The following is a 68,017-nucleotide window of genomic DNA, read 5'->3' on the forward strand; positions in this document are numbered from 1 at the left end:
TGGGCGGATAACATCTAACATCTTTCTCACTTTAGAATTCTATTATTTCTATAATAAATAAATATATATATTATATACATATATATATATACACACATATATATATATAGTTATAAAGAAAGCAATCTCAAGGGGTCACAACAGGGAGTCCTTAATTACATAGCACACGTGGTATTCAGAAGTGCTCAGGGGAATGTAAAGGAAGGGAAGCTCTTGGTAGGGTATACAGTTTAGTTAGAGAGGATTTGTCTGCTATTATATTACTTACCCCATACTTCTAGAGGAATTTGTTTCTGGTATTCTTCATTGCTAGTTTGTGAGCAGCTCAAGGGTATGTCTTATCCAAATTGTATCCCAAGCTTTGACATGTACCTGGTATGGCATAGGAGTCAGTATAGATCTAGAGAGTGAGATCAGCTGGACCACTGAAGGCTGAATTCTCTATTCCTGTATCAGAAATAGCAACTAAGGGCCACATGTACAGGCACTGACAACGTGTGGCATGAGACATGTGATTGCAAGATGCTACTGATTACAATCTGTGCCCCAGTTTCCAAGAGGACATCATAATTTCCAGCTGGAAACTATCTTAGAGGAGAAAAAACAATCAACAATCCTTCTACACGTCCGTTTTTCTGACCAGAGAAAATTCCAACAAGACACGATCTCTTGTCATTTGAAGCCTCTCCAACCCTTCACTCTTGTAGAAGCCTTGGGTGGCTCCATGTGATGCTCCATGGTTGCCAAGCAGGATGATACTTCTAACCTTCACCCAACCCTCAAGAACTACAGAAATCTACTGTAAGATTTTAAATTTAGAGGTCACAGGGCCTAAGCAATAACCACACTGACACCTGGAACTGCTTTGCAGGTTGAAATTCAAGTCGTTCTAAAACACCTACAGGAAAGGAGTGACATCAGCAAAATAGAAAAATAGGAGTTTTCTACTATCTTTTCCCCCAAAGAACACCAATTTTCACAATCACACATGGACAGCAGTATCTTTGGGTAAATCTGGGAGTCCAGAGGAGAAATTCCAGCACACCTTTAAAGAAAAAATAATCCAAGATCAGACATATTGAAGAGGATAAAAGGAACAGCTTCATTTCACCTGCATCACGTCTCCCCCAAAATGGCACAGCTAAGTGCCAAGAGAGATATTCTCAGCCTGTGATTTCTCCCACAGGGAAAGTGAGAGCCTGTGAATGAGTGCCCAGCTTCCCCAGCTGCATGGAATGCCGCCAAAGTTAGACCAGAAACCATAAAACTCTTAGAAGAAAACACTGGGGGAAAGCTGCTTGACATGGGTCTTGGCAATGATTTCTTGAATATGACAACAAAAGCACAGCAAGAAAAGCAAAAATAAACAAGTGGGACTACTTCAAACTAAAGGACTTCTGATGGCAAAAGAAAACAATAAATTAAAAAAGCAATCTACACAGCAAGAGAAAATATTTGCAAACCATATATTTGATAAGGGTTTAATATTCAAAATATGTAAAGAACTCATACAGCTCAATAGCAAAAAAATAAATAATCCAATTATAAAATGGGCAAAGGACCAAAATAGATATTTTCCCAAAAAAGCACATAATGGCCGACAGGTACATGAAAAGTTGCTCAACATCATCAATCGCCCCAGATATGCAAATCAAAACCACAATGAGATAATATCTCACACCTGTTAGAATGGCTTTTATCAAAAGACAGCAGATAACAAGTGCTGACAAGGATGTGGACAAAAGAACAATGTTCTTCCACACTGTTGATGAGGATGTAAGTTGGTACAACCACTATGAAAAACAGGATGGAGTTTCCACAAAAAATTAAAAATAGAATTACTGTATGATCTAGCAATCCTTCTTCTGTAAATATATCCAAAGGAAACGAAATCAGTATCTCAAAGAGATAATTGTGCTCCTATGTTAATTGCAGCATTGGTCACAATACTCATGATGTAGAAAAAAACTACATGTCCCTAGTCAGGTAAATGGATAAAGAAAATGTTTTTTTATATATTATTATGATGTGAATATTATTCAGTCATGAGAAAATCCTGCCATTTGCAACAACCTAAATGAATTTAAGGGACATCATGGTAAATGACATCAGCCAAATACAGAGACAAATACTTTATGATTTCACTGTTATGTGGAATCTTAAAAAAATAAAAATAAAAAGTCTAGCTCACAGAAACAGAGAGTAAGTATGATGGTGATTACCGGGGTTAGAGGTCAAGGAGATGAGGAGAAGTTGATTGAAGGGTACAATGAAGGGTTACAAGAGGAATAAGCTCTGGGAATCTAATATGCATCATGGTGACTATAGTTAATAATTATGTGTTGCATAATTAGAATTTGCTTAAGAGAATAGACCTTAAGCATTCTCACCACACATTCACACACACAAACACACCAGGTTGCTATGTGAGGAGATAGATATATTAATTAACCCAGTTGTGGTAATCATTTCACAAATTATACACATGTCAAATCATCACATTGTATACTTTATATATATGCAAATGAATATGTACAAAGTATATACAATTGCAACTCACCAAAGCTCCAAAAAAAGGTGGGAAATCTGGTAAATGAATGTGTTAGTGAATGAATGAACAACACAATGAATGTGAAGTGAGTACGGAAAGAATAAGATTTAATTTAGGCTAAGAAAATGTCAGGGTTCACTCCAGGAGGCAGAACGGAGAAGCGAAGATACAGTAGAGGGAATAGGAGAGGATCCCAGAAAGTCAGTAAACAAGTAGCCTAACTAAAAATGAAAGGGTCGTGTAAGAGAAAAAAAGAGCCATGTGATTAAATTATGTAAAATCAGTTGATTTAACACCAGAGTTCGATCCAGTAGATGTTAGGAAGATGTTCTATTCTTCTAAGCAGGGAAGCAAGGCTATGACTGGAACACAGAAAAACTAATCTTCAGAAATAAACAGACAACTGAAGCTCCTAGCTAAATATGGGCCAAGGGAAATGGTTTAAACCAGAGAAGGAAACTAGATTAGGCATTAAAAGGTCAGTATGTGAAAAATTTATGAAATATTTCCTAGAGTCCTTAGAAATCTATCGGTGAAGTTTCTGCTATAAGGCAAGGAATTATTTGGATCCCTTTTTCAAGGGCAGCTTCTCACCACAGTTATTGTTTTCTCTGATAACGAAAACCAAATATGCTAACTAAATATGAATTAGTAGTATGGAATTCCAAAATGTGTTCAACTGCCTAGAATAGGTTGAAACCATTACAGACCATTCAATACCACTAACAGTAAATCGACTGAAGGAGAAGAGACAGAGGAAAGGAAGGAGAAGAAGAGGAAAATGAAGACTGATAGAAACTGAAATGTTTTATCTATACCATGTCCTTCATCTAAGCATAACTAAGAAAGTATTTCTTCAAAGTGATTGGCAGTTATCAGGCACTCCTAATATCTGATTTTCTGGCAGAAAAGCAGTTTGGGAGCCACTGGGTAAAAGTATATCAGTGATCAGTCTTAACTAATTTTGCCTGGAGAAAAACAGTTTCATAGTCACACTTCTACCTCCCTCAGTAATTTGGTAGAACAAAACCTCAGCCGCAATCACCAGGCCCAAAAGAAACATAAGTCAGTAGAGAGCCCACCTCACCCAGCTAAAGCCTATTTGTATGGAAGATCAAATTTCACATCTTTGGGGAACAGCTTTCCAGATGTGGGTTGTAAGAGGTGAAATTTATAGGCTGGGATAGGTGTGCTAAAGAAATAGAACTTTATTTTCTCTTTATTCTCTTTCCTCCTATTTTGTAGCAAGAGCAGGGGGGAGAACCTTAAATTTGTCCATTCAAGAAAACTTCCCTTCCAAGCATTTTTAAAATATGGGTTAGGTTTTGAGATCAGTCAATTTCGAGTTCCTCTTTCCCCTGGAGGAAATCCAAGTCCTAGAGGAGTTTGTATATCATTCTGATTTGTGGGAAAGAGAACTGGGTTACTGTCCTGGCAACATCTCGAGTCTGGCTTGCACTGCCTAGTCTCCGGGAATCTTGTGCTGCTATTCAGTGAGGCATGGCAAAAGCCACCTGGTCCTTTTGAACACCCTGCTGCCCGCAGTGTGGAAGTCTGCATGGCCAGCCATAGGTCCTTCCATTCTTCAGCCTCCTTATTCCCATCCCAGGCTCCTTCCATGTCACTGGATCTCTTGGCACTTCCACATAGGGTGCTCTGATTTTCCCAGACTACAGAACAGGATATTTGGAGGCACTATCTCTGGCCCACCAGCCTTAGCTCTCATCTGCTACCGGCATGGCACCTGTGTTGCTCCGGTTCCCCTATTCTATGCCAAAAGAGGGACTTCTGGCCTAAATCTTGAGAAGCATTGAGCAAAGTACCCTGCCCTAGCATCCTCAATGTGTTCACTATCCCTCAATCCCACATTCTTCCTGAAAGAGTATAGGCATATGAATGTATGGGAAGGAGAGTAGACACAACTCTAATATGACTTATTGCCTTTCTATTCCTATTTCACCCAGGTTCTTCTCAAGTATCAACAGTTGGATTGTACTTTCCCTCCTGTTTCCTGGGGGCAAAAATGAATGAATGTTTCACCACCGAGGCTTAGTGGTCAGGGGCTACAGGGAAAAACCTCAAGTTAAAGACAAAATATACAGAAAAATATTTCAGAAATACTATCCTTTTACACAATGTATGAAAGCTGTTTCTATTTTTTTTTTTAAGATTTTATTTATTATTTATTTGACAGGCAGAGATCACAAGTAGGCAGAGAGGCCGGCAGAGAGAGAGGGGGAAGCAGGCTCCCTGCCGAGCAGAGAGCCCGATGCGGGGCTCAATGCGGGGCTCGATCCCAGGGATCATGACCTGAGCCGAAGGCAGAGGCTTAACCCACTGAGCCACCCAGGTGCCCCATGAAAGCTGTTTCTTCGTCTACTCCCCTAGACTGCTAGTTCAAGAGTTGAGACTGTTCTACCTGTTTGAGGATGTTCCCAAATGGAAATATTGAGTATGTAGGAAAACAACTTCTACTGAATCAGTAAAGAAGCATCAACTTTAGAGACAAACACTAGTAGACATTTAATGTAAAACAGGGTCAGACAATGGAATGGAATAGGAAATCCAGAAATAGCCACACACACACAAACAACTGATTTTTTGACAAAGCTATAAAGGCAACGAAGTAGAGAAAGAGGAGTCTTTTCAACAAATGGTGCTGGAATAACTGGATAATTATATAAGGGGTAAAAATGGACTTAAATCCATACCTGTGATAGGAGAATATTGCCCTCCCCAAGATATGTCTACACCCTAATGCCCGCAAACCCAAGGATATGTTAAGAGAATGAAAACACAAGCCACGGGGGGTGGGGGGGGGGTAAGATTGCAAATCATATAGCTGATACAGGACTTTTCTCTAGATTACATTAAAAACTCTCAAAACTCAATAATAGGAAAACAAACACAAAGAAATTGCAAAAAGACTTGAACAGATACTTCATCAAAGAAGATATAGGGATGGCAAATAAGTACATGAAAAGATGTTTGAAATCATTAGTCATGAAAAATGAAATTTATAAGCACAAGAAGATCCCTCTACACACGAGCTGGCAAAGATGTGGAGCAACTCTCATCCCCTGGGGTGGAGACGTAAGATGGTACAACCACTTTGGAAAACAGTTCGGCAGTTTCCTAAAACGTTAAACACTAGATATTTACCCAAGAGAAATGAAATCATGTCAATACAAAGACTTGTAGATGAATGTCCAATAGCAACTTATCTGTAATAGCCCCAAAGCAGAAGCAACTTAAACGTCCATCAACAGATGAATGAATAAGCAAACTATAGGATACCGGTACAGTGGAATACTATCCAACAACAAAAATGAATGAATTCTTGATAAAACAACAGATGAATCTCTGAATAACTTCTATGTGAAAGAAGTCAAACAAACTAACAAAAAAAAAGTACATTCTGTGTGATTCATTTTATGTAACATTCAAGGAAATGCAAACTGATAAATAGTAACAGAAAGCAGATCAGTGCCTCTGGAAAAGGAGCTGGGTAAGGTCAGGACAGAGGAATTACAAAGGAGCAAAAGGAACGTTTTGAGGATAATAAATGTTCACAACCTTAAGATGATGATTTCATGGTTGTATACATGTCAGAACTTACTACATCATTCACTTCAAATATGTTCCGTTTACTGTATGCTATTTATACTTCCATAAAACTCTTTTTAAAATACAGTAAGAGAAACACACACACACACACGGCAAGATGAAACAGTGGTGCAAACAAGTTCTGTCACCCAAGCACCAGCAGACAAGGGGAACGGGGGTTTCTTTGCCTTGCAAAAGGATGCTAAGTGAGAGCGCCAGGGGTCAAGGAAAGGAGAACCGCTTGTCCTCTCAGGCCACCTGAGGGATGTAGACTGGAGCGCGGGATGAAAATCTTTGGGGTAGGAGGAACGGTTATACCTCAGAGATTTTGGAGGAGGGATCTTGATAATAAAGCCCAAGCAGGTTCTTTGTCCTCTCTTTCCCCCGCCACCTTGCCAAAAGGGCCCCGAGAGGTCTGCTTTCCATCTCCAAATTTGTGTTTTGTAGCAGTTTGTTTTGTATAAAGTCGGGTGGTGTCCCACGTGTAAGCTAGGACATCCAATCAAGAGGGAAAATGACGCATTACATCAGTAATCAAAAACTACCTCGACCATTACGAGGGAAATGACACAACACGGATATGACACCACGGGGAAGTCCTGAGTCTTAGACCTCCGCAACCACCAGGAGAGTCCAGCCTCCACAGTCCTTCCCAACGCCGCAGCCCTCCCCGCCCAGCCTTTTCCTTCCGTGTTGACTCTTCCGGGAGGGAAGGGAGGAAGAATCGGCCCGGGCCCCGCCCCCTGGGCGTGCCTCTACTCAGCACCGCGCAGCCTCACCAGAGTCGCTTTACGGCCGGGGCGAGGGTGGGCCCTGGCCTTGAGGCAGGAGGCCGAATTGAGGGGCGGGGAAAGAGGCCTTTTGCGGCAGGCCGTAAGTGACGACGTGGGCGGTGCGAGTGCAGCTGGAGGGCAGAGGAGGCGGGTTCGTGTTTCCCGGGCCGAACCGGGCTGTGGGGGGCGCGGGGCCTGGGCCGGGGCTGTAGCTAAAGGCCTGCGGTGACAGTATGGGTGAAGGGAAGTGGGGCGGGGGAGGCCTTGGGCCGCTTTGGCCTGTGGGGACGGCTGGGGGGCTGGCGGGCTGGAGTCCTGGGTCCAGGCCGGGGATCTGACCCTGGTTGGTGTTCCACTACCCTCCCCCACCCCGAACCCGCAGCGCGCCGGTCCTGTCCTCGCCATGAGGCCGCAGCAGGCCCCGGTGTCCGGGAAGGTATTCATTCAGCGAGACTACAGCAGTGGCACACGGTGCCAGTTCCAGACCAAGTTCCCCGCGGAGCTGGAGAACCGGGTACGTAGACTGACTCCCCGCACCTGCTCTGGGGCGAGGGAGGGCTCTTCAGGGACGGGAGGGAGTATGGGTCGACACCGGGCCCGCTGAGTGTCTCGCGGCTCTGGGGAGGGGCAGGCAAAGGAGCCTTGGTCAGAAGGGGCCACTAACACTAAGCAAGACATGGTGCTTGGAGGAGGACGAATAAGGCCAAGCCCCCGGTGTGATGACCGTGTAGAACTCTGTGGTGCCCATGCCGGGAGTCTGTACCCAGCCTGCCGTCTTCTTCCCGGCTGTCCCCTTCCACCTCCATCCCGGGTTATTGACAGCAGTGATGAGAAACTAATTCCTGAGGTTCCAAGCCACCTAACTCAGCACGTTGTAAGCTGCATCCTCCTCCCTAGCCAGGAAGAGTAATTATCATTCTCGTGACTGGCGTTTGTGACTATTGTGCTGGTCGCACTGCTCGGCACAAAGGGTTTATTTAAGTTGCTATGCCAGGCAGTGCAGACAGGCCTTCTCGGAACCTGAAAAACGCAGAGCATTAGATTGGCCTGGACATGGAAAGGTCTTAGAACAAGGCCTTAGAGCGGTCATTTCCAATTGCGATCACTGGGAACCACCTGTGTTTTGTTGACTTGCATATCAAAATTGGCATCAGGATATAGGTCCCTTAGGCAACCCTGCATACAGAAATGGAAGAATGGGCTGGCTGTGTTTCCTCCTCCTTCAGACTAAAGGGGGGAGGGGAGGAATATCATTGTATTGTATTTTAGAAGTGCAATGAAGTGAGCATGTGTGTGTGTGTGTTTTCTTGTACCTGCATGTGTTTACCCACCTGAAGAAAGATCTTTTGGTCTTGATCCATGTTACTCTACATTCTGTTTCCTTTTTAGAGATCAGTTTCTGGTTAGATGGGAGCAGGTTTTGTGCTGTTTTCACCTTGGTGAGGAGGGTGAGGGACTGAGGTGATTAGGTGCACTGTGGGTGTGGGAGTAAGAAATACTGGTCATGGGATAATTGGGTGTAGATGAGTCTGTACTAGAGAAATGTGTAGCAGTCCTTTAAAACCAGCTTGTAATAGGTAGGTGGTTTTACCTGATTGCCAACTTTGGAAAATCAGTGTATATCAATTGTAGTGTCCTTCAACATTTTACTGTGGTCAGGTTAGTGACCTAAGTATGTTTCTTTAAGTGCAAATGAAAGATCAGGTATGCTTTCTAAAGATGGTTTTTAGAGTAACTTGTCTGTGAAATGCCGTATAAATGCTGTAGTTTATGTCTCCATGTTGGGTTAACTCAGCTGGACACTGGGTGGCCATTTCCACCTTGGTTCGAAGAGGTAGAAATTGAGCAAGTTGCCTGTTGGCTAGAGCTACTGAATGTTATTTTTAAAATAATTTAACATCACAGTTAACATGTTTTACATGTTAGGGCTTGTGTGAAATGAAGCAGATGTTTTAGTTGTAAGCCTGTTATACTCTTACGCTATTTATGTACTTTTAAATCAGAGTGTAAACTATTTACCACACTAACTTGGATGTTACAAGACCCCTTTGTTTAAAGGTTTTAAAGTCAAACTTCCAGTGCATAACTGAGCCAAATACATGTAATCAGAATCAAACATTAGCCTTCCACTCTGTGTGTGGTAGAGCCTTTATTTTATAGTCAATACAGAAACACAATGTAGTCACAGATCCACTGATTCTTACAGGAAATTGATGTTTCTAAATTCTTTAGTCCTTTTATTTCTTTGACTTCAGATTATAGCCTAGAACTGCTTGTGACTCTGAGTACTATATGGAGTGTTATTTGGTGCTGTTCAATTGTGTCTTTGAGGGGTTTGGGTTTTGTTTTTTTTTTTTTTTCTTTTTTTAAATGTTTGGGTTAAAACACTAGTTTATACTTTAAACTGCTTAGGAGAGCTTTGATTTTTCTTTTAATGCTTGAAATCAAATTTAAATTACAGGTTTAAATTTTCCTTGCTTTGTTTGATGGAAAATTGAAAGGTTTCTGTCTTTGTTTCTACGACTTACCCTAGAAATTTACTAATTGCCCTGCCACTGGGGCTGATTTTCCTTTTGTGAGAACATCACACTTGGCAATTTAATAGAGGAAGAAACTAATATACAAATGTTTTGTGTTACTTTAAAGCATTAAACACACATACATTTGTACCCTTTAATCTGGGAGTAAGGACAAGTTCTGCCTATAACAAGTTTACTTTTTTTTTTTTTTTTTTAAGATTTTTATTTATTTGACAGAGAGAGATAGAGCGAGAGAGGGAACACAAGCAGGGGCAGTAGGAGAGGGAGAAGCAGACTTCTCACCAAGCAGGGAGCCGAATGTGGGGCTTGGTCCCAGCACCCTGGGATCATGACCTGGGCCGAAGGCAGAGGCCCAACGACTGAGCCACCCAGGCACCTCTAACAAGTTTACTTTTTCTGTTGCCTGTTAGAATGTAATGCTTGGATGCTTAAGTACTTTGTTGCCAGGACAGTTCCTGAAGAAAGCTTTATTCTCACTTTAGCCAAAATACAGACACATTGGGCACCCTTGGTAGGAGAGAAATGAGTGATCTATAATTGAAGCATTTTTTTCCCTTACATACCTTTAAAAATATGTGTCTATACCTAGTTGGTGGAAATTACCTTTGACTTGTTACCTTTGACTTATGATCACTTTAAGCTTCAGCTGCATGCTTCCTACCACATAGTTCAGGAAATAAAAGTTCTGGGAAAATGAGTCTGATTCCTATTTTCTCCTGATTTTCAATGCTTATTGTTTCAAATTTATATTTGGCTCCCACTTCACAAATCTCCCAGTTTTTGATGTAGCTTTGATATCAGTCTTCAAGTACCCAAAGGACAGCACTGACAAGTGTTCTTCATAGTGGAGTGAGAGAAAAATGCCCGCATTTGTTCTGTTGAGTCCTTTGCCTTTACTGCTGCCTAGCATGCTTTTTACCCTCTTTTCTTTTTTAGTAAACTGTCAAAGAAATTATTGACTTTTTAAATTTTTTATTAAACTTTTTAAAAAAAAATCCTTCACCTTGGATATTTTTTTAATAATCTATGATTTGCCTCCATCCTATAAAGCACTATAATCTTGGAATAACTTTTTTAAGAATTCATGTTTCTGGTATGGCTAGTAATTCTGATCTAAAAGGAAATAAAATGTCTCCTAGTTGGATCCCATGGTTTTGAATCACACTGTATCCAAAGAAATGTAAATAATTCATAGAACTTTTATCAGATCATAACATTTTAGGTAGATCAAATGTGCATTTTTTAAATTATTTAGACTTTTGTGGATTTGCCAATGTGACAAACTGAAGGTGTTAACTTGGCCATAACTAGTAAAGATAACAATTTGCTATAAATATTTGTTCATGAAGTGAACAAAGTCCATTTTCAGGGAATGAGAACTCTGACATAGATTCCCCAGATGACCATTCTGCAAGTGGTGGCTCAGCGCAGGAATGCTACCCTGACTTTTAGCCCATCTCCACCCACCCAACCCTTGTCAGAAACTCTGAATATTCTGGGAAATTAAAAGTAGCTCCTTTTGAAAAACAGGAGAGCTGCCACCACTTTAAAGCTCATATTAAAGTTTTTCATGCCATTGGCTCTTTGAGTCCTCAGTAGTTTCTCCATACAAAGGACAAAACAGTAATTACAACTGCCTCTAACTCAAAGGATTTTAACTGCTTAAAGGTGATGATCATTAATTGTTTTACATTTTTTTTAAGATTTTATGTATTTATTTGGCAGAGAGAGAGAGATCACAAGTAGGCGGGGGCGGGGGGGTGGTAGCAGGCTCCCTGCTGAGCAGAGAGCCTATGTGGAGATGTGGAGATGTGGAGCTCGATTCCAGAACCCTGGGACCATGACCTGAGCCAAAGGCAGAGGCTTAACCCACTGAGCCACACAGGCGCCCCAATTGTTATACATTTTTAAAAATTATATTCTTGGGTCTGTTTTGTCTCAAACTGTATATTGAAATTATTTGACTTTTTTCCCAGTCTGTTTCTATAGAAAGACTTAACAAAAGTGGGGTACCTGGGTGGCTCAGTGGGTTAAGCCTCTGACTCTTGATTTTGGCTCAGGTCATGATTTCAGGGTTGTGAGATTGAGTCCCATGTCAGGCTCCACACTGAGCATGAGCCTGCTTTAAGAGTCTCAAAAAAAAAAAAAGACTTCATAAAAGATAGAATTTATATATAAGGAGTTACTCCTTTCAGGAGCAAAGCAAATGTGTGAGAGAAGGCCTAGATTAAGGACAGATAAATTGTCTTTTTTTGCCAAGAATGACAGTGTTACATGAAATACTCCGCTAATGGATAAAAGTTGTAAGGTACAAGCTTTGAGGTTTGAAATCTACAAAGTTAGGAGAAAAAAAGTGAAAGCAGGAGATTAAAGTGAAGATGGATGACAGTGTTAGTGTAAATGTGAGATAGTGGTGTCACTGAATAGAAAGGTAATAGGAATGACTTGGTGTGAAGACCTGTGTGGTAGTTTGAGATTTTGTCTCTGTGAACTTTCAGTAGATTCCATGTTTAGGGACTTAATTTAAGATTACTTGCTCTTAAGAGCGAGAGAGGCAAACCAAGAAACAGACTCTGAGCTATAGAGAACAAAACGGGTGGTTACCAGAAGGGAGGTAGGTGGGGGGATCAGAGAGATGGGTGATGGGGATTAGGAGTGCCCTTGTAATGAGCATCAGGTGTTGTATGAAAGTGTTGAATTACTCTTTTGTGTACCTGAAACTAATATTACACTAATTGGAATTTAGATAAAAACTTTTAATAAGATTACCTGCTCTTTTGAGATAAAGAGACCATCTCCTTCCTTTTGTGCCCCCACCATATGCCTCCACCATAGTACTTTGTCAATTTATTATGTTTCTATGTTTACATACCTGTTCTGCTTTCATGACTGTCAACTCTTGGAGGACTAAGAGTGTCTTACTCATCTTTCTCTAAGCTGTCTTAACACCTATCTGATGGTAGGTGCTCAGAAAATGTTGATGTAAGTGAATGGAAAGTTGGAAGGATTATATAATTTTTTTTTTAAGATTGATTTATTTCAGAGAGAGAGCATACTCACGAGCAGGGGCCAGGGTGGGAGGGCGGTGGCAGAGGGATAGAGAGAGAAAGAGAGACTCTCCAACAAACTCCCTACTGAGCACAAGAGCCCAACATGGAGTTCGATCCCATAACCCATGAGATAATGACCTGAGCCAGAACCAAGAGTCGGACACACAGTCAGCTGAGCCACCCAGGTACCCCAGGGTTGTATCATTTTATGAAGTTACTTGATACTCAGTATAGAGAATAAAGAGATACTGTCTTGAGTCTTGAAGTTATCCAGTGTCCATAAGAGAGATAAGATTAAACAAAGACTAAGCAGTTTTAGTAACATAGATCCCCATTTCATCACCTAAAATGTTTGCCAACTAGTGGATAAGAATGTTGACAAAATAGCAGAACAAATTAGTGATAGCAAGCATTAGTGAGTAGTTGATCTTTTTTTTCCAAAACTTATTTTTAAATTCTTTTTTCCATACAGATTGATAGACAGCAGTTTGAAGAAACAGTTCGAACTCTGAATAACCTGTATGCAGAAGCAGAGAAGCTTGGAGGCCAATCCTATCTTGAAGGCTGTTTGGCTTGTTTAACAGCATACACCATCTTCTTATGCATGGAAACTCATTATGAGAAGGTAAGGCTACCTTTGTTTTCACGAAATCTCTTAAAATCATTAAAAAAAGGTGAGTTGTTGACATGTTTACATGATGACAGTTGCCATTAAACTTAAAGGAGCATGTATAGTAATAATAATTCAAATTTTGTTGTTGCTCCTGTGTCTAGAGCACATAGTAAAGAATCCTGAGTCTTTCAGAAATTGGTCAAAATTGATCAGTCAACATGAAGTTGACATACCAGTGTTCAAATTGGCTTACACTTAAGAAGACTGTGGAAAATCTATATTCTCATTCTGTGTAGCTTTCTGAGAATCCTCTTGTTTTCCCAAGTCTCTGTCTTCAGTTTTATCCTGCGACCTGAGTTCTTATATTCTCTTTCCATCTGCCTGCTGGATCTGGTGTTGCCGGCTTCTCAGCTTCGGTGTCCAAAAGGCAAACCTCGCACCTCCCCATTTTGTGTAATAGCACCCTGCCTTTTTCAGTACCATCTTAAGGTGTGGAGGATGAAGAAATTATCAGTTGTCAAAGCTGAAATATCTTCCATTTTCTCATTCATTAACTTTTCATGATTTCCTCTGCCACTGTTCTAATATGTGCCCTTATTACCTGTCTCTCAGACTATTTGAAATAGTCTGACAAGTTTCATTTCTTCCATTCTCTTATTTTTCCAAACCATCTGCTGCTGCCTTCATAAATCACTATGTAAGTGGGGTGGCTCAGTCAGTTGAGCCTCCAGCTCTTGATTTCGGCTCAGGTCATGATCTCGGGGTCCTGGGATTGAGCCCTGTGTCGGGCTCTGCACTCAGCAGACAGTCTGCTTGAGATTCTCTCTCTCTCTCCTGCTGTGCCTCTCTCTCCACTCGCATGCACTCAAAAAAAAGCAAAAATCACTGCATTACTTCCTCTAGTACTCTTACAAAGTCAGAGGCCTTCCCTGGCTTCTCATTTACTAACAATGAATAAAGTCCAAGCCCTTTCTCCAAGTGACCTCCAACTTATCTTTCCAGCTTTGTCTCCCACCCCTTCTTTACTTTATCTTTCAGCCAGATTCATTCTCTTGCCAGGCAACCTCTGAGGTTTTCCTCCACCTATAGTGCCATTCTTCCCCCATTCAGATCTCCCCAGTCCATTAGATCCTCCTGTCATCTCACTTTTCCTTATTCTTCAAATCAGAATTCTTTCTCACGTTTGTATCCCCACAATATTTTGTTTATGTCTCTTTTCCTGGCACTTAACCTGTCTTGATTTTGGAATGTAACAGTTTACATTCTCATTTGCCCTTCAAGGATGTATTTTTCTTGGGTCAGGGACAGTGCTTTAACCATTTCGTGTCCCTTTTCATGCCCACCACCATGCCCTGAGATGTTTTAGGCACTCACTGAATGCGTTTTGAAGGAATTTAAGTTAATCACAGTAAACCCCTAATATATCATTTAACTTTGAGCATGTTTAGCAACTAAAATGTTATAAGGATATCTGTATTACAGATTATACCTCACCTAATAGAAGTGTCCCTGTGATTGTCATGGACTCTATATAGTGGAAAGCAAATACAGTTGCAGCTGAAGTATTTTTGAGAGTCACTGGCTAAAAATACTGCCATATGCTTCATTAGCATCCTGACATGAACTGTCTTAGTGTTACTAAAAGGGTATATTTAAATAACTAAATTAGTAGTTAATATATATTTTTCCATATCATACAGAGAAGCAGCTAACTTTCATTCCTGTTCAACATTCAAAAATCAGAAGTTTTAAAGGATCAGTATCAGCTTTCAGTCTGCAGCTTCTCTTTAATAGTACATTCGCTGAGTGAAGGGACAGGGGATTCATTCATTTGGTAAATATTTATTGAAAGCCTACAATGTGCTAAACAGTGTGCCGGGGATGTAGTAGAATAGGGCAAACATGATTGCTGACCTTGTGATATTTATAATTTAGTGGTAATGACTGATGCAAAGGAAACGAAACCAACTAAATTATAAATGGTGATAAGCATCTTGAAGAAAACAAACTTTCCTGTGATAGAAAATATTAGGAGAGACCTAATTTAGATTGTGTGGTCAGAAAAGGCCTCTGAAGTGGTAACCTATAAGTGGCTACATGAAGAATGCAAATCCTGGGACCATTCAGGTAGAGAGATTAGTGTTTGCTAAGGTCCAGAGAGCGTGATGGGTCCAGGGAACTGTAAGAAGGCCAGTGCGGAAGGAGAGGAGAGAGGGGCCATAGCGAATTTGGAGAGGTTAGGAGGAGCTGTAGCATGTAGGAGTGTGTAGTCCATAGAAGGATGTTCGGATTTTATTTTCAGTGCAGCGGGGAAACTACTCAAAGATTTTAAGTGGAAGAGTGATATGATCAGATATTCATTTTAAAGCAATCTCTTTAGGGGGGAAAAAAAGTATGAAAGTGGAAGTAGGGAACCCAGGTAGGATGCTCCATGGAAATCCAGGCGAGAGATGATGAGTGCTTGGACAGGGAATGGAGCAGTAGAGATGGAAGGAGGTGAACAAATTCAAGGACTACGGTGATAGTGGAACCAAGATTTGACGAGGAACTGAATGTAGGAGGGGGTCAGGCTGAATTCATATGGCTGGAAAGTAGTCCATGGGGGAATGTTCATTTAAAGAAGTGTAGGACATGACCAATTTAAGGTAGAATTACAACTTCTAGAGAATTTTGTTCATGCTTAGTGGAGTATTAGACAGTTGAGTTGTCATTTCACTATAGCTTTTACATTTGTTGATAAAATTTTAATTAACTTTTATTTATCCATTTGCATTTGCTGAAATAGATAGATACCTCCTTCTAATGTCAGTTGTAAAAAGAAATTGGTAATTGGGTGCTAGCCAAGTCAGTTACATTAATTATGGGATCATGGACAAATTAATCTCTCTAAGCCTGAGCTCTCAACTGTAAAATGGGTGTTAGAATTAATGTATTTCCTCACATATGGTAAATGTATAATAGTGTTCTCTTAAGATGAATTTAAAAATTAAGTTAGTGTATATACATATATATGTGTGTATATATACACATATATGTGTGTGTGTGTGTGTGTGTGTGTGTGTATATATATATATGTTTTCTAGGCATAAGTAATCTTTTTTAGCAGTTGCTAACTTAATTTAGCTGCTTAAAACATTTAGCAGCTTTTAATTAAAATCCCTTTAACTATGGGGGCACCTGGCTAGCTCATTTCGTAGAGCATATGCAGCTTGTGATACCGGAGTTTTAAGTTCAAGCCCCACCTTGGGTGTGGAGCCTACAGCTCCAAATAAATATCCCTTTGATTATTAATCTTGAAGTTCTCTGTATCAGGAATAGAGTGGAAATTGGTCCTAATATATGTTTTACCTTGGATTCACAGGCGATATAGAAGGTACTACTTTGTAAGTCTAATCAAGGTTTCTTTCTTTATACGGAATATTGTAAAGCAAGTAAAGACCAAATAAAATTAGGGTCGCCTGGACGGCTCAGTTTGTTAAGCATCTGCCTTTGGTTCAGGTCATGATCTCGGGGTCCTGGGATCGAGCTCACATTGGGCTCCTTGCTCAGTGGGGAGCCTGCTACTCCCTCTCCTCCCCAGCCTCACTCATGTACTCTTGCTCTGCTCTCTCTCAGATAATAAATAAAATCTTTAAAAAAAAAAAAAAGGGGACCAAATAAAATTAGTCAAGAAACCAAAATTTAAGGTGTGGCCACATTTTTTGAAGTGGGTGATTTTATTTTAGAAACTGGACATAAGTAACTAGATGATGCCAAATGAATAACTGGAATGGTGCTAATTAAGACTTACACTTTTAAAAGAAAATAGTAAATGTATATTTGTAGTTTTGATACAGTGATACTAGAACACAGCTGCCCTCCTAATCTCCAGTTTGTCCCTTCAGAATTTCTGTACTATTATTTTCCACTTTATGAAAGGACAGGATTGGGTCAGTTAGTCTGTATTGTTCTAAACACTAAAATTTTTAGTCTACAAATAGTAAGCCAAATATAATAGTGCTTACACTTTGTCATGTGAGTTAAATTTTTTGAAATTGTAAATAAGCCTTTTAAAACTCACTAGAACAATCATGCTTTTTTTTCCTATAATGTGCTGTTTATTGATTTAAAATGAAGATAAAGACTTCAGTGTTATTTCTCTATTGTTGCTGCCCATTATAATTAGGGAACAAATGGGTCTGTAGAAGCTTCTCCTCTCAGTAGCTGTCTGCCTTTTTCATAACATCCCTTCTGCTTATATGCTATAATCTGTAAAAGGAATAAATTGGAAGCAACCTAGTTATTTCTGAAAGTACTAAGATCCTGCTGTTCTCACTTAGCTTCACTTAGGATATTTTTTCTTGAATGTCTGTATTTTTTCTTGAGGGTCTCTCCAGTTTAATATTCTCAAGGAGGATAATAGTCTTTATGGAGGTTTGATTGTATTTAGCTTTGTAAATATTATAGAGATTGAGGTTTTATTGAGGGTATAAGGATAACAGATAATTTTGTTGAGTACTATAGTTTGTTTTGACATTGATTTACCAAAAATAATAAACTATGGCTAAAATGTCAACATAAAGTTTCTTGGGAGTAAGAACGTTACTTTATCCTGCCTGGGATGCAGTATGAGTTTACTCATGTTAATGCTTTTTTGTTGCTAAAGAGACTAAGAGTTTAAGAGCATCTTGTTTAAGACAGTCCTGCCTTCACCAGAGTGGTTTAAGAGGATTTGGAGCTTATGCAAAAAGAAACATTGTTTTCTTTCTGAACTGATACCTAAGTGCACATGAATGTTATTAATGTTTAAATAAAAACCTTGCACAACAGAGTTACCCTTGAATCAAATAAAGGCATGCTGTTTCTTTGCTGGTAACCTGTACCCAAGGAGAGAGGAGGAAAAGCTGTTCTGAAGGAATCCTTTCTTTGAAACCAGCCACGCAAGCACTTTTCTGACTGTACCCTGTAGTGGAAATGAATGGGAGTAAGGGTAGACCAACTCTCCAATTTCCAGTTCTGGCAGGTGAGCTGAGGAAGAAATTGGAGAGAAGATTGAGGGTCCTGAGTTGGGCACCTTTATGGGCTACTTCCTTCTATTCGTTATTTTAGCATGATTGACAAACTGATAGAAAGATAGTGCTTAAGATTTCTTTTTTTGCCTATAAAAGACCAAACATCACTCAAGTTCTTTGGGAGTTGAAAATAGGAGAATGATACTTGTATTATTACTTCAGATAATTAGATGAAAAAAAAAGTTTTCTTTAGAATTGGTATTCTTAATTCACTACCTGAAGAACCCTGCAGATTGCTCTTTTAATAACACCATGCTCTTTTAGAACATGAAATTTAGTATTCCCAAAGATGCAACTTGAATAAACTTACTTAAATTTTCTTTTCCTTCAATAAGATTTGTTATGCAAACTTAGTGTTTTAAATTCTAAATCAGCTTATACTACAGCACCTAAATTGTAGCATCCTAATTTTGTTAGTTTGCCCTGGTACATTATAGACCCATACTTAATTTGTTTCTTAATCTCTAACTTTATCCTCATACAGTTCTTTTTTTCCCTTATGTCGTGATCACATTTATCCAAGATTTCAGCATATGCTGATAGTATGAATCTAAGAAAATGTATAGTAATTAAAGAACTGGATCAAAGCCTTTTTGAACATTAGAGCCAAAAAAGGGTTATGATGACTTTGAATCTGAAATAAAACATGTAACTCTTTGATTTTGTGTATAGCTATTAAGATTTATTTTCTTCTACCTTATCTGTCTCAGAATTGCCCTTATTAAAGCTAGAGATTTGGCAATTTCCAGAAGTTCCTTTGTATCCTATCTGGCTTTTGTCTGCATTTGCTTTGACTTTTACAACCTTAATTCTAAACTTATAAACCAAAGTTCCCATCAAGGACACAAGAGCAGACTACAGAGTAGCATTACATGCAGTGGTGGAAAGGATATAAGACGCTTGTCCTCAGAAACTCCATAGCAGCTGTCACATGCTTTACAAAGGAAATAAACTTCTAAGTTTTAAACTAATTGGGCTATCTCTTGTTAATGGGCCAACTTTGTATCATTACTTAAAATTGATGAAAACATTCAAAGGAGAGAAGCAGCCGTTCTTAAGTGTTAAAGGGAACGCCCAAGAAGTACCTTGGTGTCACAATAACAACACTTGATGAGTGGGAAAGAGAAAAGTACCACCAACTTTTGTGTATATAATCACCTACTTATTTCTCTATATCCAGGATTGAGACGACAGCAGGTTAGAAGGAGGGGCTGGCGCTCATGATTTTGTACGCACTGGTACTTAACGCCGCATTGAAGATTGTGTGACTTGCAGAGTCCATCAGGCTGTGCCATATGTTGTACACAACCTGTGTGTGCCAAATACTCACAGCTGTGTCCCTTCATGCAAATATCCATTTCTTGTTTTATTTATTTATTTTTTTAAATATTTATTTATTTGACAGAGAGATCACAAGTAGGCAGAGAGGCAGGCGGGGGGGGGGGGGAGCAGGCCCCCTGCTGAGCAGAGAGGCCGATGCGGGGCTCGATCCCAGGACCCCGAGATCATGACCCGAGCCGAAGGCAGAGGCTCAACCCACTGAGCCACCCAGGTGCCCCCCATTTCTTGTTTTAAAAGCTAATTCCACTGCCTGAGTATTTTGAGATCCAGCTAATACTTAATGGGAAGTCTGATGACATTTGTTAAAAGCTATGGTATTTCCTTCCATCAGGTTCTGAAGAAAGTGTCCAAATACATTCAAGAGCAGAATGAGAAGATATATGCTCCCCAAGGCCTCCTCCTGACAGATCCCATTGAGAGAGGACTTCGAGTTGTATCTTTTTTTGTCCAGATCATAAAGTCTAAATATCTATAAAAAGAAAATTTTGACAGTACTATTTGGGATCAACTAGAGAGAATTTAGGTCCCTTCTCTTGTATTTGCCCTAGGAACCTTCTCTGAATTGCTTACCCTCCTTAATCCTCCCGTCTCCAACATTTTTCTTAAAGCACGTCTCCTTCCTTTGTGCAGGTCTCCGGATTTTTTAATATTCTGGTTACCTTCTTTCCTGGTGGTTCTGAGGGCATCTTGTAGTAATAATGGGGGTGGCATGAGTAATGCATTTCAGCTGCAGAAACTCTGAACCTAAAGCTTCTTTGAAATGCATAAACTCATAATGTGTGGTGAGACTTGTCATCCAAATGAATTGCAGTTCCATGGGTTCATTGGACTAGTTGAAATCAGTTACAGCTGCCAGATGTATAATTTCATTACCTTTGACATACTGTGCATATTTTTAGAGGCAGTAAGCTTTGAAACTCACTAAGTGAATTTGGTAAATAAAATTGCAAAGAAACTAATTTAGCTTGATAACTGGAATCATGAGTAAAATAAATTTTTTTAAAAACCGAGGTCAGATAATCCCAGGCCTTCCGGCTGATAATAATTTCAACAGTTTTATTATACTCTGTGGCAGTGGTTCTTAAACTCTTAAGAGGTCATGAACCTTCTCCCAAGAAAAAGTTTGCAGATAACTACAGGGCATTTTGAACCCCTGAATTCATTACCTTCTTCAGTTCTCAGCTAAGAACCCCCTAGTTCTACAATATAGCATCTTTTTTCAGAATTCTTTTTCCCAAAAAATAAACGTTTGGGGGCGGTGGGTGGGGGTGGGGAATTACATGTAGAGTACTACAGGCAGTTAGATTTCTTAAAGTTTTTTGCAAGTTGGAGAAAGCATCACGTCTAACTTAAGTAGGAGAAATTACTAATAATTCAAAAATGAGCGAAGGAAATTGAAAGCAAAGTCTGCGCAGATCATTCACATCATCTTTCCGCAGTCCCCTTTTATACATTCCGTTCTCCAGTGTGTTTTTTTAACAGCTATGCTGTTTAGATTGAAATCACCATTTATGAAGACAGAGGCATGAGCAGTGGAAGATAAACCATAGAATTAAAGGTAAAAAATTATATGATTTATGTGCAGTTTTTGTCATTTGTAGCATGAGTGAGTTTTCTTCCCTGCATGGCAAATAAATGATTAGATAATGACATATTCTGTGTATTGGCTTGAGATTTAAAATGTATATTTAACATAAAGTTCTATTTGGTGATCTAGAATTTAATCCTGATTTTCCCCCTCTGTATTGTTTTCAGACTGGTTTTATTATTACTTTGTTTTGCTGGGTGTTTTTTTAGGGGAGGGGGTCTTGTTTTAATATTCGAAACAATCCTAGACATTTTGCATATAAAAATCATTTTCGCTATTGCCCTGCCTGTATGATGAATGGCTTTAATAACCAAAGAAACATTTCAGAGTGGAGGGGAGATTCTGACTATTTCTTTTATTTAAGTGACTTCATTGCCCTATAGAAGAAAATTTACCCTGGTGGTTAAAACCATAAATTTAATTCTTTTGTTTAGAACATTTATGTTCTTCTGTATCCATATAATGACCTTGAAGAAATGAGAAACAAATCAGTTAATACTGGTAGGAGTGTAGATGCAGAATCATGTGGAAGCCATAGTCCATTAGTACAGCCTTCTAAGTAACAGAAAATCATACTGCACCATTTCTGCCAGTTCCAATCATTTATACTTTTTACAGAGAGTGTTCTGCTGCTGTACTTTCCTAATTGACTGTTTGCAGGTGTTTGTCACTAACAGGGAGCACAGAAACAGATCCAGACCTGCTCCTCCTTCCAAGGGCAACAGTAATAATAACTGCCGTTTCGAGGGCACCTGCTCTGTGCCAGGTGTTCTGCGAATGGTATGTCTCCTTACAAAAAGTGTGCCGAGTATTTCCTCCATTTTAGAGATGAGCAAACCGAGGTACAAATAGATGGAGCAGTGTTCTCAGAGTCATTCAGTTTAACACAGTTTGGGATATGAACCCAAATTTGGTGAACCATAAAACCCCTGTTTTGGTTTTTTTTTTAAGATTTTATTTATTTGACAGAGAGAGAGAGATCACAAGTAGGCAGAGAGGCAGGCAGAGAGAGGAGGAAGCAGGCTCAGTGCTGAGCAGAGAGCCCGATGCGGGGCTCGATCCCAGGACCCTGAGATCATGACCTGAGCCGAAGGCAGAGGCTCAACCCACTGAGCCACCCAGGCGCCCCAAAACCCCTGTTTTTACACCATATCTCCTATAAGTACTTGCAGCAGAAGAAACATAGGGAGAGGGGAGAGTTCATCAGATTATTCTAAGAGTTTACCCTCCCCTTTTCTTTTTCAAGACTTTCTTAAAAGATACATTTTGTCTTCCCCTGTACAATTTATCAGATCCTATAAACCAACCAACATTCCAAAGCTGCCGTCTTTTAGCACTAGTAAAAGTGGCACCTGAATTCTTTGACTTTGAAAGCCAAAATCTAAATAATGACATCCTCTGCCATGTGTTTCCTTTCTTTAAAAAGGTCTTGTTTGGGAACACTTAGTGTTACTTGCTCATAGACTTTGTCGTGTACAGTTTCCAAACTGACACTTCTCAGTGGAGCAACCAGGAACCTTAATGTGTGGTTTTTGTTATGTGCTATTGGAATAAGTTTGTTTTATCGATTGCAGCTGCCTTGACTTGGCACAACCCATTTGTCATGACTCATTCTGCAGCTATTATTGCTAAATGTAATGTTTTTCTGGGGTGGTGTGGGGTTTTGAGCAATTACACACCAGAGACTAAACTATCAATAGCCAGGCAACTGTGAAATTTTGAAATGGGAAAGATTTACATTAGGAACTTCTGGATAGTTTCATGAATGCAAATATTTCTGTTCAGTTTAGAGCTGCATGTTCCTCAGGCCCAGGATCTAGTATGGGCGGAGGTCTTGGTGGAGGGGGAGATACTGTAAGAATAATTAATTCAGTTCTGTGGTTTTTCTTAAGTCTCTAAGGTTTCTGTGCAGGTTGAAGAATTACACGAGAGTTAATGATTTAGCCAAAAAACAAACAAATCATGGAGATGGCCTTTATTAAAGAGGTTTAAAATCACTCTATTAAAGACTGATAGAGTTTTCTCTTTGAATTGTCTTTATTTAAAAATTGGAACATAATCATTACTTGGTCACAATAAATGAGCACTGATAAAAATAGCTAACTTTTGTGGGTGCTCATTCTGCACCTGCACTGTTCTCAATGCCTAGTACTGATCATCACAGCGGCCCTACAAGGTACGTACTATTATTCCAGTTTTCTCAGATGAGGAGAGTCAGGCGCAGAGAACCCAAGTTACTTGTCTAAGACCGAAGACTAGTAGGTAGCAGCCAAGGTGGCCTGGCCCCAGACTCACTGCTTCAGCGCGCGCTGTGCTGCCTGCCTCTTGTAACAGGATTGTTCAGAGACTGAAATATCCAGGGCTTGTGTTTCTAGACTGTTGAGCTATGTGGTTGCTTAGTCAATTAGTACAGATCCAAGTATTCTGTTAGAACTGAGGAGCCCCTGTGAGCTGGTGTAGGGGAGATGTTGTAGAGGTTATTTTAGCATCCCTTTCTAAAACTTCTACTTTTCGCATCTGACTGCAGATCCCACCTCCAGCTGGGACCCTCATCTATCCACTGGCCGATCGCAGAGTGTCCCCTACCTCCTCTCCAGAGCATCATTCCTTTGTATCTGCTGCCAGAGCCACGGTGCCATTTACTCCAAGGACTAACTTTCTAAGATTCCACACCTGGAGTGACCTCTAGTCGCTCAGCATCCACTTTGTGTCTCCAAATTGTGTAGGACTCTGTAATCTTCTGATTAGTTTCTGAGAAAACACAATGAAGCATTTCACTTTTTTTATTCAAAGCCATTAATAAAATAGGCCGTTGGTTAGCCCAACACAAAGTTTCTTTCTTATCTGCCACCAGTACCAGTGGTTCTCTTCATTCCAGGGGTCAGCTTCCCAGGTGGCTCTCGACTTCCAGTCACATCTCAGCCAGTGTTCAGTCTTATTTCCCTCAAATTCATAAAATGCTTTTCTCCAGGATTTTGGTGAAAGGTAGGCTGTGTCTGTGGTTTTGCTAATGCATCTCCCAGATTTCAAAGAACTACCAGTTTTGCCATGACTAAAATCTTAAAGATCTGTTTCTGCTGTTCAGTTTCTTAAACTGAAACTCATTGGAAAAATAATGTATGATGTTATTTGTTTTATGATAGTAATTATTCCTAATTAAAGCAGTATTTAATGCAATTTCCAGTTATTTTTCTTTGGAGAATTTTGTTATTATTGCATTACCTTGAATGTTGGGAAGATGTAGTATGTGTTGCGTGTTCCTTACAAAAATAAGTAAGCACAATAAAGTGGATGCTAAACCATCAAACATAAATGTCCCTGCTGTGTCCCTGAATGTGTAATAAGCAAGTATAATAAATATTTTAATTATAGTTTTGTTATGAATATAACTTATGAGAAAAGAAATTTGATAGGAATAATACTGTATATTGCTAATTTTTAACTGTCCCTACTGGCAAACCTTATGATTCATAGACTTTCCTCATATACAGTATTCAGTGCACAGAAATCTTATGATTGGTTCAAATACAGTAAGTCAAATGATTTCCAACTAAAACTCTCAAGTCTGAGTCAGTGTTTCAAGTTCTTTTGGCTGTATGTTCTTAGTATCGGGGTTTCTTATGCCCTTCCTTCATCTTTGGGGTTTGAGAGCACTGTTTTTGGGAGAAAGTTCAGAAATATATTAGGAGAGAATGAAACAATTAAAAGTTTTACTTTCAGAGATACTGTAGGTGCTAATACTGGATTTAATCTTTCAGATTTAGTTTCTTTTATGGATCTGTTAGTTATTCAGTAAATCTCATCAGTCTGTGTAATATTTTAATTGTATGAAATTCCTTTGTTACTTTAGAGCCTGTAATAGTGTGTCTGTCTGCCTTTTAAACCTGTTGCAATAACTTTGCTGAAATAAGAACACATTAGTAAAACTTTTCTTAAACAAATTGTCTCTGTGTCATATCTGGTGTGGTTTGGTAAAGTGATACGGCATTAAATTTCGCAGATAAACAATACTACTAGAATCGGTGCAGCTTAATGTTTTCCAGCAAGCATCTTACAGTCATCACACTTTTCCACTTTTTACATGCTTTATCTCCTAAGAGACAGATATGTTAGCTAAATAGATAAAAACAAAGAAATCATCCCTTAGAGTCAAAAATGTATTCAATTAAAGAAATAAAAAGATGTTTCATTAAAAATAAACTATCAGTTATTGTTACTATCTTGGATCATCTGATGACTTTTTTAAGATGAAATGCATTAGTAGAGAATAACTGCTTATAAAATACAGTCCATATTCTGACTTTCATGAGATTATTTTTCTTTATAAAAGTCAACTTCTTTTTCCTACCCAATTACACTAACAGGAAATGGTACTCATAAAGAAGGCCATAAGATCCTGCCTGGCTCCTACCATAAAGTCATGGTTTTGCAAGAGTAACATGCTTTATTTTTCACTTTGTTGTTTAAGTCCATATAAGGGAGGTCAGAGTATTAGTGCTATGTATGATTTATATACAATGATCTCCCCTTCCCCTTGCCATACGTCTCCTTCCCCATCCTAATCCTTCTAATTCCATGAGGGCAGAGGTGGTTTCTAGTTACCCTTGCATTTGTCCCTAACTCATAAGCATCATCATGCAGGGGGATACACCTACTCAATACGCATATTTGCTAAGTGAATAAGATACAGGCTGACGGGTAATTAGCCCAGTTACTTCACTACATCTTGAGGTGTTTGACTTGTATACTCCCTCTTGTAAAGTTACAAGATTGGAAAGAGATCTGTGGCTTAAACTCTATTAGAATAGGCTTTTTTGCACAGAGATAACTACTCTCAGTAGGAGAAAGTGACCTTTCTCCTGTAGACAGGAATTCCCAGGGAAAGGAAAAGAATTACATTCAAAAAAATTTGAAGTACATAGGTCTGTAAATACTGCGTAACCCTCCAACTCGTCCTTTGCCCTTTTTTTTTTATTCTGTAGATCCCTGACATTCCCCATAAGTGATCCCCATCCTCATCAGTGCTTGCTTGGAAGATAAACCAATAAATATAAGCATTACACAGTGACCCACCTTAATCTGCAAATGTGTAATTGTGAAGGATTTTATTCTTCCAGCAAAGCTGTCGTGAGTGGTTTTACAATAGTACACCACAGTACTCAAAACTTGGAAATGTGTACAAGATAGCAAATATGTCCAGTGAATTGTGAATGTCAAAATGTAGGTTCCGTACTACCTAAGTTCTTGGATCAAGTTTGCTTCAAAATGAGTAAACACAGAATTACATGACTGTAACACAGGTTATAGCTCTTTGTCTTAAAGACTTAAGTTCTTCCCATATATCTCAAATGGTGCAGATGTGAGGTTTTGTGAAATTCTGCCTCCAAGCCTTGTAAGAATTGAATGCCTACTTTAAAAAAAAAAAAATTAAACCTCCACTTAACAAAAATAATTTTATGACTCAGTCACAACCAAAGATTTTGGTTAAGGGTCATTGTCAAAACGAGTTTATGCCAACAGAATTTGCTGATTTTTTAAAAAGAGCATCTGAGCAATGTGTTTATTGACCTTATAAGAACTTACTTAACTTTGTGCTGTCACTTTTTTTATGTGAAATCTTTAACCTCTAGAATCATAAATCACCTTGCCTTTGAAGAATTTATTTATTTGGTTGTGTCGGCTACAAAGATTTAGAAGAAGAAGAAGTGGTAGGGCGCCTGGGTGGCACAGTCCGTTAAGCGTCTGACTCTTGGTTTTGGCTCAGGGTGTGATCTCAGGGTCATAAGATCGAGCTTCATGTCAGGCTTTGCAATGGAGGGAGTCTGCTTGAGACTCTCCTTCCTCTGCCCCTCCCACTCATGCTCACTCTCTCTAAAATAAAATAAATCTTTTTAAAAAGGGGGGAGTGCTAAAAATCAGCCCATCAACTGCCAAATCTGTTGCTCTTGATCTTAATGTTTCTCTTCTTGTATATTTTCTTACCTCATATTTTCACAGACCAATTTATTGCCAGGAAATGAACATAATAATTTGTATTCAAAATGTTTTGGCAATCAGTCTTCTGGGAGCAACCAAATGCCAAACAACATAACCGTAGCAGTTTCGATTCTGTGATATACAAGGACTCAGAAACGGATGTAATAGGACCTTTTCTTCCCAATTAAAGGATTGGTGGCCATATTTGCATATCTGTGTATCTCATACAATGCACAAATGTTTTGTTTAGTCCAATTCCTAATTTCTTAGATGTTTGAAGGATTATGTGCTTGAAAAAGCAACATTATTATAGATGTGACTGTCTACTTTTAAAATGAGTGATGCTTCAGTTAAACAATTAGGAAAGGAAAGGCCTAACAGCATGCTGTGGGCATTTTTAATACTGCAGAAAAAGATCTTCACTTAACGTCTAATTATACGGAGGGACTACATCAGGATGGGAAAAAATCACCTTTTCAAGTAACCAGAATTCCCAACAGAAACCATATTAACAGAAACTTTACCAACCCCTGCCAGCAAGAGCTACATATTAAAAATAATCAGATCCTTGATAGAGATTCTGTGAGAAAACTCTGAGGGGGGGAAAAGGGTTGCTTGTGTATATTGATTTCTATTCCCAAGTACTAGGTAGGTTTTGCAGTGACCACAATTTTTCTATTTGTCGAGGTAATGGGCAGCGTCAGGATAATACTGCAGCTGCGTATTAACTATATGTAACAGTTAAAGGCAGAAAGTAAAAATGCCTCTGGGACTGGAGAAAGCATTTAGGGTCAAATTTAGTCTACTCAATTCATTCTACAGACAGGCTTATTAAGAACTTAGAAAATTATTTGCCTAACAAAGTCCTTATAAGGTTTTTTATGGAACTTGACATGCTGATTCTAGAAAAAGTGAAGAGACCTGTCCTACAACTAGCAAGATATATTAAATTGTAGTGCTTAACATGGGGCATTGGTACGAGGACAAGCTCACCGAATAATGGAACAGAATAGAGACCTAGATGCACATGCAAGTTTGTCTGGTGGGCTGGATAGTCTCCTTTAGGCCCTCCAGATCCTTTCTCCTCCATGTGCTCCCTTAGGTTCTAGAAAACTGATCCCTGCAGACAGTATCAACCAGGTACCCTTGGCCTGTGGCTTCCAGTAGGGTTCAGCCAGTGGGAAAAATCAATGAGCAGGAATCTAAGCAAGGTACACTGATTCATAGTAGTGGCTGGCTGGCTAGCTGCTTAGGGACCAGGGAGGACAAAAGTAGAAGAGTAGAGGAATACTCTGTGGAAGAACCTCTAGGAACTGTCTCAGAGTGTGAAGAAATGTACATGCCATCTAAATGCCCACCCACTGCAGAGAGGGTCTCACTGTGGATGTGGAAAGTGCTCTGATGTCATTCAGACTCTTCCCAGCCCTCCGGTGCTTGCTCATTGGGACCATGTAAAATGGTCATGGCAGCAAGAATGGAGGCCACACGTGACTCAACAGCATTGACTTCCGCTCATTAAGACTGATTCGGCTACTGCCACTGTCCATGGCACAAATGGCCAACCAATGCTAAGCCCCCAAGCTGGTAGTATTCTCCAGAGGGGGTTTTGATTAGATCACACTGGACATTTTAATTACTGGGCACTGTGTTTTGTGACTTAGAAAGATCACGGGACTTACTTTTTTCAACAGAAGACTATCAAGAGTAATCATGGACCTTCCCTAGTTTTCCTCCAGGATAGGGGAAGAGCTATACCCACCCAACAAATCAATGTAAAGGGACAAAAGTACTATTGGAAACAAAAAGAAAGTTGCTTCATTATTATAGTCCATGAGTTATCCTAATTGATAAGCATATACATAATTTGTATATTATTACCACATTACTTTGGGACATATACAGCTGCGGTAAAATATGTCCCTCTGCCTGGGAACCATGAACACTAAGGTGACTGAAGCTGGGAGGAGAGAGAATGGGGTCGGAAAGAAGAGCACAGGGCTTAGATTGAATTTGTAATATTAAACGGCTTCTTATTTTCTATATATTTTTAAATTTAACAAATTTTATTACAACAGCATGTTGTAATTAAACAGCATGTTTAATGGGCTTTGCTAGTTTGGACACAATACCCACACCCCCTGGGATTTCACTCAGGTCTCTATTTCCAATCTCCTCTAAGCATTCAGGCCTGTTTGTCTCGTTGGTCTCATTGTCAAGAAGCACTAGCGTCTTGAGTTCTGCTACTTCTAAATATACCAAAAAAGTGAAAAATACTGACAAGGGGCTTTTTCCTGCTTACAGATATGTGAGTAGCCTTTCAAAATAAACGAATTGGGGGGACGCCTGGGTGGCTCAGTGGGTTAAGCCTCTGCCTTCAGCTCAGGTCATGATCTCAGGATCCTGGGATCGAGCCTCGCATCGGACTATCTGCTCGGAAGGGAGCCTGCTTCCTCCTCTCTCTCTCTCTCTGCCTGCCTCTCTGCCTACTTCTGATCTCTCTCTGTCAAATAAATTAAAAATTTTTTTTTAATTAAAAAAAATAATAATAAATGAATTAGGGGCGCCTGGATGGCTCAGTAGGTTAAAGCCTCTGCCTTCGGCTCAGGTCATGATCTCAGGGTCCTGGGATAGAGCCTCGCATCGGACTCTCTGCTCGGCGGGGAGCCTGCTTCTCTCTCTCTCTTTCTCTCTCTCTCTCTCTTTCTCTCTCGCTGCCTGCCTCTCTGCCTACTTGTGATCTCTGTCTGTCAAATAAATAAATAAAATCTTTAAAAAAATAAAAATAAAATAAATGAATTAAACTTACAGCCCAGAAGCAGCATATAGCCAAGGAGTAAAGTTCAGGGTCAAGCAGAATTTCTCATGTACACATGTCGGAGATGAAAGAAAGAAGCTGACTAGGAAACTTACACTCTCACTTCCCCATAAACAGGGACAAGTCCAAAGTCACTTCAGCCTTCCCCAGAGCTCCATGGCTCACTTCCAAAGCTTACTGACCCTAACAAGTTGGCAAGGTGTGCAATGACAATACTCATGGCAAAATCTGTTACAACAGACCAAGTAGCCCAAAGCTTCCAGTTCTTGTCTCCAAACATATCAACAGTTAACACAATTTCTTGACCAGATTTCAGTATTTCCAGCTGAAAACATTTTCATAACTAAACTGGACATAACAGAAACTGACAGTTTCGTGGGTTTTATCACTGTGGGATACTCTAAAGGTGGAATTATTACATTATCTGCTCTAGCTAATTTAGTAGTAAAATACCCAGATAATGTTCTGGGACATGGAGCCCAGTTAAAAATTATCTACTCTCCAGCCTTCTGATAGAGGATGAATACTGAACTGAATTAAAATGTCTAGCTCACCAATGAGACACCTGTAAGAAGTGTTTAAATGAAAAAACCTAGATATAATGACAATATAATTCCATCTCTGTAACTTTAACTAGAAAGTCTGGAACTTAAAAAAGTGTTTTAAAATAAATCTTCATGTACCTCGTCAGCTCAGGGAAACCGAAGCCCAAATACAGAGGAGTGTCACTTGTATTCTAAGAGTTGTCCCTACACAGAAAAATTATTTCAACAAACTTTACTCTGAAGAGGAATGACCCACTTTGTTAGCTATAAGAAGTTCTCAACATGGTGCCATGTCTATGATCCCTTAACACCAAAAAACGTAAGGCATTAAAATGAAAACCAATGAATGGAATTTTGACACAAGGTAGATTCAAGCAAGGCTACCCTCTAAGCCTCTTCCTATGACCATTATCAAACCTTTACCTGTGGCTACATGCTTTAAGAAAAAAAAAAAAAAAGAGCATTGTCCTAACCTTTAAATATTTAGAAATGCTGAGTTTGGCCTGGTTTTCATTTAGACCTAAAGATAATCCCCTAAATTACATAGACCTCAATAAACATAAAGACTGCCAGCACTTAGACACTCCTGACGTAAAATCACAGGAATTTTCTGATGGAAAGACCACATTTCTCTTTGCTGACTCATCTAGAAAATGATTAAGAAAATAGTCTTCTGTAACTTGCTAAATGGCCATAGTTTTTCAGAAGATAAGTTGCATTTTTTTTTCTTTTTTTTTAAAGGAAAAGGCTGGGCACCTGAGTGGCTCAGTGGGTTAAAGCCTCTACCTTCGGCTCAGGTCATAATCCCAGGGTCCTGGGATCGAGCCCCACATTGGGCTCTCTGCTTAGCAGGGAGCCTGCTTCCTCCTCTCTCTCTCTCTCTCTCTGCCTGCCTTTCTGCCTACTTGTGATCTCTGTCTGTCAAATAAATAAATAAAATCTTAAAAAAAAAAAAAGGAAAAGGCGTGGTCCTTGTATATTCTGCAATGACAATACAGTTTTTGTTTCTCTTCGCAGTGTTTCCCACTCCTCTCTCCTGGAATTCAGTCATGCTTTCTGCAAACTATGTCACGTGTCCGCTCCTCAGGGAAGCTGCTGTAGGCTGAATGACTGGTCCCCTCCAAATTCATGTGTTAAAATCCTATTATTCAAGTCCATAATTCAGAGCCCTCATGAATGAGATCAGTGCCCTTATAAGAGCAGCCCACAAAGCTCCTTTGCCCCTTCCACCCTGTGACCTGACAATGAAAAGACAGCCATCTAGGAAATGAGCGCTCACCAGACACCGACTCTTCCAGAACCATGATCTGGGACATCGCAGCCTCCATAACTGAAATGTAAGTTTCTGCTGTTTAGAAGCAGTATTTTATTATAGCAGTCCAAATGGACTGAGACAGATGCCTACTGCAACCTTCCAAAATGCCCCCATCTGCAACATTCTGTTATCCAGCTTTATTTTGTACAACCTGCCAAATATTTATTGTCTATCTCCCATCACGGAGTCTGAGTTTTCTAGTCCCTGCTTTTTCTTTAGCCCTTACACAGAGCCTGGCAGTAGACACTCAAACAAGTATCAGTGGATGCTCAAGAAATATTTGTTGAACGAAGAAATTAATGCATGCATAAATGATGGGCACTGTGCTGGATTTGAGGGCTACCTGTTAAAAAACTCTTGAAACCTTGATCTCAAAACTTAGAAAAGAAGGACTCAAAAGAGATTTGAAAAGCATATATCTTTGTTGGAGACATTTCTGGGTTAATTTAATGTGCTTGAAATCAAGATGGGTAGGGGATGAGGAAAGAAATCTGAGGGGGGAAAAGGAATTCAGATGACTCTGAAATGCCCAGATCTTCCATTTGTCAGGGAGATCCAAAGCAGACCCTGGCCTCCGGAGTTTCCAGCATCTGCCTATACAAGCACGTATGGGGTTTTACCATTGGCCAGAAAAACCTCTGCATGTTCACCTGTCAATAGCTTTCCTTGAGCAGCCAAGGAAACATCCTAAGGGCACTTCTCTGTACTCTTCCTTAATAATGCAGGTTGCCTAAAAATGCTCACTTTCCTATCCTTAGTCCAAATTGTCATTCATTCAGAACAACTGGGAGTTCAACTTAGCTTAATACACTGCCCAAAACGTAAGGCTTTGCTTCTCAGGGCAATGAGACCAAGAATGCGATGGAATTTAGAGGAAAGAAACAGTGAGGACCAGCTGTTGACCAAATGAGCAAGGGCAGGGATGATATGAGAACAATAATGGTCACATGACCTTGTATTTCAAAAGCACCTTCCTGAAAAAAGCTCACGGTCCTGTATCAACCATGCAGGTTTTGTCTCTTACCCTGGTGACTGAAATAAAATAGATTCATTCTTATTAACGTGTATTTCCATAGCTAACCACAAATATTTTGGCTGTTTCTATTTGCTGTGTCTATAAGTGCAATCAATTTCTTCATCGAGCAGGATCAGGAAATCGCATTAACTTCTCAGCTTCTTCAGTTGCATAGGGTGATGTCTTCTGAAACATTGGGCAGTAGCTTTTCCTTTCTTTTGCCATCTTTGTGGCTTCACCTTGTTCTTGTCTGAGTCCAGATTACCCTGTTTGTCTTGCCCTTTCCATCATCAGAACTTGCCTACAAACTCTGCCCCAGGGATCCATTCACTACCATCAAACTGCACTCTCCTGCTATCATAACTTCTGTGATTATCTTTTATGTGTCTGTTTTAATGAGTGACATTCCATTTACACGGCTGCGTAGTCATTTTTTCTTTTAAATTTGGACACGTAGGGACGTGTCCACCTGATTTTTCTCTTCATCCTCCATAATGTAACTTAAGACACGTCTTTTCTCCCACCTTCCTGAACTTGACAGTGCCATGTGACCAACAGCTTCATCACAGGTTTCTCCCCACGTAGTTCTATATCTTCTTTCTGGACATCTCCTTAAATCCTCCTTTTTTATGTAGCAGAAATCTTTCTCTAAAAATTCACTTTCTCTAATGTGGTTTTGTCGGATGCATATTAGTTGGAATCAAAGATTTAGAAGTGAAAGAGGGGCCCTCCATATTTTTTATCTATCCCTCTGCCTTTAGGAGGATACAAACCGCTCTCACAAACAGGGTGCATCACCGAAGGCCAGAGAAGGGACTTGTTTACAGCCACACCTCTATTAAGGAAGCAGAAGCTGGACCCCGCTCCCCAGCTGAGGAACAGTGGGAGACTGGAAAAAGCAGTTGGCCCTGGAGAAGGGAAGTCTCTGAGTCAGTAAAGTAATCAATTGGTACTTGGATGGAGAAGTTAGCCGTTTTTGGACTCAAATCTGTAACACTTAAGGAATATTAATAACAATGGCCGAAAAGCTATATAGGAATGAAAATTACGGAAGAATGGGATTGCACTCAACAACTAATGTTCCAATCATCTAACATTCCAATCATCTATGCTAAGCAACAAAGCACCCCAAAACTTAAGTTTAAAACAGTATTTTGCTCACAAATCTGCAATCCAGGGAGGGCTCTGCAGGGTCAGCTCATCTCCACTCCCTCCACGTTAGCTGGTACTGCTCACAGTCCGAGAGTTAGAATCATCTGAAGGCTCACTCAATTTAGACAGCTGGAGGACTGAACATGGGGCTGCTGGGGCTCCATCCAGAGACATCTCTCTCTCTCTACCTCCATGTGACTTCCACATACGGACCTTATAGCTGGCAGCGGCAGGAAAGCCAAACTTCTTACGTATCAGCTCATTTGCTCCCAAGGGGTGTAGCTCAAGCAAGAGGGTCACACAGAAGTTGACCACCTTTTATGTAGTCAGACCATCACTTCAGCAACATTCTCCCAGGCAAGGCGATTACAAAGTGCTCTTTTGTGAAAACCGACCTCTGTACTCCAGAGCCAAAGTATGTAACAGGAAGACAGAGTTTGCACATAAAAAAGGAAGATAGTTATCACTTTGCCAAGCCAAGGAGACTGCAGCAGGCTAATGTTTCCAGGACTGCAAACCCACCTACAGTAAAAAGCGGAGGGGTTTTATAGGAAAATACAGAACTGGGGTGCCTGGGTGGCTCAGATGGTTGAGCGTCTGCCTTCAGCTCAGGTCATGATCCCAGGCCTGGGATCAAGGGCCACATTGGGCTCCTTGCTCATTGGGGAGCCTGCTTCTCCTTCTGCCTCTCTTTCTCTCTCTCTCATGAACAAATAAGATCTTTAAAGAAAAAGAAAATACAAGATCTGGGTGGTTCCAATAGGAAGCTAGTACTTGCCAACCGCATTCCTTAGTCTTTAAGCTGGTCTCATGACTAGGGCTGGCGCTGGCCATCCCCATCTTGTTACTAAATATACATCGAGATCAGCAAGATGTCAATATTGACAAGAGCTCAGGAGTTCATGAACAAAGGATTCTACAGAAAAACAAGTGAAAGGGAGGAGGAAGCTTCATCACAGGTTTCTCCCCCGTAGTTCTATATCTTCTTTCTGGACATCTCCTTAAATCCTCCTTTTTTATGTAGCAGAAATCTTTCTCTAAAAATTCACTTTCTCTAATGTGGTTTTGTCGGATGCATATTAGTTGGAATCAAAGATTTAGAAGTGAAAGAGGGGCCCTCCATATTTTTTGGAATTAGGAATTCCAAAAATTTTGGAATTAGGAATTTGGAATTAGGAAGAGAAAAATCTGTTTTGTTTGATGTCAAGCCTTGTTGAAGCATTAGTGAGTCCATCTTGATTTCCAGCCATCTTTACGTTTCTATAAGGGTTTCAGAAGGTCTTCCCAGAGGCAAGGATATAGACACCGCCTCCCTCGATAGAGGAGTGTCATCATCATATTGCAAGAAGAGTACATGGGATGAGATCTGTATGAGAGCAGCTGTCTTTGGAAAACACAGTCTGCCACAACGGAAAACCACAGGATTACCAAACCACTGAAACACAGAATTGAAACGGCCCTGGAAAAGGCCATCCATTTGTCCCTAACAAAAGTCATTCTGCAAGACGAGCTCAAACGTATTTTGGAATCCCTCTTCAATGTCCCCCCAGCTTCCATAGCCCTTTGTAAATATGCCCACTCTGCCATTCAGGATGTTCTATTTTCAAAACATGATTGTAATCAGGCAGGTACTATCAACCTGTCAATGAGCCAACCTTTTTCAAATCAATCAGTGTAGCACAGGAAACATCACAAGGAAAAGAGTCTTCGGACTGAGGCGGAGCCACAGGTGGTACTCGGCAGAGAAAACAGCAGAGAGAAAACATGAGCAATTCTGAGAAAAACTGACATCACAAAAAAGAAAATATATATAGATCTAAGTATATATGTATGTTTCTGTCCTGCGTTAAAGGAAGATAAGGTGCAGTAAATGTCAAAATAATAGTGGAGCAGCTGGGATGGAAGCAGAGCCCAATGCGGCAGTGTTCTCCAGCCTCAGCTGCATCAGAACCCCCGGGAGAGCCTGTCGAAACACCCCAGAGCTTCCAACTCCGCAGAGCTGGGTCGGGCCTGGGAATCTGCATTTCTCACGAGTTCCGGGGCGGCGATCTTGCTTGTGGCCTGACCCCATTCTTTAAGAACCACTAGCCTAAAGGTTTTCAGACCTGGAAGTAGTGGCCACACTGCAGCCCTGGCAACGACGAAGGGACCAGAAGAGCCACAAGAGCGGTGGGGGCGAAGAGGACCCCCGACACGGAAGTGGTCTGATTTTACCAGAGCCCATTTCTCCCGTTGGACCCCTGCCGGCCCGGGCACTCTCCGGCGACTGCACCCGGGCCCGTCCACACCCTCCACCCCAAAACGGACTCCTCCCGGCCGCGGCAGCCGCGGTGGCGACGCGCCCCCTCCCGACGGTCCCGGGTCGTGTCACCCGAGAACTCACACTCCGGCGGCGGGCCCAAGTGGGCGGGGCTAAGCTCCCTCCTTGAGGCTGTTGCGTGAACAGACCGCGGAGCTCCGAGTCCCCGCCCCCGAGCCATGATTGGCCAACGCCGCCCGAACGTGGTGACGTAAGTCCAGGGCGGAAAATTTGTGAGCGGAGCGCGGGAGCTGCGAGTCCGGCGTCCGCTCGGTCCGGGAAAGGCCTTAAGAAGTTGGTACGCTTCCAGGTGCTCCTTGGGAAGCCAGGGCTGCTTCCTCACGACTTTCCGGTCCTAGCCGCCTGTTACCTTAGAGCGCCTCTCTGCCTCCCTGGTGCCCAGGTGAGCGTCCGAGTGGGACCTGTGGGAGTGTGTATGTGTCGGGGAAGGGGATTGCTGTGCTGGTGGCCCCCAGACCAGAGAGGAGCGGCAGGAGTGTGCTCAGTGTCCCCGACACTCCGAGGACATGCTCTCATCCCCACCACCCACCTCATTAGCATTTGGGATCGCTGGTCTGATGGCGCTGGGCCTTGTGGCTCTGGTTGGTTAGGGTTTTTGTTTGTTTGTTTTTGTTTTTTTAATTTGACAGAGACAGCGAGAGACGGAACACAAGCAGGAGTGGGAGAGGGGGAGGCAGGCTTCCACTGAGCAGGAAGCCCGATGCGGGACTCGATCCCAGGACCCTGAGACCATGACCTAAGCCAAAGGCAGACCCTTAACGACTGAGCCACCCAGGCGCCCCTCTGGCTGTTTAGTTCTTGCGACAAGTTTGAGTGCCTGCTGTGAGTTAGACACAGGTAGTTATGTCCCAGTAAGTACGCGAGCCGGAACACAGCAGATGCGTGATTCCTATTTGAACCCACGTGAACACAGCCCCTAAGGAGAGGACTCTACCAGGAAGGCAAACAATTGTTACGTGGCATGACAGATGCTCACTTCGAGGTGTATGGGGAAACAGTTTTAAGGGGTGGCCCCTTTGAGAAACTGATACCTGACCTAAGGTTCGAAGGAAGAGGCAAAGAATTGAAAAGAATCAAAGCCTGTGAGTTGCCTGGCGACTGGCCATCTGGTGAACCTCTACAACACCAGGGGTAGATAAGCAGTTGCCTATTCTTGCAAATAAATGGAAACCACGCTGCAAGGTATTGATTCTTTTCTTTTCGTTAGGTACCTGTTTCAGAGAAGATGACGGAGGAACTGGACCTCACAGGACAGGACTCTGATGCGGGTAGTGAAGAGGTGGTCCTGACTCCTGCAGAGCTCATTGAAAGGCTGGAGCAGGTAAGCATGAGTAATAGTGGTTATTTCCCAGAGTTATTGTGAGGATTAAAGGAGATAATATGCATAGAATGCTTAACATACTGTTTGACCCATGATAAGCACTCAGTGTTAGCTGTGAGTAGTAATAATCTTTAAGTATTACTGCCCAAAATGAACCAAGTCTCTTTGACTCCAATATCTGCTCTTAATGGACTACACCTGCTGCCTTATTCTTGTGTTCTCTCTTGAACAGCCCTTTCTGGAACGCTCTCATGTTTGTTACTCTAGCATTCTTCATTCTGTCCTACCAAGCAGGTCATCATGAGTGACAAAAGAAAGATGACTTCAAAATTATATCTTATATGATAATTCTTACTGTATGAGTAATTCTTCCTTTGTTTTTATATCACAGACCTTTTTGAAAATCTGGTGCAAACTGGCCCTTTCTCCCAGAATAATATATGTATACATACACATCCAGAAATTTTGCATATAATTTCAAGAGATTCAGACACCCTAAAAATTGCCCACCTAGGGGCGCCTGGGTGGCTCAGTGGGTTAAAGCCTCTGCCTTCAGCTCGGGTCATGATCTCAGGGTCCTGGGATCGAGCCCTGCATGGGGCTCTCTGCTCAGCGGGGAGCCTGCTTCCCTTCCTCTCTCTCTCTCTGCCTGCCTCTCTGCCTGCTTGTGATCTCTGTCGAATAAATAAATAAAATCCTTAAAAAAAAAAAAAATTGCCCACCTAGTTTAAGAGCCCCTGCTTTATTAAGAAAGGATTCATGAAACAAAAATCCAAAAGGACAAAGCGTAAAGAAAAAAATGGATACATCCAACTACATTAAAATTGAGAACTTTTGTTTTTACAACTTGATGCCAGTAAAAATACATGCTACAAAACTGGGAGAAAATATTTGCAATATTAGTCCACACTATAAACACTTTACAAACTACCCAGTTAAAAAAATGAAATCTTAACAGGCATCTCCCAGAAATGGAAACCAGGATGGCCAGTAATCGTATAGATGAGATGTTCAATCTTTTTTGTAATCAGGAACATAAAAATTTAAATCCCAAGGAGTTACCACTTCATACCCATTGGATTGGCAGAAATGAAGAAGATGAGCGAGATAAAGCAACGTATAAATAAAGCAATATACAGGATTGTGGAGCCATTTACACACTTTTTTACAGTGGTGAATTGGTGCACTTTGCAAAGTAACTTGTCTTGTCAAGTTGAAGACACACATATTTTGTGTCTCAATCTTCCTACTCCCAGGTACATGTCCTAGAGAAAACTTCCAGGAGACATGCGCAAAATGTTCCTAGTATTGCTTGCAGCGGTTAAAAAATGAAAGTAACCCAAATATCCATCAACAATAAAGTGAATAAAAATTACAATCTATATACACAATGAAGGGGGGAAGCAGCAATAAAATGAGTGAGCGAGAGCTCCTGCAACATGGATGACTCTCAAAAGCATTATATAGAACATTAAAAAATAAGTTTTTGAAGAAACCATTTATGCTAAGCTCAAACACTGGCAGAACCATTGTTCGAGGCGGAGCTCGTGGCACACGCTGGTACACTGCATTGTGTAACAATGTTGACCATTTGCCTCCTGGGACAGGCGGCTCCCCCAGGCTGGTTGCCTCCCATGGCTGTGAGGGGCTTCTTGGAAGGCAGCATGGCCTCAGCTTGACAGCAGGTGAGCAGGAGTTCCGTCTCGGGCCTGCAGCTCTCTTGCAATGCCCTGAGTGCAGCAAAGGAGTTGGTCCACCACCCAGATGGCTGCTGGGGCTGGACACACTTGTAGGTTGCAGACCATGGCCTAAGGAGCCACTTGACAGGGCCACTAATAAACACAGCTCCAGGAACAGATAGAGGATACTCATGAATGCCTGTTAAATGATTTAAGGGGCGCCTTGGTGGCTCAGTCATTAAGCATCTGACTTCAGCTCTGGTCATGATCCCAGAGTCCCGGGATCGAGCCCCACGTCAGGCTCCCTGCTCCATGGGAAGTCTGCTTCTCCCTTTCCCACTTAACCTGCCTGTGTTCCTCTTTCATTGTCTCTCTCTCTCTCTCTCTCTCTCTCTGTCAAATAATTAAATAAAACCTTTTTTAAAAATGATTTTAAAGTTATTACCTATAGTGCAAAGTTTCTCACTTTAATGATTATATTCATTTGCCAAGTCTATACGACAAAGCATCACAGACTGGGTAGATTAAACAACAGACACGTATTTTCTCAACCCTGGAGGCTGGAAGCCTGAAATCAAGGTGCTGGCACCATAGGTTTCTTCTGAGGCTTCTCTCCTGGGATTGTAGGTGGCCATTTTCTCCCTGTGTCTTCACCTGGTCTTCCGTGTGTGTCTGTGTTCAAATTTCCTCCTCTTAGAAGAACACCGATCATTGGATTAGAGCTCACCTAATGACCTCATTTTAATTTAATTACCTCTTTAAGGACCCTGTTTCCAAATGCAGGCACATGCCGAGGTGCTAGAAATTAGGACTTCAACATACAAATTGGAGAGGAACAGAGTTTAGCCCATAACAATGAACAGATTGTCATTAAAAATTTTGATCAGGAATCAGATGTAGCTATTTCAAACATAGAACCTGATTATTTTTAAAAAGACCATGGATTTAAATGCAAGTTTCTCACTAAATATTTCAGAAACATTTTGTTTGAAAGTTTTATACTAGTATAAAGTTTTCCCAATGTTTTAAATATTTTTACCAAAATAATCTCATAAAGTCAATAAGAAATCCCCCTCAAATCTACCCCATTTTGCCCCAGTGTATCCAGCGAGTGCTGTCATTTTCTTTGAAATCATTGAGAATCATTATGTGGAGATACAAACAAATGTAGTGAGACTATAGAAAATTAAATACTAAGGTCAAGCTAATGATTACCTTTGAAAAGGGAGGAAGACACCGGGACTTTTAAAATAATGATAACGTTATGTGTACACTAGATGTTTATATCTCTATTCATGTTATATGTAATAAACATTTCTGAACCTATTCAGTATTTAATAAAATCAGTTAAAAAGAAAAACTCTGCTTTATAAGTCCTCTCTGACAGTTTGGTCTTTTCTCATTCGTAATTCTCCTTGAAAATACAGACTTTCTAGTTAACTTTAACAGCACAATTACAGGAGCTTGAACCTATGGAAAAAAATTTATGATAGTAGCAGTACCTGCTATTTAATAATATGTCTTCGTGGTGGTAATTGGAGACGCAGAGACTCAAGGACGTTGAGAGGAATAAAGTGAGCCCAATTGGCATGTAATTCTGAGCTTTGCTTAAAACTAACTTTCCTGTAATTGAAAGACAAAATTGCTTTCCTCAGTCACCTGTGGATATTTCAGTTCCCTAAGCCTTGGTAATTTCTGAAATGTACTGAATATCTGGGCCTGAGTCATAAATTAAGGATTTAACCTGTTGTTCCAAAACTATTTAATAGTTGATCCTCTTGTATTGTGATCCTTTATACACAGTGCCTTTATCTGAGGCAGTTAGTAAATAATCTGGGTTTTCTCATTAGTAAGATAACTATATCCATTCCTCTCAGGTATTATAATAATGAATGAAAAAGTCTTTGTAAAGTGCTCTAAGCTTCCCAAATGAGATGTGTAGACTGAGGGCACTTCATCTCCCAAATAGAAGGGTGCTTGCGCCCCCTGGTGGGAGATAGCGGGTGAAGTCGCAGGAACGTGCTGATGCTATTTGGTGAAAGGTACTGTTTGAACACCAGGTGGTGTTGCTCTCCCTAGTAGGCATCATACTGACATTTTTTTTTTCTTTAAATAAATGGTATTAGGGAACTGCAGAGGCAAACTGACAACATTTTTTACATGAACAGTGATTTTTTTTACAATTTTGGTTAAATATAAGACTGTAAGCACAGCCTCCCCACTCAAAGAAATAAAAAAGCCATCATAAACATAGCTTGTTTACAAAGCATTTCCAGTATTTCCAACTCATAGGCGAATAGTTTTCTTTGCCAAAAATAGCTATGATTTTCACGGGATATGTACGGACTCATAGGGTTATATGCTCTATTGTGACTGATACTCATAGATACATATTTGGTGGGGGGGCATTGTTTTTTAGGCCTGGATGAATGAAAAGTTTGCCCCTGAGCTGCTGGAAAGCAAGTCTGAGATTGTAGAGTGTGTCATGGAACAGCTAGATCACATGGTAAGAGTTGCTTATCTCGGGATTACAAAGGAAGAGAACTTTAACAGTGTTTTGTCAGCATAGTGAGAGATTGAAGTCTGATACCAAATCTGTTTTGCTTGGCCCAGCCTAGTGAGTTTTTTTAATATTGAATTCATTACATGCATTTATAAACCATGAGTGTTCCTATGAGTATCTGCATGTCCGCTTCCCCTGAAAAGTCTAAAAACCTATCAATACTGGGTCTATGTTTCTATATGAGAACAGCTGACCAGAGTAGAGTAAGGGCCACACACTTTCTTGTGCTCTGTTCCCCACAGTCCTTACCTACCTACCTTTCTTAGATAGCTTGCCTGCCTGGTGCCCATAGACACTTGAGTTTGTGGCCCTTGGCTTAGATGGGCTGGGCCTAAGTCATTATTAGCCTTAGAGTAGCTTTACCACATTGGTATTTTGCAGTTTCTCAACTGGTGATTTAATACTCCCCTTAGACATGTCTTCTGTCTGCTGTAGTATCTCCTTTACAGTTGGGCCCGAGTTCTTCTAGGTCCTTCCCACTGACCATATTCAGATTCTATTCAGATGGTTGTTTTCTAAAAGTAAATGAGTATTGTTTGAACTTTCTATAATGAGGCTGTAGTCATACATAATTTGTGTAAGAAATGAGAACTCTTAGGAATTTTTTGATTCTCCATTGACCTAAATGTAGGTTTTGAGTCCTCAGCATTCCCAATGATGATAGTCCCTGTGGAATCGTACAGACTGAACGAAAAGGTCTTTCATCTGAATATCATAATATCATGTTTTTTTATAGACTTCATTTTCTCTTTTAATAGGAAGAAAATCTCAGGAGAGCCAAGAAGGGGGATCTGAAGGTCAGCATTCATCGGATGGAGATGGAGAGGATCCGCTATGTCCTCAGCAGCTACTTGCGGTGTCGGCTCATGAAGGTTTGACATGGAGATACATGTAGTTAGATTTAGACAATGCAGTTTGTAATTATAGACTGAGCATCTTGGGGAGATGTTGGGCTGGGGCCTGGGAGAATCTAGGGCCTGAAGATGCCACGAAGCCCCAGTATCAAGGTAGCTAAAGAATAAGGAGGGCAAGAGATTATTCTGAAGAAGCTTAGATAGGACATGTGTTGTATACCTCCGGGGACACATTTGTAGTCTGTCTGCTGAGTGAAAGGTGCCCCTTGGAATTACAACACAGCGGTGCCGAAGAGTCATTTGCCTTGGTTGACTAGGGAATACTAACCAGAGGAAAATAGTTTCAGAAATTATTTTGCAGCCATCATATAGGCAATGTCAAACTGACCGTGATAACTTGACATTCAGCCATAGTTCTGAGGCCATCTAACTTATGAAAATGAAATTGCAAAACATTCTTATTTTATATGATGTCTATTTTAAATGAGTATCTTCTCATTTGGTTCCACTTATTCCCTTAGGTATTACAAAATGAATGCATCCTCTCCTCGTGAAAGTGCTCTCAGCTAAACATCTCAACCATTTATTTCCATTTGCTGTCCTGGTTCGGACAAAGGTTCTAGTCTATAGGTGTCCTTAAATCATACCACCTGCAACAGAGCACAATATAGTTGTAGTTGGGTCACTTTTGGGAAGAACAGGACAAGCAATTCCCTTATTCTCGATATTTAACTGGTAATAATGCCACCTAGTATCACATTAGCATATTACACAGACACGTCACACTGTTCATTCTGCACTTGCCATGAGCTCTGACGTCTTTGAAGTTTCTCAGTTACCATTTTCCCATCTTGTCACTTAATTGTCACATAATTGAAAGGTTTGATTTTTCTACCCCAAAGTGTGGGGCTTGATACTTACCCTTCTTAGGCTTCACCTTATTACATTGGGCCACTTCCCTGTTCTCTGGACCTGATCTGGTCACTTAATATATTAACTATCTCATAACATTTTATATCTTCACTTTATGTCGAGTCTGATAAGTATGTCATCAAAGGCCGTATCTGATTCATTAGTAGGACTGGGCCAACCACAGAATATTCCACCAGAGACTTCTTTGCAAGTCAACATCTGTCTGTTAAACTGCTTCTGAAGTCTATACTGATCTATACTGTCACAGCCCCGGCTTTCCACTCTGCCGCCAAGGAGGTCCTAACAGTGGTGTCATATGTTTTGACAAAATGGAGATTTTTTTAAAAATATGTCTCTCCACCTCACCCTCAACTACCAGAAAACTCTTTTTTTCTCTTTCTCTCCTTAAGTTGGAGAAATCCTCTTTGTGTTAATCACTTTCTTTTCTTTGCAAACCATCTCTTAAAATATCCGTTCTCATAATAACGCCACATACCACGGGGAAGGGCATTAACCTGTATCTGAAGGTTCCCACACCATCTTTGTATTTTTGAAAATTGGGAAATCGCCTCATCTCCAGCACTCCTCCACTCTTCTGAGCTCATTGATTCTGAGCTCACAACACTGCCTGTCGGTAGCACGCTGGGTGATGGAGGGAAGGCAGCTTACACTGATCTAGCACGGGCCACCTCGTGCACCAGAACCCCGTACCAATGTGCACTTGTCCTGGAATTGTAACCGAGCCACGCCCAAAGACAGAAACTCCTTTAAGCAGAGAAGTGTTCCTTTGTCTTGGTGGGTCCTCCTTCCCATTGTCATTTCCCTACTTGCATCTCTTTCTGCAGAGAACCCACAGCACTCAGTGAGTTAGTTTATGTAGCGGGGGACTAATCCCTGTGCAGTTCCTGACCACTTATCTTTATGTAGCTTTTAGTTTAGTTTTGTTTTTTTTTTCTGTTTTGTTTGTGTTTTTTCCTGGTAGTTTTTTTTTTTTTTTTTTTTTTAAGATTTTATTTATTTATTTGTCAGAGAGAGAGAGGGAGAGAGAGCAAGCACAGGCAGACAGAATGGCAGAGGCAGAGGGAGAAGCAGGCTCCCTGATGAGCAAGGAGCCCGATGTGGGACTCGATCCCAGGACGCTGGGATCATGACCTGAGCCGAAGGCAGCTGCTTAACCAACTGAGCCAACCAGGCGTCCCTTTCCTGGTAGTTCTTAACATTTTGTCCTAGCCTTGCCTCGCTGCGGACTTCATCATTGCTGGTTATATTCTTATAATTAAGAGTCACTGTTCTCAGGCACCTGGGTGGCTCAGTCAGTTAAGCGTCTGCCTTCAACTCAGGTCATGAAACCAGGGTCCTGGGATTGAGCCCTACATCCCCTCCCCTGCTGTGCTGGGAGGAAGAGCTCTCTTTCTCTTTCAAATAAATAAATAATTTTTTTTAAAAAGTCCTCTTTGTCTCTGCTTGTATGTTCTGTATGTGTCTTCCCAGCTTTTGTACACGCTTCATCTCATAGAACAACTTGTGCAGCTGCCTAGAAATGTTCAACAATATCCCCTTCTCTCCCTCATTAATATAATTTATTGTTGTACTTTCCTCTTTTCTTTTATGAAAGCCTCTCATCCTTTTTAAGTGGTTTTCCTTTTTAGAGGCCTCACCTTTGCTCTGAATTCTTTGAAACCTGCCTTGAAATCTTGGAAGTTGAAAAATGTCTTGACTGTGAGAACTTGCCATTTTAAAGTCAATTCTAGTTTAACCTCATCCTATATCAGAACATGAGTATATTTGACTCTGGAATCTGGACACATTTACATAGTGCTTTTTGTTTATCCTCAGATAGAGAAGTTTTTCCCTCATATCCTTGAAAAGGAGAAAACACCCCACGAGGGGGAGCTGTCTAGCCTTTCTCCAGAGGAGCTGGTCTTTGCCAAACAGTGAGTAAGCAGGACGCATGGGGACTGCTTTCTTTCTGTGGCTCGTGAGCATGAGTTTTGACGGTTGTCCCTGTGACGCGGATGGTGGGGCCACTGTTGTGTGTCTAATAGCCTGGAGGCTCCTGGCAGGCGGATGGTCACAGCGGTTTGAATTCCTCTTTTTCAGGTACATGGCTAACACAGAGACCTACCTTAAGAATGTTGCCTTAAAGCATATGCCTCCTAACTTACAGACTGTGGACCTCCTGAGGTCAGGTGAGCAGAACACTCTCTTTTCAGGCTTATCTTCAGGTACCTTCGAATAAGATCTTCATCTTTACTCTCAAGCCTGGAAAAATAAGTACTTAGATAAGTAGAAAAGAGAAGAGAAGATGTCATCTGGTTAAAAAAAAATATAAAATCATCAGGGTGCCTTGGTGGCTCAGTCGATTAAGTGTCTGGCTTCTGCTCAGGTCATGATCTCAGGGTCCTGGGATCGAGCCCCAGGTCCGGCTCTGCGCTCAATGGGGAGTCTGCTTGTCCCTCCACAGCCCCCACTGCCCACACTCATGCACTCTCTTTCTCTTTCCAGTAAGTAAAATTTAAAAAAAAAAAAAATCATTAAAAACAAGTATAAGAATAGCCTTTCAGCATTACTTTCGTGGTCTTTAGCTTACATTGAAATTCTTATGACTGCCATTAAAAATGCAGACTCATTCACATGTGCAGACCTTCATTATTTCAGCTGGTATCTACTGGGCATCCACACCGGGCTAGGCCTTGTGCACTAAGGAGGTAAAAGTCTTTGTTCTCGAGGGGCTAGCACACTTTTCTTCACAGGTTCCTGCCCATGCTTGGTCAGATGCTGCCTTGATTCAAAGAATCCAAATCCAGTTCAAGATGTCTCCAAATACATTTCCATCCTGAAGTACTAGGGTCAAGGCATCAACATACACATTTGTGGGCAAGGGGGACGAGTGTAGGCCACAATAGGGGGACAAGTGCAGCCTACAGCACTGGGAGCAAACCCATAGCAGATCTGTGGAACTCGGAACTGGTCATTGTGGTGAACCTGCCTGAGGGAAACAAAAGGGCCAGTCCATGTCCAGTTCCACCACTTTTTGTCTGCCTCTTAGAAGAAGAGGAAGGAAGCAGGACCACATCCCTAATCATTGCCCAGTGCTGTCACACCTGGTTGACTAAAGCAGCCACGAGCGTGCATCTAAATTTCTGAAACTGAGTCTAATTGAATTCTACCTGATGCTGGCTGACACCTCCTAAAAAACATGTCGCTTGTCCCAGATCCTTTCCAAGGACTAGAGCCAGGCCCCTGGAATTGGAAACTTGTGGAGGGGATCATCCTGTCCCAGTGAAATCAGTCTTGCTTAGTTAGCCCAGGTACCCTGAGTCCCCATCAGGCCTCTGGAGCATCGTAGATCCCTGCGGGCAGAGTGGGGGAAGGCATGTTGAAATCTAAGCTGGGTTTCCTGGAATCAGTAGCTGCCCAGCCGGGTCAACGAGGTGCTCTGTGGCAGGCCCCAAACCCTGAAGCAGCCCAAGGGCTGCTTAGACCCCTTAGACCTTTGGAGCCAGTTATGCGGAACCCCCACCTGTGGATGAGGGAATCCAAGGCGATTTTTGTGCTGAGCTGGGCTCCTAGAACAGAGTTATCTAGTAAATTCTCAGAACCTGCAGTTGATGGAGTCCTCTGGGTATGTAGGGAGCTCTAAGAAATGAAGAACTCTCGAGCAGCCCAGCCCAGGGCCCCTCCTTCCACACAGTGTTGGCTGGTGGTAGAAGAGGCAGCAGCCTCTCACCCCGAAGTCAACAAGTGAAGGAAACAAGTGAAGGACAGCTCATGGTGGAAACCTGTGTTCTGTCATCTGACACTCAGGACTATCCCAATGTGACCCTATCTTTCTAATGCTCTCCTATTACTGCTATATATGAGGATATTTTCTGACTAGATTTATACACCTTTGTCCTCCCAACACGTGTATGTATCTCTGCCTTGGCCCTTGCTGTTAGCGCCCAGGTTCACTCTCCCTCACTGAGGGAGTTGACGTCTTCCTCCCCACTTCCCTGAGCGACTGAGCCACCGCTGTGAGGTGTGATGAGAAGCTGCCGGTAGCCCTCTTCAGAGTGACCCCATGTCACGCTTGCTTGTATCTTCCGCGATGTGCACATTTCACATACTCGGTGTCTGTTGAATGAGTCATTGCTGTGCGAGACCCTGGATGGGAAGTGTACTGTTTCTGTAAGGAGCCAGAGCTGTCCTCAAGCCACCGTCCCCCAAAAATGCTGTCACCATCAGGGGTCCCTTAGAGCTCGGTACAGTGAATCCCAGCAACTTTCCCAGATTGGTCTTGTTGGCAGAGTATTTTCTGACTGCATTATCATTTCTCTGACAGTTCCCAAACCAGATCTAGATTCATACGTGTTTCTGAGAGTGAAAGAACGACAGGAAAACATCCTGGTAGAACCAGAAACAGATGAGCAAAGGTGAGCAGCATGTGACCTTGAAGGTGGGAAATCCGCCTCCCCCGGGGGCACCAGCTCTGCTCTGCATGCCTCTGCATGCGTTGTTTCCTCTTTTTCAGGGACTACGTGATTGACTTGGAGGAAGGCTCCCAGCACTTGATCCGCTATAAAACCATTGCGCCCCTGGTTGCTTCTGGAGCAGTTCAGCTGATATAAAATTGAAAGCAAATACAGAATAAAGACAGCATGGAACCCTGAAGGAAATGTGCAAGATCTCTTCACTGCTTTGTGCCTAAGGACCGCAGACTTTCCTGGCAGTGCTGCAGGTCTTTGGGCACTGAGAAGGCGCTCAAGGCACGATTCCTAACTTGCCACACGTCCTCACTGCCTGCCATCCCAGCCACCGTCAGCAGATGGAGCCACCGCTCCGTTGGTTCCACGTGCTGGCCGAGTCCTCCGAGATGCTCACTTTGTGGGCCTTTTTCCTTTGTGGTACTTCTTGAGCTAAAGAAAGACAACCGCAGTTCATAAAAAAGCATCGCTGCCTATGATTAGGAGACAGTAGTTAGCCCTGACCTGAGAGGGACCGGACAGATCTTTCACGTCCCCGATAAGAAGAGGATAAATGCCGTAGAAAAACCAAAGATGAAGTATCTTCTGGATTATCTCACTGGATTGTGTGAACTAACCTTCTGGAACCTCTAATATCAGACTTAAGACCAATGTCTGCCCTGGTTAACGGAGAATCATAACTAAACCAAGAAACCATTTCTGAGTTTCAGTTTTGTGCCAGAAGGACCCTCTGGCTGGTTCTCGGTTCATAGCCTAATGAAGTATGTTCTCCCTACTGCTAACCTGCAGCCTTCCTGAATCTCGGGCAGCTTTGCCAAGCCAACCTCCAGGCCATCTGGCCACTCTTGGCCGGGTATCTGCTCACGGCAACATTAACTGTCCTATCTTGTGACCTCAGTAACAGCACTTCTGTTTTTAGCTCTACTTTCTCAAGGGAAGCAGATGAAATTAACATGAGCAGAGAGCATCATGGTGATACCTGAAGGAAGGATGTAGAGACAGTGAATGAATCATCTTTCCCTGAAACATGATAAAAAGGAACCTGCATTCCAGTCTTTTGCTGACGAGAAGGCAGCAGATTTTCATTTATATAATATTGGCTGTTAGAGAAATCAATGTAATATGGCTATCATTTCCAAGAAAAATCACTAAGAAAAAGCAAGGAGGGTTTATTTGTTAATAAAAGCATTTTATATTTCAGGCAGTGCTTTGTCTTTTCCATGGTGTTTTTACCTTCTTCAGCTTTTTATAAAACAAATGAGCATGTAGGGTGTCAGGCACAGTTCAAGGCACTGAAGCTCCAACCCAGAATAAGACAGAGAATTGAAACAGGGCAACTCACTACAGAGTAAAGGGGTGGGGGGGTTGACAGGTTCTTACCTAACAGTGAATCTTACTAAATTGGGCCAAGATCTGAATACCAGGGAGCCAGACACACAGATCAAAAGGAAGATCATTCCAGACAGAGAAGATGGCTTATACGAAGTCCCTGAAGCAGAAACGAGCTCTGCCTGCAGTCATTAAACACAGTGGGCGAAATGGAAAGTGGTGCCCAGTAAGGCCTGAGAGGCAATCTGGGCCCAGATCAGATAGGGCTTTGTTAGCAAGGATCCCATTTGGTCCTCACAATGGTCCTGAGAAGTAGACAGGGCTGGTAGCAATAGGTGGGAAATGGATGTTAAAGTGGATGTTTAGTGGTAGGTCTGAGCCTAAAACCCACGGCTCCCTCCTCATCGCGTGTATGCAGGTTCCCTCTCCAATGCCTCCCTTGTGCTGAGCAGCCTGGGGAGGGATGTGGGCTATTACACTGTTCTCTAGAACATGCCAACAGAACCTTGACAAGAACACCGATTGCCCAGAGGTCTTGCTAAGATGCCGGTTCTGGTTCAGGAAGATGGGGATGGGGCCAAGGATTCTGCATTTCTGAGGAACTCCCAGGCTGCACCATTGCTACTGACCCAGGAAGCACACTTTGAGTGGAAGAGCTCTATGCCGTCACTGGTTCCTGCCGCAGACATGCCAGGCTGCATGGAAGATTTAAAGGTCTCAACAAAACCACAGAACACGTTGTTCCGTTTCCTAGGCCACCTCTTTAAAGGAAGACTAGTTTAAATCAGTCGTTTTAAGATAAAGCGGAAGTCCGATTTCAAAACCAAGTAGGAAAGGAAGTGGCTTAGTGTAACATTGACTTCAGCTTTTCCAGCTTTGGTATTTTGCTCTACGGATAAGAGCTCATCATGGAAGCATGACAGATGGTTTTTCAAATAATTGCGTCATACTTATGATGATAAGCTTGCTGCTAGCAAGATGGCTATTCCTGAGAAGTGCTGGCAGGTCCGTATCTGGGTTTTTCCAGCCACAGCAATCACAATTCAGCAGTGACCTTACAACAAGGTCAGCTGTATTTACTCTGTGCTCCGGCTCCGGCAGGCAACGTGACTTTAGTGCCATCCTCAAATGCATCAAACTTCTTTCCATGATGTACACAAGTTACCCATAAGGCTTTCAGAGTAAACTGTTAAGCAAGCACATTTTTTTTTTGGTAAAGATTTTATTTATTTATTTGACAGACAGAGATCACAAGTAGGCAGAGAGGCAGGCAGAGAGAGAGAGAAGGGGAAGCAGGCTCCCCGCTGAGCAGAGAGCCCGACGCAGGGCTCGGTCCCAGAACCCTGGGATCATGACCTGAGCCGAAGGAAGAGGCTTTAACCCACTGAGCCACCCAGGCGCCCCCATTTTTTATCATTTCTTAATAAAATGTTCTTTAATTTTTCATGGGAAGCTGAACTTCCAAACATTTGGAATGCTTCAAGAATTGGGTTATTTTATATATTGTGGTAAAATACACATGAAATTTATCATCTTGACCATTTCTAAGTGTACCGTGCAGTGTTATTAAAGACATTCACGTTGTGCATCCATCTCCATAACTTTTGATCTTATAAAACTGGAACTCTGTACCTCTTTCACAGTAGCTCCCCTGTACCTCATATAAGTGGAATCCTATAGTATTTCTCTTTTCGTGACCAGCTGATCTTTTTTTCATTTTATTTTATTCCTTTTCAGTGTTCCAGAATACATTGTTCATGCACCACACCCAGTGCTCCATGCAATACGTGCCCTCCATTATACCCACCACCAGGCTCACCCAACCTCTCATCCCCCCTCCGCTCTAAAAACCTCAGTTTGTTTCTCAGAGCCATCGTGGCAGTGACCAGCTGATTTCACTTAGCATAGTACCCCCTAGGTTCTTCCATGTTGTAACATGTCAGAATTTTTCTTTTTTAAGGCAAATGATATCCCATTGTATGCGTATAGATCACATTTGCTTATTCATTGATCTGTCATTGAACACTGAGTTGCCTCCACATTTCAGCATTAAGAATAATACTATCAACTTGGATGTACAAATATCTCTTTGAGACCTTGCTTTTCAATTCTGTAAACCCAGAAGGGGAATTACTGGGTCACGTGGTGATTCTGTTTAACATTTTGGAACCAATCAACTGTTTTCCATAGCTGCTATACCATTTTACATTCCCACCAACACTGCAGAAGAGTTCCAGTCTCCAGTTTCTCTACATCCTCACACTGTTTTCTTTTCTTTTTTTTTTTAATTTTTTATTTCTTTTCAGTGTAACAGTATTCACTGTTTTTGCACCACACCCAGTGCTCCATGCAATCTATGCCCTCTCTAATACCTACCACACGGTTTTCTATTTTTGTTTTATTATAACCATTCAAAAGTGTGTGAGGTGGTATCTCATAGTTTTGATTTGCATTTGCCTAATTATTGGTGATATTGAGCATCTTTCCATGTGTTGATTGGCCATTCCCCTATCTTCTTTAGAGAAATGGCTATTCAGTTTCTTTACCTATTTTTTAATTAGGTTTTTTTTGGTTTTTTGCTTGTTGAGCTGCCAGAGTTCTCTATATATTCTGGTTATTAACCCTTAATCAGATTTATGATTTGCAAACATTTTCTCCCATTCTGTGGGTTCCCTTTTTACTCTGTGACGAGTGTCATTCGATGCACACAACTTTTAAATTTTCATGAAGTCCAATTTGTCAATTTTTTCTTTTGTTACCTGTGCCTTTGTTGTCATGGCCAACAAATCATCATGAAATCCAATGTCATGAAGTTTTATTGAATGTTTTCTTCTTACAGTTTTATTGTTTTAGGTCTTACATTCAGGTCCTTGATTTATTGAGTTAAATTTTACATACGGTGTTAGGTAAGGGTTTAACTTCATTTTTTTAAAAGATTTTATTTTTATTTGACAGAGAGAGATCACAAGTAGGCAGAGAGGCAGGCAGAGAGAGAGAGGGAAGCAGGCTCCCTGCTGAGCAGAGAGCCCAATGCGGGACTCGATCCCAGGACCCTGGGATCATGACCTGAGCCGAAGGCAGAGGCTTTAACCCACTGAGCCACCCAGGCGCCCTACCTTCTTTTTTTTTTTCCATGTGAATATCCAGTTTTCCGCCAGCCCCTCCTTACAGACACACACACTTTGTTGAAAAGACTATCCTTTTCCTATTGAATGGTGTTGGCACCCTTTTCAAAATCATTTGACCATTTATGTGAGGGCTTATTTCTGGGTTCTGTACTTTGTTTCATTGGTCTATATGGCTTTATGCCAATACCACACCATTTTGATTACTGTAACTTCATAGTAAGTTTATCATTAAGAACGTGTGAATCGGGGGCGCCTGGGTGGCTCAGTGGGTTAAAGCCTCTGCCTTCGGCTCAGGTCATGATCTCAGAGTCCTGGGATCGAGCCCCACATCAGGCTCTCTGCTCAGCAGGGAGCCTGCTTCCTCCTCTCTCTCTGCCTGCTTCTCTGCCTACTTGTGATCTCTGTCTGTCAAATAAATAAATAAAATCTTTAAAAAAAAAAAAAGGACGTGTGAATGCTTCAGTTTGTTCTGTTTCAAGACTATTTTTGGTTATTTGGGTTTTCTTGAGATTACATATAGGTTTTAGGATATATTTTTTCTATTTTTGCAAAAAATGTCATTGGGACTTTGATAGAGATTGCACTGAATCTGTAGATTACTTTAGGTAGTATTGACATTTTAACAGTATTAAGTTTTCTATGGAGTATGTTTTCATTTACTTATGTCTTTAATTTCTTACAGCAATACTGTGTAGTTTTCATTGTACAAAGCTTTCACCTCCTTGGTTAATTCCTAAGTATTTTATTCTTTTTAATGCTATTGTAAATGGAAATATCTTTATAACTTTTCATTGTTTGTATATAAAAATGTAACTGATTTTTGTGTGTTTGACTTCATATCCTGCTACTTTGCTGAATTTATGTATTCTAACAGCTTTCTTGTGAAGTCTAAGGTTTTCTACTTTTAAGATCATATCTGCAAGCAGAGACAATTTGACTTCTTTTTCAAGTTGGCTACTTTTATTTCTCTTTCTTGCCTAATTGCTCTAACAAGAACTTCCAGTATTGTGTTAAATACAAGTGGTGGAAATGAATGTCCTTGTCTAGTTCCTGATCTTCGAGGAGAAGCTTTCACCATTTCACCATTGAATATGGTGTTTGCTGTGTCTTTTATTATGCAGAGGTAGTTTACTTCTCTTCCTATTTTGTTGAGTATTTTTATCATGAAAGGGTATTGAATTTTGTCAAGTTCTTTTTCTGCATCAACTGAGATGATCTTGTGGTTTTTTTCCTTCATTTTGTTGATGTGGCCTATTACATTGACCAAGTTTCATATATTGACCCATCCTTGCATCCCAGGAATAAATACCACTTGATCATTGTGTATAATCCTTTTTGCATCAGGACTCATAAATGATACTGATCTATACCTTTCTTGTAGTATTTTTGTCTGGCTCTGGGTTATATTGGCATTGAATGAGTGAGAAAGTGTTTTTTCCTCTTCCATATTTTGGAAAAATTTGAGAAGGATTGATAACACTTCTTTAATTGTTTGGTAAGATTCACCAGTAAAGCCATCAAGTTCAGGGCTTTTTTTGGGTGAAACATTTTTTATTACATATTTGGTCACCTTACTAGTTATATAAGTCTGTTAATTCATAGCAGTTTAACTTCAGTAACAAAAACTTTGCTTATTTGCAGCCCTGTCCCACCCCTTTCAGTTGTTGCTATCACAGAGTTACATCTGTATTCATCTAAAATATAAATTTATTCATCTAAATTCATTAGTCTCCTAAATTATGTAGAAAGCAAAATTTGTAGTTACAAATTAAAGAAATACTAGTTTGATACTATAAAATTGGGCATTTTTTCTTAAAATACATGTCTCTAAATCATGCAGAAAGCAAAAGGTACAGTTGCAATAATACTAGCTTTTATAATTGCCCATGTATTTACCATTATTAGATTTTTATCTCTCCATATGGTTTTGATTTACTGACTAGTGTCATTTCATTTCACCTTGCCAGTCTCCCTTGAGCATTTCTTGTAGGGCAGGTTTAGTGGGTCATGGACTCCCTTAGCTTTTATTTATCTAGAAGTGTTGTAATTTCTTCCTCATCTTTGAAGAACAGTTTTGTTCCATACTTTCTTTTGTTGACAGTATTTTTCTTTTAGCACTTTGAATGTATTGATCCACTGTCTCCTGGCCTCCAAAGTTTCTGATGAGAAATCTACTCATAATCTTATTGAAGATCCCTTGTTATGTGATGATTTGCTTCTCTCTTGCAGCTCTCAAGAGTCTCTGTCTTTGGCTTTTGAAAGTTTGATTATAACGAGTCTTAATGAGGGTCTCTTTGAATTCATCTTGTTTGAAGTTTTTGACCTTGGATATTTATATTCATATCTTTCATCAAATTTGGGATATTTTCAGCCATTATTTTTGAAAGTTTGATTATAACGAGTCTTAATGAGGGTCTCTTTGAATTCATCTTGTTTGAAGTTTTTGACCTTGGATATTTATATTCATATCTTTCATCAAATTTGGGATATTTTCAGCCATTATTACTTCAAATAATCTCTATCCCTTTCTGTCTCTCATTTCTTTCTGGGACTCCCATGATGCATATGTTGGTCCCCTCAATGGGGTTATGTCCCACAGGTCCCTTAAGTTTTGTTTTCTTTTCTTTTCTTTTTTTCTGTTCTTTGGCCTCAATAATTCCCATTGGCCTGTCTTCAATTCACTGAATCTTTCTTCTGCTGTTCAAATATGCCTTTGAATCTGCCAGTGAATTTTTCATTTCAGTTACTAAATTTTTCAGCTCCAGAGTTTCCTTTTTGAATTCTTTTAAAGTTTTCTGTATCTTCGATATTTCCATTCTGTTCACACATCATTTTCTTGACTTTCTACAGATCTTCTTTTAGTTCTTCGAGGACCTTTAAGACAGTTTTTTAAAGTCTTTGTCTAGATTACTAGGTATTTCTCAGGGACAGTTTCTATTATTTTTTCCTTTGAATAGGTCATAATTCCTGGGGGGGTTTTGTATACGTTGTGATTTTTGCATTGAACTGGACTTTTGAAACTAATAATGCAGTAACTGTGTAAATCAGACACCCCTTTTCCCCAGAGTTTGCTGTTTTTTGTTATTGTTTGAGTTTATCAGTTTTGGTTTTTGGTTTGTTGTAGGCTATCTCAGTGCCAAGGAGTGACCTGAGGTATAAACTTAATGTCTTCTCAGGTCTTTTCTGAGCCTTTTTTTTCTGGGCATGCACAGTCACTTTCTAGTATTCCCAGCATATGAGATTATTTTTGAATGTGCTAGTTTTTAAGTCTGGCTCCCAAGTAGGGAAAAAATGAAAAATAAATGGGGAAAGAAAAGGTACCAGCCCTTTAGGTCCCTTGGAAGTCACCTCAAACAGAGGGAAAGAGGCTTACAACAGTGAGGGGAGGTTCAATAATGGCTGCCTGCCTCTCTGCACCTCTGGGATCAGAAAAATGAATCAGCCATCAGAGCACAGAACCCCCTGTATTTAGAGAATTTGGTCTTTTTTACCCACATATGGAGTGCAAGCTGCTCCAGGAACACTTGTACAACTACCTACCACATGGCTAGGAGTGAAGGATGGATAACTGCTACTGAGCTAAGAGCTGAAACTGACCAAAATTAACTGTGATTTACCATGCAAGGGTTCCCTAGAAGTTGTAAGCCTTCAACAGACTCCAGGATTCCAAAATAGTTACAAAAGACAGATTCTGCCAGTGTAATTACTATCTAGGCAAAGAGACAGATTCCTGATGCTTCCTACTCTACCTTCCCAGAATCCTCTGAGAACTGTTTTTTTTAATCTATCTAATAAACCAGCTCTGAAAATACTCTCACTTGTCAAAACAACTTCATTTTTAATTTTTTTTATTTTTTTTAAGATTTTATTTATTTATTTGACAGAGAGAGATCACAAGTAGACAGAAAGGCAGGCAGAGAGAGAGAGAGAGAGAGAGGGAAGCAGGCTCCCCGCTGAGCAGAGAGCCCGATGCGGGACTCGATCCCAGGACCCTGAGATCATGACCTGAGCCGAAGGCAGCGGCTTAACCCACTGAGCCACCCAGACGCCCCACAACTTCATTTTTTAAAAGCAAAATCAGTATCCTTTATTTACAACTTGGCTTCAAATAACATAGTTGTTTCTGTTAGAACAGCCCTTCCATGGCTGAAAAACAATTACTGAGTGCTGTGAAAATTAATAAAGGAAAATCACACTGAAGTGGAGTTGGGAAGCCAGAAGAGAGCAGCACCATGCAACATCAATTATCAACACCAATAGAAGAGTTCCTAATAGGAAAGAATCATCAATTCCAAGTCCCAATAGGAAAAGATGTACATTGCATCTCCCACAAGACCTCTCTTACCCCTGCAGCTCACCCAGTGGGAAACTGTCATCACCTTGGACTCTTACTTTTCTCCAATAGACTTTTGTTCAAACAATCCCGCCCAGCTTTCTCCTCCATAATATAACATTCCTCTCCTGCTTTGGGGGACATGCTTACGGTTTCACCCTAGCTTGGCATGTTCCTAAATTGCAGTTTTCTGTTATTCCTAAGTAAGCCCATTTTTGCTGGTAAAATAACTGTTTTAGTTTTTTTTTTTAAGATTAACAGGGTATTCAAAGGACTGTACTATAGATTCTGAAGGCAATAATGTTGATCAAGTATTTACTGAGTCATACTATTCTATGCCTTCAGTAGGATAGACTTGTAAATCTTCACAGCAACTTTTTTTTTTTCCTCAGCAACTTTATTTGCTTACAAATTCTTCTAGCTTGTTAAGGAAAACTATTCAAAATAAATTCACACAGTTACCTAAGCCTTGTTTTTTGTCCCAGTTCTATTGGGTTCTATGAGAATAAAAGTAAATGACAATATCTGTCCCCAAGGAATTTACAATGAATCCTTAGAGAACCCCCCACGTGTAAATCTGAAAATATGAGATTGTTTGACTCAGGAAAAAGATTGTTTAAAGAGCCAGGACTATGACGTTTGAAAGGAAATTATTTGCTTGGGTTCAAAGCTTTGTATATGAGAGGATTTTTAAGCCTCGTAAGTGGGGTATTCCTTGGGACTCAAAGTTGTTCCCAGCTCCAATATAAATTTTTTTAAACTTCAAGTTCCTGCTTCTGTTATCTCTGAAGCTGCAATTTTCCTCAAGTATAAGTCTGGCAATTTCATTGCCTCTCTTAAAAAGCTTTAGTGGCTACACACTGCCTACAGAAAAGGAAGGGAGTAAAGGAGGTTAATATTTTTTATGCACCTGTGTCCAGGACAACGTATGAACTGCCCTCCACAAATTGCCTCGTTTAATCTTCTTACATTGTCTCCCAGTTGAATCACCCTTTCTGGTTGAATCACCCTTTCTCTTTCCCTAAATGGTTTCTAATCTTTTTATACTCACAGTTTTACTATTTTCTGTTCATTATGATCCCACCAAAATTCTTTGGAGAATTAAGTAAGGTATAAATAATTTTATATTAGGAACACTGGAACAAACAAGATGATTTAAGCATGACTGCAATCTCATTTCCTGAATAGATCATGAAAACATGATGAGAAACGGCATATGGCTCATCTAATTTCATTTGTTAGCAAACGCAGCGTGTGTGCACCCACTTGGCTGTGTTTGCAGGCGTGGCCACCCTCAACCTCCAGACAAGGCAGCTGGCCTTCAGTCTCAGTGAGGCTGCAGTCCACCTCCGTCATTTTTATAATAGATCACCAACTTTGCCATCTCCTGGTATCTAAAGCTTTCTGATATGCAGTCAACACTATCACATGTGTACACTTGCATGAACCCAGTCATGAGTAACAGGCTGCCAACCATGGGGTGTCAACAGTTTAATAAACAAAACAAGAGAGATACTGAGGGCCATATCAACAGTCTCTTTCTCTTGGTTCCACAACTTTTATTGCTGTATCAAACTTGGTCCAGAAAGCAGTTGCCCTGGGCTAATGGGAATGTATTAGTTCCTTGATTTTAGCAAAGAAATAGCTGTGTGAATAACATCTCCATGTCTTCCAAAAATTAGAGTCAAAGACATTCTCAATTATGTCAATTTTTGTCATATTTATAAGAAGTTTTATAAGAAAAACAAGAAATTTTTCTCAAAATATAGTACAAGTAAAAATTTGTCTCTTCAGCCTTCTGTGATTCATTATATCAGACAGAGGAGTCCTACTGGTTCCCATTTTTAGCCTTCCTACCAGGGAGCTCAGAGCCAATTACTGTGTCCATTGCCTCCCCATGGCTTCCCATCACATTGCCCTGGGCCTTTCCTTAAATAGTTTCTGATCTTTTTATACCTACAATTTTACTATTTTGTCTTAATTTAAAAAGCTATGCCAAATCTTGAGGAGAATTAAGAATAAATAAGTACATCGTAGTAACTTGGACATATATTAGTAAACTGGTGTTCCCAGTTTTTAAAACATGTGGAATAATGAGCCATTTCACGGAATACAAATTCCTGGGTGAGGAACATAAACAAAGGTGGTACTGAAGACGAGACATAGTGTCCTATTACTCTAGAATTTTACGAAGAGTGACTAGATCATAAAAATAATAGTATGCCATATGCTTCATCTAAAATTCAATAGTAGGGGCACCTGGGTGGCTCAGTGGGTTAAACCTCTGCCTTCGGCTCAAGTCATAATCTCAGGGTCCTGAGATCAAGTCCCACATCAGGCTCTCTGCTCAGCAGGGAGCCTGCTTCCCTCCCCACCCCCTGCCTACTTGTGATCTCTGTCTGTCAAATAAATAAATAAAATCTTTTAAAAAAATAAAATTCAATAGTAAAAAAAAAAGGTGTGAAGTTTAAAAAATTAATATTAAAAGAAAAGTAGTATGCCAAGTGCAACTCCTCTCAATTTTGTGAACAAACAGAAGGTCAGACACTGTAGTGTGCAACCTGTATGGAACCTGTGCCTCAGAGGAAGAAAGGGTATCACCCAGTGGGGGAAATCAACAAGAACACAATCACAGAATAATATGCTTTTGTAAAAGTAGGAAAGGGCAGAAGTGGTGCAAAAGAACACAGGAAGGACTCCAAGAACAAGAAATCACAAAAGCTTCCTGGAAAGGGTAGCCTAAGCCAAGACCTGAAACATGAGAGCAGTTAGCCAGGCCACAGAGGGAAGAGGAGATGACTATTTGGGGTGGGAATACCAAGAGCAAGGCACAGAGCCATATGGCACATACAGCACAGCACGGAAGGTGCTCCAAGAAGCTGGGCATGGTAATACATTAGGATAAGAGTGGGTTGTGGGAGGAGGGTAGCTTCCCATCTTATACGGTCCCATAGGAGACACGTGGGAGTCTCTAAAGGACTTGAAGCTAAGATCTGAAAGGATTAGAATGATATTTTAAAATCTGATTTGCATTTAGAAAAATGCTTCTGGTGACTATGGAGAATGGAGGCCACACCACAGGTAGAAATCGGTGACTGTGCTGGCTGTCCAAGTGAGAAGAAATAAGGACCCTATAGCACATGAAGATGGGGATGGGAAGGCAATGGGCAGGCAGTTCTGCTTCCTATAGTGGCAGACTAGGTCATTTGGGTCAATTCACACTGAAGACAATTTAAAAACTGGTTAAAATATAGAAACATTTTTCTGAAGACATCAAATTGCTAACAAGCCAGTGAGAACCAGTTGCACCAAGATCTAGGAGAAAACAGAAGCCCAGAGAAGTGAGTTCGACATTTGCCAAGGCCAGGTGTTAACCAAGAGACTGAATAGCACTGCCAACAACTAAATGCAGTGATCCTATATCTGAGGTTCACAGACCCTTCAATTCAGGGGGTCTATGACCTTGGTTAAGAAAAAAAATTACATCTTTCTTTTCCTTATCCACTAAATGAAACTTAGACATTTCTTCTATTATTAATCTAGGCCACAAGCTGTAGTAATAGCCACAGTACTTGAGACATTTGTCATCAACAGAAATCAGATATTTTCATGCCACATTTACAGTTGTTGCAGATCCCTCCAAATGTCATTTACGTTCATCACAATTCTAAATTACAGTTGGAATTCAACCTGCTGCTAGCACTTGCCATTTAATACATTAGCAGAGAAGCACATGTATTACCGTATCACAAACTTTAATTCAGTGTTTTTATAACTTTATTTCAATATAATAGGTTTCCTTTGTAATCCTATTTAATGATTTTAGGGGCACCTGGTGGGCTCAGTTGGTTAGGTGTCTGACTCTTGATCTCAGCTCAGGTCTTGATCTCAGGGTGATGAGCTCAGGCCCTGTGTTGGGCTCCACACTTCCTTAAAAAACTTAAAACAAAACATTGTTCCAAGGAGTCCATAGCTCCATCAGATTGTCAAAGGGCAAAAAAGGTTAAGTACCTCTTGCCTGGTGGGAGTAGTGGCACAAAAATTAGAGTTCTGTGCCTGTGAAGGTTGAGACTTCTGGTAAACCAACCTCCTTTGGGATCAGAACTCAGGGAGCAAAAGAGAATCAGAAGCAAAATAAGCCCTCATACACAGATTCTAGATCAGCTTTGAATCATGTGGATGGTCCTGCAATTTTTAACCTCATAAATTTGATTAAAGCAATCCAGACTGCTGGGGAACAGAACTAAAATCATCTCTGAGGAAAGAGAACATCCTAGGCCTCAAATGATTTCTATAAATAATTTTTCAAATGTAACATCCAGCATAAAGTTAACGAGGCACATAAAGAGAAAAGATAATATGTTTGAGAACCAATAGAAGCAACAGATAACAGAAAGTCAGGTATTCCAAACAGTGGAATTAATTGGCACAGACTATAAAAAAAAAAATCCTCAATATTCATGGGGAAAAAAGATGACCTCAAAAATTTCATTGAGGAACTAGAAGCAATAAAAAACATTGGGGAAAAAAGGGGGAGTGGGGTTAGCAATGATTAAGTCTAAAGAAGTAGATGAACTTTCAGGTTGGAGGTGTGTGGGAATTACAGTAGAGGAGAGAGAAGTCTAGAATGACATCCAATCTGGGAAACTGTGAAAATAAAGACTACATTAATTGGTATAGAAAAATATAGAAAAATTTTGTTAGTTGGAAGTAAAGTGAAGGAAATGATGATGTCATGCACATATGGACCTTAACGTATTCATGGGACATGAAAGTGGAAATTCCTACAGAAATATGACTGGCTGGAGCTCAGAAAGGAGGTGTGGCATGGAATATAACATGGAAGTCATCAGTATTCAGGTGAAGTTGAAGTCCTAGGAGCAGATGAGATAACCAAAGGACAAGTGTAGACTAGAGGGTATGGAGAGAGTTCCATAGATCAAGGATTCTGGGTACAAGTGATGAAACTCAACCTGAGTTAACTTCAGGAAAAGGAATTTACTGGCTCTTGTCATCAAAAATGGCAGCTGGCCTCCAATGACCAACTAGGTCCACAGATCCCAGCACTACTTTGAGAGGGATATGTGTTCACACGTGTGCACGTGTATGTGTGTGTACAGTTTCTATCTTTTCTCCTGCATCTCCATGTCTTTGACCTTATTCTCTCCTGCAGATGGGGTTTCTCTTGAACAGGAAATAGAGCTGCAGGCAGCTTCATGGTTACTCCACTCCAGTTTAGCGAATTCACGTGTTAAAGTCCCACCCCTCTAAGGTGATGCTATTTGGAGGTGGGCTCTTTGAGAGGTAATAAGGTTAGAGGAGGTCATGAGGGTGAAGCTTCAATGATGGGATTACTGCCCTTATAAGAAGAGAGGGAGATCAGAGATACCTCCCTTTCTACCATGGAAGGACACAGCAAGAAGGCAAGGAGGTAACCAACTACAAACCAGGAAGTGGGCTTTCACTAGAATCCATCTAATGCTGGCATCTTGATCTCAGACTTCCAGCCTCCACACCTATGAGAAATAACTATTTCTGTCTGTTTTTTAAGCCACCCAGATTATGGTACTTGCTTTGGCAGCCTAAACTAAGACAGCATGCACAAGTTCCATGGAATTTCCATCCTGGGAGTCTCTGAGAAAGATGTAGATGTGTCCTCCATCATTGGGAAATTGGGAATTCCTTGCTGCTTGTGATTCACAGCCAACCAAGATGCTTTAGTCTCCAGTGACATTTAAAATGAAACTGCTTAAAAATAAACTATCAGGACTACATCAAAATAAAAAATTTCTGCGGAGTAAAGGAAACAATCAAAACCAAAAGACAACCCACTGAATGGGAGAAGATATTTGCAAATGATATCTCCAGTAAGGGGTTAGTATCCAAAATGTGTAAAGAACTTGTACAACTCAACACCAAAAAACACCCAAATAATCCAATTTAAAAATTTTCAGAAGACCTGAACAGATATTTTTCTAACAAAGACATAAAGATGGGCCAAAGGTATATGAACAGATGATCCACATCACTCATCTTCAGGGAAATGCAAATCAAAAACGCAACGAGATAGGACCTCACACCTGTTTGAACAGCTAAAATCAAAACCACAAAAAACAACAATTGTTGGCAAGGATGTGGAGAAAAAAGGAACCCTCATGCACTGTTGGTGGGAATGCAAACTGCTGTAACCACTGTGGGAAACAGTGGGGAGGCTGAACTACCCTATGATCCAGTAATTCCACTACTGAGTATTTTCCCAAAGAATACCCAAATGCTAATTTGAAAAGAAACATGCACCTTTATGTATATTGCTGCTTTATTTACAACAGCCAAGTTATGGAAGCAACCCAATCGTCCATCTATGGAGGAATAGATCAAGAAGATGTGGTATAGGGGCCCCTGGGTGGCTCAGTCGGTTAAGCGTCTGCTTTTGGCTCAGGTCACGATCCAGGGTCCTGGGATAGAGCCCGCCATTGGACTCCTTGCTCTGTGAGGAGCCTGCTTCTCCCTTTCGCTTTGCCCACCACTCCCCCTACTTGTTCTCACTCTCTCCCTTTCTGTCAAATAAAGAAGAAGAAGGAGGAGGAGGAGAAGTTGTATGTATACAACAGAATATGACTCAACCATAAAAAAGAATGAAATTTTGTCATTTGCAATAATGGATAGGATAGATCTACAGAGTATAATGCTAAGTGAAATGCCTGAGTCAGAGAAAGACAAATACCATATGCTTTCACTCATATGTGGAATTTCACTCAAATGAAGGAAACAAAAAAGAGACAAACAAAAAAAGAGACTCTTAACTACAGAGAACAAACTGATGGTTATCAGAGGGATAGTGGATGGGGGATGGGTGAAGTAGGTGAAGGGGATTAAGAGAACACTGATCCTGATGAGCACTGAGCAATGCATAGAATCGGTGAATTACTGTATTGTACACCTGAAATTAATATAACTCTGTATGCTAATTATACTGGAATTAAAATGTTTTAAAAATGAAATTACTTAATTTTACTGAATTAAACAGAACAGACAGGAGTCTGGACATGATGACCAACTATGAAGCCATCAACTTGTATGTGGCAATTAGAGGCATAAACTAGATCTGATGACCAATTTGGTCTTGGTTTTTAAGGGATAAATTAGTTTTATGGGATAAAAAAATGCAGGAGGAAATGGTTGGGAAATTATTTAATTGACAGGAAAAGGAAGGAATTAAACAGCTTTAAAAAAAATGAATGTTAAAAGACCAAAATTCTCTATATTATCATTAGCAGGGGGAAAGCAATGGAAAAGAAATGGAAGCTCATAAAAATCAAACTGTTTTCCTAAAGTATAAGTCAGCACAGTCGGGAACATATATAAAGAACAAAAGAATCAGAAAAGTGACAAGTGACAAAGAAAGCCAAACCCAGAACTTTTTACAAAGAGGAAAGAGACCTATATGGTATCATGAAGAAAAGGCTTTTTGTCACAATACTGGATCAGTCTACCAAAGAAGGTTGTAGAAGCTAAGATCTTGGAGATGCAAAAAAAAAAAAAAAAAAGTCACAGCTACTTTTCTGTTCCTGAAAGCTTTCAACACTTGCTTGCCTCATGCTTGCAAAGGCTTGGACCAAAATCTCCCAAATTCCCTTGTAGTTTTCAACCTGCCTGCAGCCCAGCAATCTTCTGCAATTTTATGCCTAGACCCACACGTGCCTCTTACAGAAAATTAACACAAAATCCTTACATCTGCAAGGTGCTTTTTGTTTATCAAGATGTTTTCACAAGGAACAGGTTACCATGAAATGATGCTGGGATTTGGAGTCAAACTTAGGCTCACGTCCTGAATCTGCATTTTTTTGAAAGATTTTATTTATTTTTTGAGAGGGAGAATGAGAGAGCACAAGCAGGGGGAGGGGCAGAAGGAGAGGGAGAGGGAGAACGGGGCTCCTCTGATGCAAGGCTCAATCCCAGGACCCTAGGATCATGACCTGAGCTGAAGGCAGAACGCTTAACTGACTGAGCCACCCAGGCTCTGCATTTTTATCAACTCAGGAACTGTGCAGAAATCACTTCCTTATATGTGAAAGAGGAAGAATAGTAACACCAACGTAACAGGGCTGTCATAAGGAAAAATTGAGATGAGGTGTGAAAAGGTTTTTGAAAATTCTAAAATATTAATGCATATGTAAATTGTTCCATTACTGCCGTCTTCTACAATATATTGACGTAGACAGAGGTCCCTTTCCCATTTGTAGACTATCATGGATGTTCATAATTACCCATAAGTGGTTTGACCAAGACTGGAACCTACCACTTTTGACGCAGAAAATCAGTTATCTTTCCTGAGCCACGTCACTTGCCCAGCAGAAATAGGTTCTAGCCTTCTGCTCTTCAGACAGCAGTCACACAGACAACGCCTACCCAACTCCCCAGTTTCTGTGTTCTGTGTAATAAGTAGTAAGGTTGTTTATCTTGTGGTAGATCTTTTCCACTTCTAACTTTGGTTCAATATGTTCTTCCAACTCAACGTCTCTTTGTGGGTGAAAGGTTTTTTAAAATCTTTGAGACCTTCTTTCATTGCCTGTATGCACAGTGTATTTCTGTGTTTACCAGATAAGGGAAATTTCGGTGTATGGGATAAATGCACGTAATCCTGACAGAAGGAGTTCTGGTTGATAGCCAGAAACTCCCCTTTCGGTCCACATTAGCTTTGATACCAGTGCTAGGATCTCGTTGATCTAGATGCTTGGTATTAGGCAATGAGGATGGAGATAAACCAACTCTTAGGTGGTGCAGGTCAATTGAAAACCTACAGCTTATTGAAAGGACCAAAAACAAGAGGAAAAGAAGAGAAATCTAGAAGAACACAGTCCAGCTATTTATGTTCCTTCCAAATAACCTCACACTTAAAATAATAGAAAAATAATAGAAACGTAGGTAGTAAGTACTAGATACAGCTGTAACAGACTGATATTAATGAAGCAAAATAGGGGTACTGTTAGAATTATCAATGTAGACTGCAAGGCAGAAAGATTAAATAGGACAAAAAGGGATGGGTGTCTGGGTGGCTCAGTGGCTTAAGCCTCTGCCTTCTGCTCAGGTCATGATCTCAGGGTCCTGTGATCGAGACCTGCATCGAGCTCTCTGCTCAGTGGGGAGCCTGCTTCCCCCACCCCCATGCCTGCCTCTCTGCCTACTTGTGAATTTTCTCTCTGTCAAATAAATAAATAAAATCTTATCACTCTATATAAGATAGACTCACCAAGAAGGTATAATAGCACTGAGCTTCCATGCACCAAACAAGGCAGTATTGCAGTGATATAAAGCTTAGTTATCAGAGAGTATATGAATTTGATAAAAACACTGTCATCATAGAAGATTTGAACACTCATTCCTCAGAATTTGCATTCAAGTGAGGGAATTTTATTTTAACAAAAGAAGAAAACACTTTTTTTTTTTTCAAGAAAACTTGTTCACATTTTGACCAACAAAGAAAATCTCAATAAATTCCCCAAGATAAAGGTAATAAAGACCACATTTTCTGAATGCTAGAAGTTAAACCCCATGTGGTCAGCAACCTTCCCATTTCTGTTCACCTGTGCACCTCAGCACCTAACACACCCTTTACCTACAACGTGGTAATCCAGAGTATTGGTGCATAAGAAAGAAAGGAAAGGTGACCCCAATAGAACTTAAAATCAAGATGAAAAATATCTTCCCCAAGGATCATCCCTTAGAAATTTCAATAACATGCTTAAGAATAATCCTCATGGGGGCGCCTGGGTGGCTTAGTCCATTAAGTGCCTGCCTTCTGTTCAGTCATGATCCCAGGATGCTGGGATCCAGCCCCACTTTGGCGGGCTCTCTGCACAGCCAAGAGCCTGCTTCTCCCACTCCACACCCCGCCCCCACGCTTTCTCTCATTATCTCTGTCTCTCTCAAATAAATAAATAAAATCTTTAAAAAAAAAAAAAGACAGCCCACTGTGCCAACGTTATTTATTAACCCAAGAACTACTAGTTTGTTTAAAAAATATACAAATGGCTTACTGTAAACTTGGCAGATTTGACTATGTGTTTCACTGAAGGAAATGGAAATGGCAGAAAATATATGAGAAAAATGCTACACGCCATTTTCATTTAAAAATATGATCACGGGGCACCTGCGTGGCTCAGTTGTTAAGTGTCTGCCTTCAGCTCAGGTCATGATCCCACGGTCCTGGGATCGAGCCCCGCATCAGGCTCCTTGCTTGGCAGGGAAGCCTGCTTCCCTCTCTCCCACTCCCCCTGCTTGTGTTCCCTCTCTCGCTGTGTCTCTCTCTGTCAAATATATAAATAAATCTTTAAATAAATAAATCTTTAATGAATAAATCTTTAAATAAATTTAAATCTTTAAAAATAAATAAATAAATAAATAAATAAATAAATAAATAAATAAATATGTGATCAGGGCGCCTGGGTGATTCAATAAGTTGAGTGTCCGACTTGATTACGGCTTAGGTCATGATCTCTGGGTCACGAGACTGAGTCCCACATGGGGCTTTGCTCTGGGTGAGGAACCTGCTTAGGATTCTCTCTCTCCCTCTGCTCCTCTACCCCGCCATTCTCTCTCTCTCTAAAATAGATAAATATTTAAGAAAAAAATCATGAGATACTGTTTTTCACCTTTCATATTGGAAAATATTTTGAAGTGTGATCACTGTAGTGATGGTGAAGCTATCGAAAGAGGGCAACTCTTGAAGGTTATTGGTGAAATTGTAAACTGACACAGTCTTTCTGGAGGCAATATGGGGTGCCCTTTGAACTAACAAGTCTTCATTCTCAATATCTGTCATGAAGAAATTCTCACACAAGTACACAAGTGTATGTATGCAAGAGTTTTTATGGGGGCGTGGTTTTTTTTTAAAGATTTTATTCATTTATTTGAAGAGAAAGAGAGAGCACAAGCAGGGAGAGCTGCAGAGGGAGAAGAAGAAGCAGGCTCCCCACTGAGCAGGGACTCCAAAGTAGGTCTCAATCTCAGAACCCTGGGATCATGACCCCAGCTGAAGGCAGACGCTTAACTGACTGAGCCACCTGGGAGCCCCAGTATGTATGTGCCCCAGTATACAAAAGTTTTAGTTGCACTACTTTACTGGCAAAAAAAAAAAAAATTGAGAATCACCTACGGGGCGCCTGGACGGCTGTTGGTTAA

General features: G+C 40.8%; 2 protein-coding genes across 6 annotated transcripts; both read left to right on the forward strand.

Annotated features, from left to right (window-relative positions):
* Window positions 1-6,611: 6,611 nt before the first annotated feature.
* Window positions 6,612-25,054, forward strand: GOLGA7 (golgin A7). 4 transcript variants are annotated; one of them, XM_047717171.1, is made up of 6 exons: window positions 6,612-6,749; window positions 7,313-7,444; window positions 12,993-13,145; window positions 19,857-19,958; window positions 21,016-21,083; window positions 23,641-25,054. In XM_047717171.1, the coding sequence occupies exons 1-5, from the start codon at window positions 6,738-6,740 to the stop codon at window positions 21,052-21,054; spliced, it is 438 nt and encodes a 145-aa protein (XP_047573127.1). In that variant the 5' UTR covers window positions 6,612-6,737; the 3' UTR covers window positions 21,055-21,083; window positions 23,641-25,054. The 4 variants fall into 4 exon arrangements, with proteins under 4 accessions (XP_047573127.1, XP_047573126.1, XP_047573129.1 ...); XM_047717170.1 differs by having other exon boundaries at window positions 6,619-6,749; window positions 21,021-21,083; XM_047717173.1 differs by lacking the exon at window positions 6,612-6,749 and adding an exon at window positions 6,948-7,081 and having other exon boundaries at window positions 21,021-21,083.
* An 11,394-nt stretch (window positions 25,055-36,448) lies between these two features.
* Window positions 36,449-49,246, forward strand: GINS4 (GINS complex subunit 4). 2 transcript variants are annotated; one of them, XM_047717174.1, is made up of 8 exons: window positions 36,452-36,633; window positions 37,459-37,572; window positions 41,671-41,757; window positions 42,573-42,686; window positions 45,417-45,514; window positions 45,681-45,769; window positions 47,905-47,995; window positions 48,094-49,246. In XM_047717174.1, exons 2-8 carry the CDS (start codon window positions 37,477-37,479, stop codon window positions 48,188-48,190), a joined length of 672 nt encoding a protein of 223 aa, XP_047573130.1. In that variant the 5' UTR covers window positions 36,452-36,633; window positions 37,459-37,476; the 3' UTR covers window positions 48,191-49,246. The 2 variants fall into 2 exon arrangements, with proteins under 2 accessions (XP_047573131.1, XP_047573130.1); XM_047717175.1 differs by lacking the exons at window positions 47,905-47,995; window positions 48,094-49,246 and adding an exon at window positions 46,334-47,894 and having other exon boundaries at window positions 36,449-36,633.
* Window positions 49,247-68,017: the final 18,771 nt, after the last annotated feature.

The sequence above is a fragment of the Lutra lutra genome, chromosome 2 (assembly GCF_902655055.1).
Source record: "Lutra lutra chromosome 2, mLutLut1.2, whole genome shotgun sequence".
In the NCBI taxonomy this organism is placed as follows: Eukaryota; Metazoa; Chordata; class Mammalia; order Carnivora; family Mustelidae; genus Lutra; species Lutra lutra.

Excerpts from the sequence above, each read along its gene's own strand:
- GOLGA7 (XM_047717170.1), top strand. Across the intron at positions 7,445-12,992 it reads CCGCGGAGCTGGAGAACCGG|ATTGATAGACAGCAGTTTGA; the intron begins GTACGTAGACTG and ends TTTTCCATACAG. Across the intron at positions 13,146-19,856 it reads TGGAAACTCATTATGAGAAG|GTTCTGAAGAAAGTGTCCAA; the intron begins GTAAGGCTACCT and ends TCCTTCCATCAG.
- GINS4 (XM_047717174.1), top strand. The coding sequence starts at position 37,477 with ATGACGGAGGAACTGGACCTCACAGGACAGGACTCTGATGCGGGTAGT. Across the intron at positions 41,758-42,572 it reads TGGAACAGCTAGATCACATG|GAAGAAAATCTCAGGAGAGC; the intron begins GTAAGAGTTGCT and ends CTCTTTTAATAG. Across the intron at positions 42,687-45,416 it reads TGCGGTGTCGGCTCATGAAG|ATAGAGAAGTTTTTCCCTCA; the intron begins GTTTGACATGGA and ends GTTTATCCTCAG.